At 37.7% G+C, this 72089-nt stretch overlaps 2 protein-coding genes across 2 annotated transcripts; one reads left to right on the top strand and one right to left on the bottom strand.

The window, feature by feature from the left end:
* Positions 1-49355: 49355 nt before the first annotated feature.
* LOC149148753 (uncharacterized) lies at positions 49356-53457 on the bottom strand. The gene is made up of 4 exons (XM_089442268.1): positions 53361-53457; positions 49940-50052; positions 49704-49827; positions 49356-49462 (listed from the first exon to the last, which is right to left on the bottom strand). The coding sequence occupies exons 1-4, from the start codon at positions 53455-53457 to the stop codon at positions 49422-49424; spliced, it is 375 nt and encodes a 124-aa protein (XP_089298394.1). The 3' UTR covers positions 49356-49421.
* A 3225-nt stretch (positions 53458-56682) lies between these two features.
* On the top strand, positions 56683-59894 carry LOC149148752 (filament-like plant protein 7). Its single transcript, XM_089442267.1, has 4 exons — positions 56683-56836; positions 57004-57096; positions 57190-57307; positions 58876-59894. Exons 2-4 carry the CDS (start codon positions 57004-57006, stop codon positions 59760-59762), a joined length of 1098 nt encoding a protein of 365 aa, XP_089298393.1. The 5' UTR covers positions 56683-56836; the 3' UTR covers positions 59763-59894.
* The last annotated feature ends 12195 nt before the right edge of the window (positions 59895-72089 follow it).

Raw genomic sequence — 72089 nt, 5'->3', positions numbered from 1 at the left:
TGTGATGGGCGAGAAGTGACAAATGGCAGTGTCATTCCGCGAGGTGGAGAGGCATGGAAACTTCCAGAAACTTCTCCTGTGACACTTGCCTCTCTGAATTTGACCAAGGATGAGTAAGAGATCATCAATATCCAAGTGGAAGCAAGGACTATCAGAGGGAAGACACTAATCAAATCATAAGCTAACTCATCTCCCTTACAGATATCTATATATGGATCCCTCATCCCAGAGATCCAGAGGATGGAATTTTGCATATTGTAAGGAATTGTTGTTGGTTTCTTGAGACAACATCAGATTGTTGGGTGATCTAAGCTTTGTATGAGGTGAAGAGGGGCTTCCTTGCTGAGAGGATGATGTTGGGTCAGAACAACTGGTTGTAACTCCCCTTGGCTCTTTCTTGTTTATCAATAAAAGCTATTCAAGTTTTCCTCCATACTCTTGTGTCATTCATGTCTGCTGCATTTGTATGGTCAATTTACATCTGATCCTATATTGTTTATGATTATAGATCCATGTTCTTGTATAGTGCTATGCTACTGTGATCTTACAGGTACTTTGTGAAGCTGAGCGTGCAAGGGAACAAGTAGCGAAAGACTATCAAGAGAGAGAGGAATCAAACTAAGAGATTAGCTCAAGACAGAGGTTGGTCTTCTTTGTTCTTCTCTCATCTATACTTCATAAAGGAAAAACGAAAGTAGCTTTACTTTTTTTGTTTCTAAGGTAGCTATCACTCCTTAGTGGGATAAGCAGTTTTGTGTAGACACTTTTCCCTCTAACGAAATGGCGACTCCGCTGGGGACGAATTAGTTTGTTTGTTTATCTTCCTTGTTGTCTATTTTATAAACTTACAGAGGGAGCCTTAAGTCGAGCCAGGTAGCTTTCAAACTGCATTTTCTATGCAAATGCAAAGTAGATAAATGCCGCTTCAGTCAATCTCCGGGATTTGTTTATAAATTAAACAACTGATTTACAAACTCTCTAATTGCCCTTATGATAGCTCGTAGATCCTCTTTAGATCTACCCCTGATTGTTGCATTACTGATTACCATTTGCTAGGCCAAAACCCATGAATTGAACTGCAAACTGTGACCCGGAACCCAAGCCAAGTCTCGTCTCTGGCCCAACGCAGGTACTCTACTGTGAATCTAAAATTCGCGCACTTCCCGAGTGTAGTAGGTGCGCTGCATTTGAAATTCCCTGTGTTACAGGTGTGCTGATCAGACTAGGAATTGTCCAGTTTTGGTTCCTGTGATACATTCTTTCCAGTTATATTCATGAATTTTGCTGCCTTTGATCAATATATCTCTGTTTGAAACCCCTTTTCCTTGTTATTATTCCGCCTCCTTTGTACAAAAGAACTGTAAATGTTTTTGTCTATTTGTTGAGTCATTTTCAGTTCTCCTTTGTGAAAGTAACGTAATCGTACTATCGTCCTCTGATTTGAAAGCGTCGCAAGTGTCGTTTTCAGTCATAGGAAAGAGTTTGGTTGCTGTAGATAGTCGATTATCCTGTTACTATTGTATTTGGTCTGAATTTGTATTTTTTCTAAGTGTCGAAAGCAAGTATTCATTTCCAAATCATAAAGTCTTGTGATTGTCTCCATTTTTTATTTCGAAAAGAAACTTGTTGGTAATTATCGCTTGAAAAATAATTCAGATTTGTGCATTAGCTTTCTTTTTCCATTCACATACTAAGAAAGCTGAAAAAAAATACATGCATGTGCATTTGCATTTAGACCGTTTTATTGGTTTGATTTAGGAAAGTGCATATAGAGTGTTCTCTTTGCTCTTTGTGAAACAATATTGTCTCTCTTTCCTTAGTAGCTAGGATTTTCATTACACAAAGAAGATAAAAGATTGTTTATCATCTTAGATTGGATTTTAGGAATTACACATCTACATCTTGCGGTGAACCTGAAAGGTAAACTTCATAAGCAAGATCAAATATAAAATAAATTCAATGAATCTAACAACGCTTTGGAAGTTAACGCACAACATTTAGAAGTCTAGGCTAGAGGCATATTTCGACGTCGTAAAACCTGGTAACTGTTGTTCTCACTGATGGTTGGGTCATTCCTCCACTTTGAGACGACAAGTACTAGTACGGACTTGTGCTCCCACGTATCGTCGAGTATATTTTGGGAGACCACAATAGGCTTAATCCTTTATCCATAGGAAGCTGTGTCTACCGCCCTATCGATCGCAATGCACTGAACACAGCATTCGGGAAGATTGACTGTCGTACCATAAAAAGTATTCTGCAGTTTTGCGATTGGTTTGGTAATCCCTCTACCTAGATTTCCAGAGCAGTCCCTTTCGTTCCTTTTCAAACTCCTTAATGGAAAAGGTCCATCTAAGCACTTGTCACTTCAGGATCATTAAAAATCGAAGGCCACTAGAGTCATCTTTTGTTTTTTCTCGACTCTTAAAATTTGAAAAAACAAGTTGTGTCAAAGCGTCTAAAATTTATTTTAAATGGAATAATCATCACCTTTCCCTACATTGATCTCAGGTTGAGAAAATGGAACCTACCAACCAAGGAATTCCCCTTGGAGGAAATCCTAGTCCCTTCTCCTCTTGGGGAGATGTTGGTGCACCCCATATGGCCACATTGTCGCTTCCAGGATTGAAAATCGGCTTGCCTGTATGGCTCTTCTCAACCTCTGTCATTCAGAACACCGCAATTCTTGAACAGTCGAGTCAGCAACTAGACGGATCTAGAGTTACCGACCAACCTTCTACTTTGTCCAATTCCTCCTCTCCTCCTTCTTCTTCACTTGATGGGGTTGGTAAAGCCAAAAGTCAAGTACTTGAGAAGAAGAAGGAAAATAAGAAGAAAGAGAAGAAGAAGAAGGAGCTCAAAGCGAAGGGGGGCTACCAAATGTCGTCTAGCGAAAATCCACACACTGCACCGACCGGGCCTAAATCGCCATGTGTCATTTGCAAAGGAGACCACTATCACAGAGATTGTCCTTAAATCCCTCGGATCTTAAAGTACTGGTCTCCTCGTTTGCACAACCCGATGTCATCAACCTCTAATGATCGTGTTGAAAACACACCGTCGAGTAGTGAAAATGAAGCCCTAGGACAAAAAGAAAAATATAGATTTCCTTGTAAATTGTGTAAAGGCGACCATGCCATCCACCGTTGTCCCTTCTTAGAAGAGGCTAAAAGAATTTTGGACGATCGTCCAGTTTCACCGTTACGACTTCCTCCTGGATATAAAAAACTCTTGCCGAGTCTGTCACTAGTTGAAAAGCTGGCTGACCCACACAGGTGGTCGGCCGAAGCATCTATCATTGAAGACAAACCATCTGAACCCATACCAGATGAAAGTCAAAAGGTCGAGGCGGCAGTTGACCCGGTCTTGCCTTCAGAGGTTCTATCTTCAGATGATACAGTCACATAAGAGAATAAGGATGACACCATCCAAATTCTTTTCGTAAGCACAGACTTCGATGAACATGGGGGCAATTTACCCGTTCCTTTACTGCAGGAAGGAAGTTCGTCAGAGTCGTACCCGACCGTCTATTCGGTCCCACCTCCAAGCAACCTAGTTGTTTCCTTCGACTGGAATCAACTAGGTAGACCCCGTTTACCGGCTAGTGTACCATTCCAAATTATTGCTCAAGTATATAGAATGGTTATGGCTGGTACCATCATAGATGAAGGGGCTTTTGTGAGTATCCTTTCCTCGACTGCTTGGAAATCACTTGGTTCGCCATCGCTTTTGCCTGAGATGAGAAATCTAACAGGTTTTGACAAAGGAAGCAGTCGACCATTAGGTATCCTTCCCAATGTGCCCATAACATTGAGAGGAAAAACCATTCACATCAACGTAATGGTAGTTCAAGGACCCCTGGATTATAATCTACTCCTTGGACGAGACTATATTTATTGCATGGGAGCCATTGTCTCCTCACACTTTAGAGTAATGTGTTTTCCGCATGAAGGAAGAGTGGTCAAGCTCGTGGACCAGCTTTCATTTCCCGGATCACACATAACAAATAGTCATATACCATCCCTAAATGGTCTTTTCCCACAAGGAATGTCTCATCAATCCCTAGACCGCCCACCCAATGAACGCGAGTGATTTGGGGGGACATGACTGAAACCCAGGGGGCATGCACCGTGGTCTGCTTCGGCAGGAAAACATCGGGTATAGTGTAGGTTTCCACGAGAGATATATGACTGGTTTGTACTCCCATCCGTGATTTGAAGAGGGAGTTATTCTGGAACAAGATTCTCTTGTCAAAGTTACGTGAGTGGAGTAGCCTCCTCCACTCACCCTTGTCCATTTGGATAGACATCGCCGAAGAAGTGTTTTGTTTGCGCTGTGAATAGAACAATCTTTGGGTAACCTGAAAGAGGTATACCTTTCCTGATAAAACAAATGCTTTGTCAGTTTAAACAAAAGGTGGGCTTGAAACTTTATTTTATACCTGGGGGCATGCAAACCTTTTGGCATGCAAGCGAAGAGCGACTATTTATTTTTTAAATTTGCAGGTCCTATAACCCTTTAAACTTGTAGGATTGGTCGTTTCCTAACTTGCATAAAGAAGGATGTGGGGAAAAACTCTAAAAATTGTCGTTTTAAATGGGACATTCCTATTATATGACTAGATTAATCGAGCAATTCTAGCGCATAGTTCAAGCTCGTTAAAAAATAAACATAAGCCATGAGCAAATGTTTCCCCGCACGTTTAAGCTCATTAAAAAATGAACTATTTCCCGATAAATAACCATCGCGAATGTGGTACTTCAGCCTTTAAAAGCCTTGGTCGTGTTCTCATCATCACCTCCACTCTGTATTGGCCGATCATTCACCTCCATTTGATTGTTTACCCCTTTTGAGGAACAGCTGCGAAGATTGATCTCACTAGCCATCCTTGTAACACTGCCGTGATTGGAACATTCCAAACCTTACCCGGAATCAACTGCTACCCAATTTTATCACTCGTTCCTCAAAAGATGAGTCTCATTTAAGCTCTTTTCAACTGACTCATAAAATATGAAAAGATTTATGAGCCATTGGCCTCTCCAGCTTGTTAAAGGGACCGGAAGTGCTATCCCTCCTTTAGATTTTAATCTTTTTGGACCTGAGGGATTATTACACAAAAAGATCGAGCGCTTGTTTTGTTCGGCTTGTTAAAAGTATCGAAAATTCATCCCTTCTGTATTTTTTATACTTTTTCGGACTTAAGGGATTAGATGACGAAAAAGGAATTTTGGAGTTTCCTTTACGTTCCTTTTCAGACTCTCTAAAATTGAAAATAACAGAGTTATCTTTGTCGTTAAACTCGTTAAAACTTAATGGCGAAAAACTTGTCCATAGTAGATAAGAACGAGTCTCACTATCGCTAGGCTCGTTAAAACATAGCGATGGGTTTTCCCGAAGGGAAAATTATAGAACAAGCATATGTTATCCTCCTCAAGCTTGACAATAATAAAGCGGTACTGGTCAGCAATGACTGGGGAAAATTGGGAAGAAAACTTGAAGAAACTTTGTTGGTAGCAAGTCGGGCTGGGTTGTTTCATTCACTCCGCATCCAAGTCGGGTTGGGTTGTTTCATTCACCGGTCACATCACCATGGTCCCATCACACCATCCACATTTGGGGTAATTGTTATAGACATTTTTGTGCCTAACAACATGAAGCATGAAATGTCAATAATCTAAGGGATCCAATGTCCCTAAACATGTTGTTCCTACCCCTAGAGGAACAAGGTCAGCGAACCACAGCACTGAAAATCAGTTCTCCACCTGAAAACACTCAAAAACAAGCTATTTCTGGATCATGTCAGCTGCTCCACTGAGCATCTGCGCTGAATGTCAACTGCTCCACTCTGTACCTGCGCTGAATGTCAAAAGCAATGAAGGCTACCTGCGCTGGGCGAGATTGGCCAAGTGGCACAGTCATTCTGCAAGGTGTCAAATGCCCAGGAAGCTTCCAAAATGACACTTGGATCAGGGAATTCGCCTTGTGATGAGTAAGAGGATCTAGATCTCCAAGTGGAAGCAAGAAACTACAAGTGGACTCAAGAACTGAAGTACAACTGAAGTGGGAGAGGACACTAGTCAGCTTCATGCCAGCCTCAAGCTAACTCATCCTTTCTCCAAAACTCCTATATATAGAGCTCTCTCATGAGGTCTAGGGAGGCTGGAATTTTGTGCAAGTAAGGAAGTGTTGTTGGTTTGAGTATAGAACTATTGGGTGATTTGTTTGAAGGAGGTGAAGAGGAGATTTCTTTCTGCTGAGAGGTGTTGCTGGATTGGGCCTATTATGGTTGTAACATTCTCAGAACTTTACTTCTTCTATTAATAAAGTATTTGAGGTTCTTCTATATGCATGTGTCTCTGTGGCGTATTGATGCTTGTATATTTGATTTATTCTAATCCTTGAATCAATTATGGATGTATGCTTCTTGTAGTTTCCTTTTCTTGTGCTTTTACAGGATCTTTGTGTAGCTGGGCCTGTGAAAGAGCAAGGAGCTAGGAGCAAGCAGCAAAGAGGGAAGATTGGATCAACCATTAGCGGAAGATAACGGTTAGTGGATCCCCTTTCTCTTCTCTCTCTCATCTCATAAAGAAGTAATCTTGAATAGCTTTGCATTTAGTTGTTGCTGAGGTACTATCACCCTTAGAGTGGGATAGGGTCATTCCGTATTGGATACTTTTCCCAAAAACAAATTGGCGACTCCGCTGGGGACCGTATCTTGTTGGTTGTTTGGGTTTTTGCTATTCATTTCATAAACAAAGGGAGTACCGAATCGAACTGTATTTGGATCTTTCAAATACAAAGTAGAGGGCAGCTACTCTAGCTCAGTTTCTGGGCAAGTTTATGATTTGAAGAGCTGATCCACAAGGACTCTAATAAGCTCTTAGTGATAGCTTTTCATCCTCCTTTTCATCCCTTAGTGTGTCCTTGACTGATAGCTTCTGATTTGAGCAAAAACTGTGAATTTTTGAGCAATCTGTGACCCGGAAACCAAGAGAAACGAAAGTTTCGTTCTTCAGTGCAGGCTGTACAAAGGATGTCTGCATTTCAGCGCAGTTCCCGAAGGGGCTACCTGCGCTGAAGGTCAAACAGACTGTGTACCACCTGCGCTGGACCAGTCTTGCTTTGTGCTATTGGGGTTTCCTGCTGTTTCTTGCCCTGTTTTCACTCTTGTTTTGCTGCCTGTTACCAGTCAATGTGCCTATCTAAAACCAACTTTCCTTGTCACTATTCCGCCTCGGTTGTATAAAGAAACTGTGTTTGTTCTTTGTGTATTTCTTGTGCATTTACAGTTTCCCATAACGAAAGTGAACTAGTCTTGTTGTGGCCTCTTAGATCTAGACCTGTGATTAAGTGTCGTTTTGATCTTAAGAGTTAGTTTGTTTGCTGTTCATTGCTCATTGAGCTTTCGCTTTCATCATATGGTTTGAATTTATATATTTCTAGTGTCGAAACAAGTAAATCTTAAGGTGTCTTTTGATTTTGGACAAGCTTGTTTGCTTTCACTTGAAATTGAATTCAAAGTTATACAACAGCTTTCTTTTTGTATCGCACCAACATTAAGAAAGAGAAAAGAAATACTTGCATTGTGCATGTGCATTATGACATTTTGCATGTTGATTTAGGGAAAAAGTGCATTAGTGTGTGCTCTATGATCTGTGTGAAAAGGTGTTATCTTTCTTTTCCCTCAGTAGTTAAGATTTTCAAAGTTGAAAGATTGAAAAGCTTGCTTATCATCTTAGACTGCATTTAGGAGTGTTATCATACATCTCGTGGTGATCCATAAAGGCAAACTGCTAAACAAGATCAACCTTAAAATAAATTGAATTTACATAACAACGCATTGAAACATAACACAAACACATAGAGGTCTAAGCTAGAGACGTGTTCCGGCGTCGTTAAACGTGATATCTTAGCGTTGAGTGGTTGGGTGATTCCTCCACGGTGAAGGGATAAGTATCAATACGGACTTGTGCTCCCACGTACCGTCGCGTATATATTGGGAGACCCTTATAGGATCAAAGCCTTTATCCATAGGAAACCGTGTCGGCCGCCCTACTAATCGCAATGCAGTGAACACAGCATTCACGAAGATAGACCACTCATACCGTAAAACGTATTCTGTGGTTTTGCGAAAGGTTTGGCACACCCTCTGCCTAGAACTCCAGAGCAGTTTCTTTTGGCCTTTTTCAAACTCTATAACTGAAAAAGTCCATCCGAGCATTTGTCACTTCGGGCTCGTTAAAACATCAAAGGAGACTAGAGTCATCTTTAGCTTTTTCTCGACTCTTAAAAAGTGAAAAAGCAAGTTGTGTCTAAGCGTCGTTATAAAATTTATTTTAAACGAAACATAATCACCTTCTATTCCCGTGTTGATCTGTAGGTTGAGAACATGGAACGCCCCAACCAAGGAATTCCACATGATGGAAATCCTAGTCCTTTCTCCTCTTGGGGAGAAGTTGGTGCGCCCCACATGGCCACATTGTCGCTTCAAGGGTTGACAATTGGCCTGCCTATTTGGCTATTCTCAACCAATGTAGTTCAGAACACCATGGTTCCTGAACAGTCGAGTCAACAGTTAGATGAGTCTAGAGCTGCCCACCAGCCTTCTACTTCCTATAACTCTTCCTCCAATCCTTCATCTTCGAAAGGTAGAGCCGGCAAAAGCCAAGCTCCCGTGGAGAAGAAGGAGAAGAAGAAGAAAGAGAAGAAGAAGAAGGAGCCTAAGGCGACTGGGGGCAAGCAAAAGACATCTGACAAAAATCCACACACAGCATAGACCGGGCCTAAATCGCCATGTGTCATATGTAGAGGAGACCACTTCCATAGAGATTGTCCCTGTATTCCCCGGATACTAAGGGACTGGTCCCCTCGGTTGCACAATTCGGGAGCATCAACCTCTGATAGCCAGGTTGAGTTCTTACCATCAACCAGCGAAATTGAAGGTTCAAGACAAAAAGGGGGAGCAATATCCCCGTGTAGACTGTGTGAAGGCGATCATGCCATCCACCGTTGTCCCTTCTTAGACGAAGCGAAGAGAGTTTTGGAAGATCGTCCGGTTTCACCGTTGAGACTTCCTCCTGGATACAAAAAACTCGTGCCAAGTCCTTCGTTGGCTGAAAACACAGCTGGCCCGCTCAAGTGGTCAGCTGAAGCGTCAGTCATTGAAAATGAACCTACTGAATCCAGACCAGACGAAATTCTAAAGGTCGATACGGCAGTTGACCCGGTTCTTCCTTCAGAGGTTTCATCCTCAAATGACACCGTCACTGAAGATTCATCTTCAAATGACACCCTCACTGAAGAGAAAAAGGATGACACCATCCAGATTCTTTTCATCAACACAGATTCTGATGAGCATCAGGGCAATGCGCCCATTCCTTTATCGCAGGAAGGAACATCGTCAGGGTCGTATCCGGCCGTGTATTCGGTCCCACCACCAAGCAACCTGGTTGTGTCCTTTGATTGGAACCAACTAGGCAGACCCCGGTTGCCAGCCAGTATACCATTCAGAATCATAGTCCAAATTTATAGAATGGTAATGGCGGGAACTATCATTGATGAAGGGGAATCTGTGAGTATCCTTTCCTCTATTGCTTGGAAAGCACTGGGTTCCCCAGAGCTTTCGCCTGAGATAAAAATCTCTCAGGCTTTGATAAAGGAACCAGTCGACCATTAGGGATCCTCCCCAATGTACCTGTTACATTGAAAGGGAAGACCGTTCAGATGAACGTGATGGTTGTTCAAGGACCCTTGGATTATAACCTACTCCTTGGACGAGACTATATATATTGCATGGGAGCTATAGTCTCCTCACTCTTTAGAGTAATGTGTTTTCCACACGAAGGAAGGGTGGTCAAGCTCGTAGACCAACTTTCATTCCCAGGATCACGCATCGCAAATAGTCACATACCTACCCTCAATGGTCTATTCACCCAAGAAATGTCTCCCCCCCCAGTCCTCCTTCCCGATGAGTGCGAGTGATTCGGAAAGATGGGACTGGAACCCAGGGAGCATGCATCCTGGTCTGCTTCGGGCAGAGGAAACCTTGGGTATAAGGTAGAATTTCCGCGAAAGAATATGACTAGTCCGTACCCCGTCCGTATTTGGAAGAGGGGTTGTTCTGGAATAAAATTCTTTGGTAAAAGTTATGTGTTTGACGAGTTTTAGTCATTCACCTTTGTCCTATCTGAAAAGATTAGTAGACATCGCCGAAGAAAGAGATTGATTTGCGGCAGCAAATAGAACCATCTTCGGGTAATAAGAAAGAGGCAAGCCTCACCCTTTAAAACAAATGTTTTATCAGATAAGTAGGGGCAGCCTTGAAATTGTACTTTATACCTGGGGGCATGCAAACCTTTTGGAGTGCAAGCTAGGAGTGGTTATTTATCTATTTTTGGGATTAGCCGTTTCCGAACTTGCATAAAGAAAGGATGAGAGGGAGCAAAGCTTAGTGAAGATGAAGCTCTATAAAAAATAGAGATCTCACAGGAGACATTTCTTATCTTATGACTGGTATTCTGAGCAGTTTTAGCACATAGTTCATGCTCGTTAAAAAATAAACATAAGATCGAGCAGTTTTACCGCGGAATTTATGCTCGTTAAAAAATAGAAAAGCGAGATCCGAGCAGTTTTAGCACATAGTTCATGCTCGTTAAAAAATAAACATAAGATCGAGCAGTTTTACCGTGTAATTTATGCTCGTTAAAAAATAGAAAAGCGTGAGCAATAGTTTCCTCCAGAGTTTAAGCTCATTAAAAAATGAACCTATTCCGGTAAATAACCATTGTGATCGTAAATTTATTAGCCATAAAAAGCCTTGGTCGTGTTTGCACCCGCCACCTCCATTCCATTTGGCCAATCGTTCACCTCCATATGATTGTTTACCTATTTTGAGGAACAACTGCGAAGAGTGATTTCACCTAGCCATCCTTGTGACACTGCCGTGATTGGAAAATTCCAACCTGTACCTGGAATCTGCTGCTATCCCTGTTTATCACTCATTCCTCAAAAGACGAGTCTTCTTTGAGCTCTTTTCATCTGACTCGTAAAATATGAAAAGTTTGCCGAGTTTTGGCCTTCCAGCTCATTAAAATGACCGGAAGAGCTATCCCTCCTCTAGATTTTAATCTTTTTGGACCTGAGGGATTATTGCACAAAAAGGTCGAGCGCTTGTTTTATTCGGCTCATTAAAGTTATCGAAAACTCATCCCTTCCGTATTGTTTTATACCTTTTCGGACTTAAGGGATTAGATGACGAAAAAGGAATTTTGGAGTTAACTTTCTGTACCTTTTCAGACTCTCTAAAAATGAAAAGGACCGAGTTTTCTTTGTCGTTAGACTCGTTAAAATGATTAAATAGAGACAAACTTGTCTTTAGACGAGAACGAGTTTCCCTATCGCTAGGCTCGTTAAAACATAGCGATGGGCTTGCCCGAAGGGCAGGTTATAGAACAAGCATATGTTATCCTCCTCAAGCTTGACAAAAATAAAGAGGTACTGGTCAGAAATGACTGGGGAAAAATTGGGAGAACCTCAAAGCTTTAATGGTAGCAAGTCGCTCTTGAACATGACACTTTGTCCTCCGTATCACATCGGGTTGGGTTGTTTCATTCACCGGTCTCATCACCATGGTCCTCGCCAAACCATCCGTATTTGGGGTAATGCTACCGATCCATCACATCAGTGTCGTTATATGTTCAAGAGATGTGTTCAGAAAGAGTCAACCATGTCCCATCCACTGCCATACATTATCCTTCATCCACCCATGATCGCCACCCTGAATCATATCTCACAGATTGTTTTCACCTCCACTAAAATCATTAGCTCCGTTCCGTGTCACTGATGTGGGATTCATTAAGGCCCTCCTTTGACGGATCGCTTCTTGTCAACTTCAGCTCATTATCCAAGAAGTTGATCCAGGAACAACCCCCCCCAGTACTTTGAAGCTTGCATGCCTCAATGGCAAGTTTCTCACTTCCGGCGACAGGTATACATTAATGACCTTCGACCAGAAGATTTTGCGTGGTGTTCGACGCCAAGTCCTTTATTCACACCACGTGAATTGTACTGCAGTACCTTGAGGGTCATTGTCATTATTGGTGATTCCTCTCGCGCTTGTTAACGATTTACATTATTGACCGGTAATCAAGCGATGTCTTTCCATGTTCGACTTCAGCGCAATTCTCACATGGATCGACTTGTACTTAGAGTGAAGATCGAACGAGTTTGAAGACCCCGGATCTAGTTTCATCCATCCGGGCTGCGATATATATTCAGGAAATATAAAGACATTTGATATGTACATTATTGCAGCAAATGATCATCCTACTCAAAGGATGATAATTTCAGCAGAGAATTATCAGTCTATCGTCAGAAGGTCGTCTGTTATATGTACCAAAATGAATTTATAAAGCTGAGCATGGGAATGCCCGCCTCAGCTAGATCATGAAAGCAGAATGAAAAATAATGTATTGTATTGTATTTTATTACAGGGCACCTCTCAGCGATGGAATGAACTTCGGATCCTCCTGATAAAGCATTTCACCCGATAAATGACCTCATACTTTAGGGGGCAACTGTTATAGACATTTTTGTGCCTAACAACATGAAGCATGAAATGTCAATAATCTAAGGGATCCAAAGTCCCTAAACATGTTGTTCCTACCCCTAGAGGAACAAGGTCAGCGAACCACAACACTGAAAATCAGTTCTCCACCTGAAAACACTCAAAAACAAGCTATTTCTGGATCATGTCAGCTGCTCCACTGAGCATCTGCGCTGAATGTCAACTGCTCCACTTTGTACCTGCGCTGAATGTCAAAAGCAATGAAGGCTACCAGCGCTGGGCGAGATTGGCCAAGTGGCACAGTCATTCTGCAAGGTGTCAAATGCCCAGGAAGCTTCCAAAATGACACTTGGATCAGGGAATTCGCCTTGTGATGAGTAAGAGGATCTAGATCTCCCAGTGGAAGCAAGAAACTCCAAGTGGACTCAAGAACTGAAGTATAACTGAAGTGGGAGAGGACACTATTCAGCTTCATGCCAGCCTCAAGCTGACTCATCCTTTCTCCAAAACTCCTATATATAGAGCTCTCTCATGAGGTCTAGGGAGGCTGGAATTTTGTGCAAGTAAGGAAGTGCTGTTGGTTTGAGTATAGAAATATTGGGTGATTTGTTTGAAGGAGGTGAAGAGGATATTTCTTTCTGCTGAGAGGTGTTGCTGGATTGGGCCTATTATGGTTGTAACATTCTCAGAACTTTACTTCTTCTATTAATAAAGTATTTGAGTTTCTTCTATATGCATGTGTCTCTGTGGCGTATTGATGCTTGTATATTTGATTTATTCTAATCCTTGAATCAATTATGGATGTATGCTTCTTGTAGTTTCCTTTTCTTGTGCTTTTACAGGATCTTTGTGTAGCTGGACCGGTGAAAGAGCAAGGAGCTAGGAGCAAGCAGAAAAGAGGGAAGATTGGATCAACCATTAGCGGAAGATAACGGTTAGTGGATCCCCTTTCTCTTCTCTCTCTCATCTCATAAAGAAGTAATATTGAATAGCTTTGCATTCAGTTGTTGCTGAGGTACTATCACCCTTAGAGTGGGATAGGGTCATTCCGTATTGGATACTTTTCCCAACAACAGTAATGCTACCAATCCATCATGTCAGTTTCACCGATATGTTCAAGAGAAGTCATTCAGGAATTCACCTGTGCCTCGCCCGCTACAATACATTCATACTCCATTCTTTCATGACCGCCACCCTGAACAGTATGTCATCAGATCGTTTTCACCTCCATTAAAGTCATTTGCTCCATTCCATGTCATTGATATGGGATTCATTAACGCCCTCCTATGACAGATCGCTTCTTCTGGACATCAGCTCATTATCTAAGAAGTCGATCTAGGAACACCCCATTCAGTACTTTGAAGCTTGCATGCCTCAATGGCAAGTTTCTCACTTCCGGTGACAGGTTTACATCAATGGCCTTTGACCGAAAGATTTTGCGTGGTGTTCGACGCCAAGTCCTTTATTCACACCACGTGAATTGTACTGCACTACCTTGAGGGTCATTATCATTATCGATGATTCCTCTCGCGCATGTTAATAACTTACATCATTGGCTGGTAATCAGGCAATGTCTTTCCATGTTCGACTCTAGAACATCTCTCACATGGATCGACTTGTACTTCGAGTGAAGATCGAATGAGATTGAAGACCCCGGATCTAGTTTCATCCATCCAGGCTGCGATATATATTCAGGGAGATAAAGACATCAAATGTACATCATTGCTGCACAGATAATCATCCAATCAAAGGGATGATGGCTCTACCAGAATCATCAGTCTACACTCAGACGATTGTCTGTCCTATGTACATGAAAATGAATTTATAAAGCTGAGCATGGGAATTCCCGCCTCAGATAGATCATGAAAATATTATGAAGATAATGTATTGTATTGTATCTTATTACAGGTCTCCTCCCAGCTTGAAAGAACTTCGGATCCTCATAATAAAGCATTTCACCCGCCATCAAAAGATTAACGACCTCATGCTTTAGGGGGCAACTGTTATAGATATTTTTGGGCACTACAATCCCAAGCATGAAATGTCCATAAACCAAGGGCTTCTAAGTCCCTAAAAGTGTTGTTCCAACCCCTAAAGGAACAAGGTCAACTGATTACAGCTTCTCCCAGAAGTTCTCTATGAAAAACTGCTCAGAACGGGTCAAAACAGGATCATTTCAGCTGCTCCATAGGCAAAGTGCGTTGCATCTCACCTAAACACACTGTGTGGGTGCACTTCATTTCAAAAAGCCCTTCTATGGGGTGTGATGGGTGAGAAGTGACAAATGGCAGTGTCATTCCGCGAGGTGGAGAGGCATGGAAACTTCCAGAAACTTCTCCTATGACACTTGCCTCTCTGAATTCGACCAAGGATGAGTAAGAGATCATCAATCTCCAAGTGGAAGCAAGGACTATCAGAGGGAAGACACTAATCAAATCACAAGCTGACTCATCTCCCTTACAGATATCTATTTATGGACCCCTCATCCCAGAGATCCAGAGGTTGGAATTTTGCATATTGTAAGGAATTGTTGTTGGTTTCTTGAGACAACATCAGATTGTTGGGTGATATAAGCTTTGTATGAGGTGAAGAGGGGCTTCCTTGCTGAGAGGATGATGCTGGGTCAGAACAACTGGTTGTAACTCCCCTTGGCTCTTTCTTGTTTATCAATAAAAGCTATTCAAGTTTTCCTCCATACTCTTGTGTCATTCATGTCTGCTGCATTTGTATGGTCAATTTACATCTGATCCTAGATTTTTTATGATCATAGATCCATGTTCTTGTATAGTGCTATGCTACTGTGATCTTATAGGTACTTTGTGAAGCTAGGCATGCAAGGGAACAAGTAGCGAAAGACTATCAAGAGAGAGAGGAATCGAACTAGGAGATTAGCGCAAGATAGAGGTTGGTCTTCTTTGTTCTTCTCTCATCTATACTTCATAAAGGAAAAATGAATGTAGCTTTACTTTGTTTGTTTCTAAGGTAGCTATCACACCTTAGTGGGATAAGCAGTCCTGTGTAGCCACTTTTCCCTGTAACACCCTTGTTGTTGAATTACTTTGGTTTCATCTTAGGATGAAGCTTCCAGCAATGAGCTTCATCGTGACTCTCCTTGGAACAATGCTTGCATGTTAGTTTCTATCCTTCCTTCTTAATGGCTGATTTTTTCTTTCCTTTCCTTTTAAAACTCTTTCCTTTGTCTCCACTTTTGAAAGGCTTCTTTCTGCCCTCTTGTGGAATGTTTTTCCCTCTTGATTCAAGATGTGTGGCCTACACAAAAACCTCATATAAACTAGCATGATTAAGCATAAGGATAGTATGCCTCATATAGATGTGTAAACCCCAAAAATAATTCAATAGATTGTCTTGTGAATGAAAATCTACATGTAATATCAAATACCTTCATCTAAACTCTTGGGTGTAACTTTACACACTTTCACCCTTTAGTTGTTTAAATTTTTTCTAGTCCATTATGGATTTTTTCATATATGGTAGAGGGTAAAATTGTCTTTTAATTGCAGCAATAAAATCAGACCAAGAGATTGGAATCTTACCATGTTTTTTCATCTCATATTTTTTCTTAGCTTCCCACCATATTAGTGATGCACCCTCGAGTCTCAAGAAAGCTAGTTGAATCTTTATGTCATCATCTTGAAGGTTTTGAATCCTGCAGTAGACCTCAATTTGATGAACCCAATTCTAAATATTTTCTACATTCACTTCACCATTATAGATTGGCAATTCGAATTTTACATCTAGTTTCAATAAGGGAGTTTTACCATGTCCCTTTGAGTTATGTGCATGAGTTTCAGTAAGGGTTGTAGTAGTGGAAGAGGACAAAGATGAAGGTGAATATTGTGTTGAGGATGATGGTGGAGAAGATGGTGGTTTATCACCATTTCCATTACATCCTATTCCTAAAGAACATTCTCCTTTTGCAGTCTTGGATCTTTCACCCTGTAGTCTGGTATTCCTCTCTTCATAAAGGACTTTCACCATCTTTTCCATGTTAATAAAAGCATTACTAAAAACATTCTCATCCTCTAACATATTTTCAAGTTCTCCTTCATGTCACATGCTTGCTAAAGCTTCAACTGCAATTTGAGGTAGAAATGGTGGTGGAGATTGTGGCAATATTGCTTTCCTTCTCCTTATCCCAACTTGATGACCTACAACAACAAACTTTCCTTCTCCTCTCTTGATCTTCAAACTTGTAAGAATCACATTCACTTGCAAATAGCTAAATCCTCCTTGCACAAAAAAAACCAAGAGCTTTGATACCAAACTTGATCTAAATGGGAAAGTTAGTATGCTAAATTGCAATTTAGAATATAAACAAGTGCTTGAGGATTATGAGCTAAATTTCAAGTTAACGATGATTTCTTATGTGTTTTTATGTAAATTTCATGAGAAAATTTACATTAGTAAAACACTAAATGGAAACATACATTAGACATAAACATCACCCCTCTGGGCTATGTCACCTTGGACCAGCTTCTAATGGCTTGGCACTCTTCAATTATGCTCAAAAGTGTGAATACATACATTTAAAATGCTCAAATGGATCTGAAAAATGTTCCAATGGATTGAAAAGCCCCAAAAATGCCTGTCTAGCCTCTTTCTACTCCTCAATCAGATCAAAACTAAAGAAGCTATGATCTTCCCTAGCTTTTTTGCTAGTCGCTCTCCAATTTCCCCAAAATCTGACACCCATCCTAAAATTTGACCCCGATTTCCGCTAATAGAGTGATAAATTAGCGAAAAATAGGTGCAAATTGTGGAACGAATCATTTTTTGGCTCATGCCTTAAGTCTAGAAATTTGGTTCATGTGGTCGTGCATGTGCCCAGGGGTGAGGGTTAACCTTCTTCCCCTACTAGTTAGCCGACAAATCTTCCACGCCCATTTTCACAATACCACCACATGTGCTTGGGTTGTGCCCTTAGGGCTACCACTCTTCTTTTCCGCCTCTGATTCTGGCCTTAGGTCGTATGGGTAGTTTGTTGGGGGCTCAGGGCTAAGCCCCAGCCCCTTAACCCCATTACTCCACTGAATATGCTTAACAATGCTTTGGGTAGGTACTTTTTTCAAGGTTAACCTGTGGTGTATTCGTATGTGTGAAAGTTTGCATGAGGTCAATGGATCGAACCTGCACAGTGTAATTCGTACCTCAACCACTCTTTCATTGCCCCCATGCTGCCATGTGGTAGCCTCTGGTTGGGCCACATGGCAACTTGTGGTTGGCCACCCAACAACCAATCAAAATCATCCATGCTAGTTGTCACTGTTCCTACCATGCGTCACCCTATAATTTTCCAGAGGTCCAATCAGCCTACACAGTGACCGTGCCACATAGGAAGCCTAGTTAGCCTACCACGTCAGTAGTACAAACTGTTGATTGTGCAATGTTGGACATTTTTTACAATTTTGCTTGTTTAGGAAAATGAAAAGAACATGTTTCTCGGAGGATATGGTGTTCTATTTATCTTAAGGATTATATACCTTGGGTTTATAATATTAATCCCTCAGGTTTAATATTATTCGCTTAGATTTATAATACCTTGGGGTTTTAGAATTAATCACTTGGGTTTATAATGCCAATACTTTGGGTTTGTGAATCTAACGGTTCATATTATTAGGGTATAATATTATTCATAAGGTTTATAATATTAATCCTAGGGTTTAGTATAAATCCCTTGGGTTTATAATCTTTGTCAACCATGGACAACCATGGTCCAATGTCACATTGTGGAAAGGATTTTCTCAATATGAAAATCAACCATGGTAAACCATCGTCAAATGTGACATTGTCACAAAGATTGTTTCAATATGGAAATCAACCATGGTAAAACATGGGCAACTGTGTTTATTTTAGGTTTATATTATTTATATTAGGGTTTATATACACATGTTGTATCCTTTTGGTTTAATATTGCGCCCTTGGGTTTTTAATATTAATCTCTTAGGTTAGAGGCATTGGAGATATATGTCACAAATGCATTGCCTTTAATTTTGGAATTACAAAAGAATATGAAGCCTGGAGATGGTTACTGATGTACCCAATCTAACTCATTTAGCCCTCAAATTAGTCTTGTAGTCTTGGAGTGAGTCTTGTAGTTTGTGTGCATTACTAGGCATTATTTGCTAGCTTTTTCACCAAATTTCAAAATTTGCATGGGAAACTCATAAAATTTAATAGGAATGCACTATACGTCCATTATTTAGTGGTGTATTTGACATTGATCTGTAGCCCGATTTAATTTACATAAGAATTTTTGAATTGGATTAATAAACACAATATATTGACAAGTATAGTTATATGATTTAGACATAGAAGTTCAAAACATGCAAATGACATAAGTGTTGCCCTTATTCTTAGTGCCAGAATTTAAAATAGTGAATATGCGTCAAGAAAATTTCTTTTGGGAAAAGAAATTCAAGGAGGCGCTATTATGCCAACTTAAAATATGTACTTTTTTCTACCCTAGTAGAAAAGTCATTATCATGCTCAGTGCTGAAGAAACTAAGTTTGAACAACCAATTTAGTGTTAGAAACTTAGATGGTCTAGAAATATATTATGGGTGCTTTAGTCTTCAAATAGGATAGCTCTATTATGGAAACTTATAATGTGCAATATTCACACTTTGTAGCCTAGACAAAAGTCATTATCATGCTCAGCAATGAAGAAAGTTGAAACTAAGTATGAACACCCAATTTTATGTTAGATGAGCTAGGTGTATATTAAGGGTGCTTTAGCCTTGGAACAAGATAGCTTAGTTAGAATTATGGGTTTCCTGACTGAGGAAACCTACCCAACTACCCCTTTGTATCAAATTTTTTGGATAAGCTTGTTAGAAAAGTATGTTAAGAAAAGTATGTTATTATTGACCTATTCTTTTGAGCGAACCATGGACTTTGAATTAGAATTTCGATGTATCTCTTCACTTATTTATAGACATTAAGAAAACAAAATGATGGTATGTAAAGTTTTTTTCTTACAGGTTTTGGTAAGGAGACTAAGTTGGGCCTGGGACAACTTTCCCTTAAATTACAAAAAAACATGCAAGGGGTTTCCTAGACATTATATCCCAATATGGTGCCTTAACTAAGCAGTTACTTAGGTTGGAGTACCATGGAGGGATGACAATCCAACATAAATTTAGTTCATGTTAGTTGGTGTTTATAAAAAATGAATGTTACACATTCAATGGCCACTACCATGAAAGTGGAATCAAGAATCAAATAGTGAGGGTAGCTCTAAGGAAAGGGAATCAAACAACAAGTGGGAGATACAATACCTATGTCCATATTGTCGTACCATAGTATATTTGAATATCCATGCATATATAAACAAACTGTTACACCCTCTTTCTAGGAATCTTCATATTATTGTTTGTTGCTTGGATTTTTGGAGGTTATCTGCACCAATAGATTCATTAGAGCATCATAGTAAGCATGTTTATTAGCTCAATTTTCATGCTATTACAAACCTTGTATTAATAGAAAGGTTCTATAGTTTTTAATTATGCTGGTATACTACTAATCTAGATATTGATGAATGGATCAAAGGGATAACATAATCTGAGAAAGAAGGCATGCTAGGAACATTTTCATATCACATATGTACTTCAAGGACCAATGAACCAATTAGTTTGAGAGGTAAATGATTTTTCTCACTTATTCTTTCAATGTAAAACAATTAGAAGCTTCTTGTCAACCCAAAGAAAATTTGAAAGGAATTCAAAGTCTACCATAAGCTGAGAAATAGGGAACGCTAAGAACTGAAGTAGCCCACACATGTACTTTAAACCAATTGTTTTGGGTGACAAATACTTATGAACTTATTGAGTGTGACATAATAAGCCTCTTCAGGCAACACTTTAAACCTTATTATTGAGCTTGTATTTAGCCCACTACAACAATATCATGCATACAAAAAACATTATTCACAATACGAAATGATTGTTTCATGAAAATATCAAATTAAAAAGGATAAAATAAAACCCTTGCACTAACATCAATCCAAACCATAAGATTTAATTCAGGTGTTCCCCCTTCGATGAAAAGAGAATTTTAACAATTATTATGGCCTAGTCGTGATCAACGTCCATAAGAAATCTAGAATTCAGGAAAAAGTAGCAAAATGGGGGTTAAAGAATTTGAATGTTATGTGCGAGAAGATGACAGGTGAGGAAAACACCTGCTTGAACTTGGTATCCAGGGAAATACCTGCCTGAACTTGGTAGCTTCATAAGCTCGATGAAGGTTGAAGAACTCATTGTGTACGTTGTCCAGAATGAGGAGCTTCGACATACTCTCATAGTTGATCATCTTGGGAGGCTTCTCCACAATATTTTTTCTACTCATTTTTACCATCTGATGAGATCTTATGACCTATTTTTCTGTTTAAAGCTAACTATTAAAGTGAATTGCATTATTTCATTCAAAGTATTTATTTTTATATGAATTATTCCATTAAAATTATTTATAAATATAATATTTATATATGAATTTGGGGACGTTTTCTCTAACTAAATTAGAGTTGTAGTTTAATTATAAGTTTGGTAGGAAGGATGCATTATTTAATTAAAATAGGTGGCTTAGTTTCTCATTGGTTGGTAGAGATATTAAACTTTATATGGGGTTTGTGGTGGTTCAAGTAGATGTCTAATCATGTTAAAGGTATTAACAAATAAAAAAAAACATGTTTAAAGTAGGGGAAGATCCTTTGATCAAGCTTAAGCTATAGCTTCATCATAGGCATAATACAGGTGTGTGAATAAGAAGCAAGGCTTATTTTTCAATTGAGCAGTGTCATACTAAACTATAAATTGGTGTACCCTTTTAAGCCTTGTATGGGCTTCCCCTTTTAAGGAGGAACATTGGTTCAAGTTGATGTGTTGTCATGTTAAAGGTATTGATAAATAAAAACACATGCTTAATGTTCAAGGAGGTTCTTTAACAAAGCCCAAGCTACATGCTCATCGTAACCATAGTAGGGATTTGTGTGATGTAGTACTTGTTATGTAGTCATATTTTTGTTCCTAGACTAAATGAGTCATTCACGTTAGTCATTTTTATTTGTATTAATTATAGGCTAGAAGTATATTTCAACTTGGGACTAAATTAGTTCTTTATGTTAGTCTTTTTTAGTTGGGTCAATTAAGATTACTCATTTTTGGTATTATTTCACTTGGAAAAGTTGTGGTGACTAACATTTTTAGTCACTTAGTCACTAATTTCTCATTTTCTACTAATTTGAATATGCTAGCCTACATATTATTGTACACATTTTATCCTACATGTGAGATTCGCAGTTGCGTGCCTTCATCTCTTCATGAGAAATCAAGTAGAATGGCATATGGCCATGAAGTCATATGACACCAATGGATAGAAGGCAACCTTGTGGATAAGAGCAAAACAAGGCATGGTTACTGAATTGACCGTGAATTTAAGAAGCTTCTGAATACCCTTGATACAAGGAAACAATCATATATCTAAAGAACGAGGATTATCAGATTTTTCCTCAACCTCTTTACATGGTTGAAGAGTCAAGCATTGTCTAGATGCCTTAAACGTAGAGAGGCTAGCAGTGCAAGTTTGGAGGAGTGTGACGCTTTTGGGTTTTCGAATTTTGTGGTTACTATTACATAGATTCTAGAATATGCCCGGATTTTGAAATCAATGTGAGGCTTCAAGATAGGGCTTAGATTTAAGTATCCCTTGATTTGTCTTATAGTCAAAGAATACTAGCCCCATTATCAATTGTCTAATTATGAAGCTCGGAATCATGGCTGCATCAGCTGACAAAAATTGACAAAGATATTGTTGGTTCTTATAACTTGATAGATTTACAGTGGTGATACAACAACAATGCCTGAATATTCTGCGTGATGACATGTAATTGGTTCAGTTGGGGGGAGATGTTGGGTGTAGTTTTTAAGCATATCTTCGACACCTCTTTCCCTATTTTTTATCGTTCTCTCTCTCCAAACTTATGAAATGTATATCCCAATTACCATTTTTCCTCCTTATAAGAGAAATTTTTTCTCAACATATTATTTTTCCATATTTTGTTAAATATCGAATGAAATGATGTAATTTTTAGATGGCTAACTAAGGTAATTATGGAAGAAGTTTTTTGGTTATTTTCTGTTTCTTCTTTCAGGTGTTGCCTACAACTCAGGACTAAGGATGAGAAGTTTCCGATGTTACTCGCTATTATAGCTCAAGGATTTGTTTCTATGGTCTGAAGTTTTGTTGTTACACCTCAAGTTGTTGTTAAATTGCAATTGCCAAAGACTATGGTTGTTTTCCTCAAAGATAGTTGTTAAGAATCATGAATTATCTACAGGCAGTCACACGATCTCAACAGTTATGATTGTGGAGATGGTGTAACTTGGATTGGTGTTTTATTGGGAAATTGTTTGTAACGCTTTCTATTTTTCTCTTAATATTGATGATCATGAGAATCATGAGATTCTCATGATGGATCCATTCCCTAATTTTTGGGGCTTGTAAACTTGATAAAAAGGTTTCGTTCCATGAAAATGAAATTGAAACACATGAACAACATCGAAATTTTGATCTTGTAATTTCTAGTCATATTGAATAAATAACACTTCTCGTGATATTCATACAAATTTCATGTTGAGTTTTTAACTAGTTCGCATTTCATCCCTATGCACTGCTAGGGAGGAAGGTGCCTCCTCTTTTGAAGGGATTACAGTAGTATTAGATTAGTTGTTTGGTTTATATTTCTTTTAAGTGTGGATTCATTAATGTTGGTGTATGAATTTTAGTACTCATGAACTTATGTTTTTAGATTCATTATATGTTGTTACAGAGGATTGGTTAGCACTATAATATTTAATCAGCTAATGCAGTTGTATTAATAATGTGTGGCACTCATGTTGTTTCAAGAAAAAAATGAAGTGTCATCAGTGAATTTCATTCCTGTAGAATGTCTCTTTAAATTTTTCATGAGTTCTTTAAGTTTTTCTACTGTGTTCAACGATATTTTCTTTCATTTCTTTCCCTCATTGTAAAGTATTGACACAAATAGTGCAAAAACTTTTGAAATAAACACACTTACCCTAGTTGACAACTAAATTCTTGTTGTTCAGTCAAATTAAACATTGATTAAACTTACACAACACGGTGTTTTCTCTATCATTATGCATTGCCTTTGTTTTTCTTCCCATTTTTTCTTCTCAACTCCTATTCTTCCTTCGACCCTTTTTCTACTTGTTGAAATCTTAGCTCTACTACCTGCAAGCTCTGCTTTTATCTCTTCCTTCTCTCTATTTTCTATGTCCTTTAATTCCTTTTTCTTTTGCTGTCAAGGTTGTCTACATGAAGATTGAATCTTCTTTCGCTCTACATCTCTGTTCTCCCTTTGTTATGTCATAAAATTCATCTTTCCCTGATCCTGTACTGGATTGTTTCATTCTACCACTGCTGCTAGTCTTGATGTCATGTTAGCATTGGGCTACTGCATATATTGAAAAGTAAATTGGAGCTTGCTCAACTACTTCCCTAGTACTTCTTTCAGTGGTTGCTCTTGAAACAACTCTCTTTAGTGCCATGGTATAATGACTATTGGAGGGAAGCTTCATGGGTGTGGTACCTATGGGATAGAATGGACACTCATGGAAATCAAACATTAACTCTTACAAATCCAACTTTAAAGCTTGATTAAGCAACAGTCAATGCATCTCATGGGAGGGATTGCATAGTTTTGACTCATAAGGGAAGGGTGACTCACTTACTGTGGTAACTCCACACTGTGTAGTCCTAATAGTTAATGTGCAAGCTTGATGACTGAAACTACACAATACAAAATTCAGTCTTGGAAAAGGCCTGGGAGAGATTGTGCATTACGGACTCTTAGTGACCAAGATACAATACTTGCTCCTAATACTACACAGTTCATGGTTGGAGCCAATCGAGGATAGAATCAGTGCAATTCTAGAAGCTAAGGAAGAGGCCTTGAGCTCCCAGATTGTGCATTACATGCATTTGAGTGTGAGGTCCGAGAGAAGGGAGCCGAGATCTACCCATGGGGAGTGTACAAACAAGCAGATATGAAGGTCGGCATGATGTTTGGTGAAGATATGACTATGTGTAGATGTATGCACGTGAAACAAGTATAGTAATTGATTGAACTGAAGGAACAGAAAGCATGTGAAGGGTGTCACCGCAACGATGATCGCTAGTGAAAAAATGAGAAAATTGATGTGACACTTGAGAAAGGAAATTTATAACTTGAAACAAAACTTCTACAAGTTAAAACATGAATGTTCTTTCAATAAAACCACTGAAACAACACTCTCACAATTTAAGAAAACAAAAGCAACAGAAAGAGAAGAAAAAGGCAATAAAATAAAAACTCATCCCCGAAAGTGATGACAATGCTCCAAAGGCTCCTTGATCTCCTAAGGAAGTTAGATCTTGATGATCAAATTTGTAAGTGATCTTTAGAGACATCGATTATATAGATTTTGGAAAAATGGAGTTCATTAAGCATGCGCTTTAGATAAAGGACAACAATGACACTTCAGAGAGAATTCTAAAGATGGAAATGTGTCACCTTCGAGAAACTAATAATAGATACATACCTCTTAGCTTCTTTCTTTTTGGAAAAACTACCATGCACTTCGTGGAAATATTGGGCAGTTCTAGGAAGGACCAGGAAACTCTCTAGGTGATGCACCTTGTAGTTTATGAGCACAGTAGGTTCCATGTCATTTATGTGTTGAGTGGCTCTGGGGTTCCTTTGACACTCAACATAGTTTCCTAGCTAAAGGTAGGTTTTCATCTAGATCTATTAAATTCTAGAGCTAAAGGTTCACTTGATGGCTTGGAATGGTTTAAGAGGTTTTCCAGTTGAACATAAGCTTCCAATTGGTATGTGCAATTCTAGAGTCGAAGCTCACTATTGGGTTGCACTACACATTTCCTAATAGGAAGCTTGGTTTCCCTCAAGGATTGTGTAAATCATCAAGGTAGTGCTAGAATTGGTTTGCAACCAAATCATGGGGTTAGCTTGTAGTCAGAGGAAAAATCAAGTAAGAAAACACAAGTTGTAAATAAAAATATAAAACTAAAAGGAAAGCACAAGAACTTGGGTACTACAAGACAAGCTGTTGATATTTAAGGAGGGAGGCTCTAAAACGAAGTGAAGGAAAAATTTTGGAGGGTGGTTGTAGCCGCTAAAACATTGGTGACACACTAGTAGAAGTCGAGCTCTTTGTATGGACCTTGTCTCACGTAAAGCAAGTATAACTCTTCCAGAAGTATTGTTCGATTATTTGATCATCATGGCTTCTTCACTAGCTTGAGTTAAAGATGTATTCCCTACCATTCTGTTGATCGATAAACACACATACCAAGCCAAGCCAACTGATTTTTTTCAATTGGGGATCAGGGGTAAATTTATGCACAAGTAATATAGATTCTCATAGTTTAAGTTTCATTTATGGTGTTTCTACACTACGAGCACACTTGGACAGTACCCTAACAGAGTCACTTCAGGGACAAAAGCATCACTCTGCTACCAATGAGCCTGGATAGTACCATGATGGAGTTACGTTCTTCACCTCTCTGTGCATAAATCATTTGTCTACTTTCACCTATATTATGTCTTTTATTTTTATTTTATTTTTCATTTTTAGAGAACTGTGCATAGGCACTTATCTATTTCATGAGGCAGAAGAGGGAACCCAACTTATTGAGAGAAGAAGAGGTTGTCCCTTTAGAGAAGTATGTTATATATATCCCTGACATACCTGTTAAGGTTTCCCTCCTCACCTTACTCTACTTAACTGATCTGACAAGGTTTAACCGAATATAGAAAAACCAATTAGAGTAGACAATACTAGTTAAGTGCACAAACATTGTGTTTTTATGGAGAGTCACTCTGAAGATAATGTTATTTCCATCAGGGTATCATTGAGTGGAGAACAAAATCTCTTCATAAAGAGAGGGGATAACATATAACCAAATGTTTATAGTTATACAAGTCATCTTGTACTTCACCCAAATTGTCTCAAGAACCAAACATGGTTTCATGTGAAACTAATCCTATAGTACATAACAAGAAAACAAACAAGCAATCAAAGGACAAAAGAAAAATGAAAGAAAAACAAGTAAGTGAAAGAAGAACAAGAAATAAAAAGAAAAAACAAGAAAGAAAACACTACCCCTACTCCTAAGCTAAACAATGCATGGGCCTTGGTTGTCCCATGTAGGTGAATGCATGGTTAACTAGAAAGATATTCTAGCAAACTAATGCACAAGAGAGATAAAACAATGAATACCAACAAACTCAAAGTTTAAATGTGTCCACATAAAAGAAAAGAGTAAAAGCGCAAGACAAACACTCTATGAATGTACCATGGAGAAGCATTGCACTATGCACAGACAACAAACATGCACACTCTTTTGATCTTGGAAAACAAGAAAAAATGAAGAAACAATAAACCATTCACTTGGCAACATGGCCTGTTAGGTATGACTCCTTCAATTAATGAGTGATGGGATTGTGTGACTCTAGTGGAGGAAGTGAAATATGTGGATCAGATTGATTTTCAATACAAATGGGAGAGAAATGACGAGTCAGTGGTGTTTCAACAAATTTTTGATAGGGAGCGGAACTTACCTCAAGACTATGAGAACCTGACATAACCATGAGCTCACGCTGAAGTGCCTCGAAAACTTGAGGGGTTTCCACTTCAACAACTAGTAAATCATCAAATATTGGTGGCTTGGAAAGATCAACAATAACTGAATCACAATCATGATCGAATGAAGGAGTAAAGAGATCACAATATCCATGATAAGAAAATTTGAGATGTACATCTGCATGGTCATGATCTGACGAATCATATGGAGGGGTTGATGAGAAACATAAATCTTCAACCTCTAAATTTTTGGAAATGAAATGTGATAGATTGAGTGGATTCGTAAAGAAAGGTTTGTCCTTACGGTAATCAAATTACAAACTCACATCCTATACGTCCTGTGAATGATAAAAAATAGAAACATCTGGGAATGAATTTTCCCAAGACGAATTAGAAATGCAAGGATCAGATAAGGTGTCATGATAGAGCAGATGAGGTGCAGACAAAAGGAGGCCATCCTTCACTACAAGTTTTTCTTTAGATTCTGAGAGCTACTCATAAAAAATGAGAACGTACGTTGACTTCTCAACACCAAGTTTGTCAACAACTTGATCCTTGTGAACATCACATGTGGACTCTAGAATGGATGAACATAAGACACAAAAATTTAGAGGATCAATATAATGATGGGGCAGAGGTTCAAAAAACAAGTTCACGTGACAAACAACAGGGTTTCAGTGCACATATGGGCAGTAATCTAGAGCAACTTGGGTGGGAGGAGGCGACAGTTAAAAATATGGGTCACAACTTCTCCCACCTTGCACTGTGGAGCTAGATTTTTTGATAAGGAGTGGATGGTGGGTCACCTATGACAACAACCTTGTCCATCTTCTATTTAGTAGCTCTAGGAATGAGGTATGTTGGGAAGGGTTCGAATGATTCTAACCCATTAGGATTTTCAAGTGTGTGAAGAAGATATTGAAAACATTCCTTGAGGAATTTCCAATCAATTTCATCTTTAGGGATTTGAAAAGAAATATTCAAGAAGCGCACCCAAAATTGTGCAAGAGATTCATGAGGTGCTTTCCATAGTTTCAGATTTTTTTTTTGTTGAGTGCTTTATGGGCATAATGATAGAAATCACGAATTAACTCTCTGATCATGTGATCATACGAGTGCATAAATGTTGTGGGAAATATGCGACACCATTGTTAAACATTCCCATCGAGCATGGAGGAGAACATCCCATAGGAAATTTCATCCAGGGGAATTCATTCCTATGGCAGAAGCCTTTGACGACAACTCCATGCCTTAGAAAGGTTGATCTTCCTTCAACCATCATACTTAATTTGTGACAAGTCATCATTAACGTCCTTTGACACTTCAAAATCATGTGGATGAGAAAAACATGTCATAGTTTAGATTGTAATATAGGTCATGAATGATGTGCGAACATTGAAAATAGAATTTGAGGGCTTAGCTTGTCATCTAGCTCTCCATATAGTACTAGAAATTGTGGTACTGTTGGACCGCCAACATGTTAAGGGATCTCCGCTGTAAGAAGTCCCAGCTAGACCTCAAACCATTTGGAGTAGGAGTCCCAATGGTGGGTAATAAAGGAGTGCCTTCATCGTACTACCACACAGAGGTAAGTATGATAACTTTGTCGGATGCAAGTGTGTGACCTTGTAGTGAGTCAAGTGTGATGCATGGGGGTTCTAACACACAAAGGGGAAAAGGAGGTGTGTAACTTAGAAGCTTGTAATAGTACACAACCTAAAAGGAACACATGAGTGGAATGACATCACAGGATGGAAGCGGAATGGTCCATAATCCAAAGTGATGGGTTAACACAACAACACATCTTCAACAATATTCATACAATTCCATACAAATTAGTTCATACAAAAATGCATAAGTTAGATAGCATAGATTGTTAAAGTAACTAGAATAGCCAAACTACAATAAAAAAATATGAATTAAAATGTGTTGGCTCAATTATATTATTAAGTGAAAGTTCCATCTATACATACACCATTGACAGATATTAGCCCCAATAGTGGAACATTACATTCAGCACCACCTACTCCTCCAAAGATATGTACTCACTCTACACTATGGAGAAGCCAAGGGTCGTCACAATATTCTCCAAGCCTTATCTAAACAATGCCTAGCCAAAATCTTGGCTCACAAAAGCCTCTTATATAATATAAAAAATTTTATATATAACAAAGGGTGTGGTGACCCTTGACATTCCCCTTTGTGACTCTTCGACTATGCTCATGACTCTTCAAATTATTTAGAAATAACTCTTTACATTGTAGTGATCATTCACATTCCACCAATGACATTTGGAATTTCACTTACAACAAAATTACAAATAATACACATTTTCCACATGTACCCATGCGAGAAAAAATAGGCTAGAGAGAACCTAACAAGACAAAACAATATGACTCTGAGGTTTCAGGAAAGACCAACTTGGAAACATCTAGTTGATGCTTCTCATTCATGTACTAATGCCAATCCTCGTACTATGTTGTGATGTCCCCAAACTTCTTGATGTTGTCTTGCTAAAAGAGGACTCTTGCCTCCATGGCATCTGCGCATATGGTCTTGGAACCTGTGTTTGGCTCATCTTGAAGTACACAAAATAGTGTCCTAAGTGTGGTTGAACCATCTATGTACTTCTACATGTCTTTTATGCTCAACTGCAAGTTATCACTAGTGGCCTTGTGAATCAACTTCTCCATGTACTTGTCGCCCTCTTGCCAGACTTGGTTCTCATGCTTAGATTTGGTGAGGGAACCCACATCTATTCACTCTCTTCCTTAGTTGCTAGTTGTTCTACCTTATCAACCTATATTGGCATTGTTTTCTCTTTCATCGTGACTCCCCTTTGTTCTTATTCCCATTTCTGCTTCTCAAATCTTGTTCTTCCATTGACTCTTCTTCTCCTTGCTATGATCTTAGTTCGATTACCTACAAGATATTATTTTCTCTCTTCGTTCACTATATTGTTTGTGTCCTCTACTTCCTTTTGCATCTTTTGTCAAAGTTTCCTACATGAAGATTGAATCCACTTTCACTCTACATATCTTTTCTCACTTTGTTATGTCAACAACTTCCCCGTTCCCTGATCCTGTACTGGATTGCTGCCTTCTACCACTACCTTTAGTGTTGCTACCATGCTAGTGTTGTGCATCTGGATATATTGGAAAGTAAATTGGCACTTTTTCAACTTCTTCCCCAATACTGCTTTCAGTGGTCACTCTTGAAACAACTTTCTTTGTCACCAAGGTATAATGATTGCTGGAGAGAAGTGGTTCATGATTATGGTACATGTGGAAAAAACGAAGACTTATGGAAATAAAACATTAGCTTTTACAAATCCAAATTCACAACATGATCAAGGAACAATCAAGGCATCTCATGAGAGTGATTGTGTAGTTTTAATTGATAGCAGTGACTGAATGATTGTGGTAGCTACGCACTATGTAGTCTCAACATTCAATTTGGAAGCTTGATGACTGGGACTCTACAATGCATAGTTCAGTTTGGATTAAGGCCTAGGAGACACTACACATTGTGTAGTCTCAATGATGAAGTTGGGAGACTCGCAACTGGAACTATGTAGTGTACAGTTGGAGCCAACAGAGGATAAGCTTTGTGCAATTCCAAAAGCCAAGGCAGAGGTGTTGAGCTCCCAGATTGTGAATTGGATGTAATGGACTGTGAGGTTCGGGAATGGGGAGCCCAGATCTACCCCTTGGGAGTGCTTAGACAAGAATACCTAAGGGATGGCATGATTTTGAGTGAATATCTAACTAACTCTATATTTAAGCATGTGAAATAAGTGCAACTATTGATTAGATTGATGGAACATGAAGCATGTGAAGGTAGTTTCCGTAATGAGGATCATATGTGCAAAAACCAAAAAACTCATACCACACTTGAAAAACGAAATATATAACTTGAAACAACACTTCTACAAGTTAAAATACCAGTTTTCATTCAAAAAAATGAGTGAAACAAGACTCTCACAAGCTAGAAAAATAAAAGCGATAGAAATGAAGCAAAAGGAAATAAAAGAAAAACTTAACCTAAAAAGCGATGAGAATGCTCTGAATCCTCCTTGGTATCTTAAGGAGTCTATAACTTGATGATCGAATGTACAAGTGAGCTCTAAAGGTGTCCATTACAAATATTTTGGAAAACGGGAGTTCATGTGGTGTACACTTGATATCAAGGACACAAAGGACACTTTGCAGAGACTTCTAAATATGGCAATGTGTCACCTTCGGGAAACTAATAATAGATCGCTACCTCTTAGGTTTTTGATTTTTCAGAAAACCACCATGCACTCATTAGAAATATTGTGTAGTTTTGGGAGTCATTGGGAAACTCTCTGGTTGATCCACTGAGAAGTTTCTGAGCACAATAGGTTCTGCGTAATTTTTGGGCTAAGTGGCTCTCGGTTGCATCTTAGGCTCTACACAGTTTCCCAACAGAAGGAAAACTAACAACTCAATCTGCAAAATTCTAGAGTTGTAGGCTCACTTGGCTTAGACTGCTCTGTGTAGTTTCCCAAATAAAGACAAGCTTCCAGCTTGGTCTACACAATTTTGGAGTGGAAGCTTACTGCTGGGTTGCATTGCACATTTCCTGAGAGCAAGTTTGGTTTCCCTCAAGGATTGTGAAAATCATCAAGGCAGTACTAGAATTAGTTTCCACCCAAGCCACGAGGTCATATTGTAGTTAGATGACAAAGAAAGTAAGCAAACACAAGGTTTAAAGAAAAATATAAAACTCAAATGAAAACATAAGTACATGGGTAGTGCTAGACAAGTTTCTGAGATTTAAGGAGCGAGGCTCCAAAATGAAGCAAAGGAAAAAATTGTGGACGGTGGATGTAGCCGCTACAATAGGAGAACTACAGATTATTCTGAATGAATATAATAGGTTCAGGTAATCCTTTTCTAAGGTATACCTCAACACAGATCCAAACAAATGTGAATATTCCTTTTTTAAGTCTATTCGTGTCCACCTTTGTGAATTTCCAAAGAATTTTTTATTCCCTCTACCACTTTGATATGTGAGAAATGCAAAGGAATATTATGTAACCTAACCCAAAATAGTGGATCATAAAAAGTCTTGCACAGCCCCAAAACCATGGTCCTTCTTTTAGGATAAATTCCATATCTTTTAATGTATCAAATTTCACAATAAAAAACCCTCTAGAGCATAGGTGATTTTCATAATTTTTAGTCCAATTAGATGTTATCCATTGATGTAATTCCTTCACCTTGGGCCAGAAGCCATTAATTGTGAACATGACTTCTCTTGAATGGAATTTGGAGTAGGTATCATTGACTTCTGAGAGATTTATTGTCAATTCTCGCACCCATTCATTTGTTCCACAATACAGAGGCCACAGAGATTGGGGGGAATATCGAGTTTGTTTTGTGAGAGAGGTCTTCCTTTAACTACATCATTGAAAGAAAGTAGACCTTTGGAACTAGCTCCAAGGAATCCTCAAATTAAGGATAATAGTTTAATCAAGTCCGATTCCATAGTCCTACATATTTTGGTCTTCTTGCAAAGATTTACCTCTGTAAATCATATTTTGAAGATCTCGTAGGATACCCATCTAATTTTGGATCCTTTTCTCGAGATTTTATAACCAATCCGCATTCAAAACTCTCATTTAAATTGATTTCCCACTTATATTTGTAATAATAATCTAGAAATTTTCCTTTCTTTGTTGTCTCATCCACTGATATTCCTCTTCCATTGCTTTTCTTATCAAATTTGTAAATGATCGATCCAAATATGGGTCTTGGGAGGTCCTTTCTACATTGATTTCTTCAAGATGTGGTTCAATATTGTAAATCTAAGATTGGTTCGTACTAATGTGATTCCAAACACCCTTTTCAGGAAGTTTTTTATTCCATTGGAAATTAATCCACCTTTCTAACCAACAAATCTACGATGGGATGGTATGAAGCTATACACACGAAAAATAAAAATAAAAATTAATCAATGGAGGATAATCATTTGAAAATTTTAGTGATGACTTATCTAATCCCAAAGGGACGGTGATTTTGTATCCATCATTTTTTTTGGCAGGGAAAATGGTCGAGGACTTTATCCATCGACACCTCAATGGTAAATTTGATTCATTTAATTTGATGGATGATTTTCCAGATAAAAAATTTGACTGAGAAACCGTGAATGCAACAAAGTTGATTGGGTTTCCAACACTAATTTTCTTAGAAACTCCAAATTCAGCAAAGAATAAGAAACTCCTACTCTAGATGGCACAATGAAAGCCATCAAAATTCATGGAGAATGTAACATTCCTCCTCACACATCTACTAAGTTTCATTGGATTACACAAGGTCAACATGAGATGATGGGCTACTATGATATGACTCAACCTCCTAGATGACCTTAAGGAAATGGATTTGACACAAAAAGACCTTACTAACTTCCCCATGTGCCAAAAGACCTCGAGGAGTAACCCAACCACTCCAAGTGTAACCCCTGAGGTAGCTCACTTTTTCCCTGACCAAGAGTCCTAGTCACTCGATTTCAAAGGATTCCATGCGACTATAGGTTCCCAGTCATTCCCATAGTCCTACATCAGTGTGACTTTGGCATTTTCTGCTAGTGTTGTGCCAACAACTGTGAGAATTAAGATTTTTTTTCCAGGGCTCATGCTTAGCCTCTACCTACAAAACTATGAAAATTCAGAACTCATAAAATACATGAAGACAATGCTTGTCAACCAAAAATTGGAACCATAAGTTGACCTGACCAACCCCAACCACGACTAACATATTATCAAACACTTGGTAGATATGAAACCTACAAGTCATGGATGCAAGTCTGAACATAATAGAATAAAAACTTGTTGAAGGTTTAACAAGAAGGTTTACTACCTTCTCACATTAGTCCTCATAACAATATCTGCATATTACATTCATTATTCTCTCATTTAGAAGTAAAAACATGAAAATAGCCATGAATGATAATTGTCATATAACCATGCTTATAACCAGCATGTAATTGGATAAATAATAATGAGAGAACAACCATTAAAGGCACATAATAACAAGTAAATTTACCAATTAAAAGTAAGAGAAAATTAGATTTGATTAAACATAGGAAAGAGCCAAATAGGTTCAGAACTTCCATGTACCACCTTACCATAGATTGGCTGAACTAGATATTTCTTTCAACCAATAACCCCTATGCCATTTTCCAAGCATGAATGTGGGATCTCATGGGATAAAGAAATCCAAAAACAACATAGGGAATCCATAGATTAAACTACCTCCACCCTCACCATACTGTGATCTCAAATAAACCAATCGTGAAATCACAAAACAAAAATGATCTTGAATGCCTCTCGATTCCTTCACCATCCTTGAGGAATTTTCTCGTATCAAGCCTCAGGCTTTACAATGTATCAAACCATTACTGGTCAAGGGATTACTAGGCATTTGGGAATTTTCCTCAAACCAACACACCCCATATTTTGAAACCATATGGAAATCCAAAGCTCAAACCGACAAAGAATCCCATCACACCATGACTATCCAGAAATGGTAAGACAGGCCTAAAAACGAATGTTAAAACCCAAAAAAATCCATGCCATCGAAAACAAGAAAGAAAATACACATATGCATATGCCATGCACGTCAAAACAAACTAGAAAATCATACATGCAACATATTACTTGCAAGTATTTTTACTGAATCTTCTTGATTTAACATTTCCTTGCTTCATCTTTGCTTTCACTTTCTTTCCTTGTCCTTCCTTTGCTTACTTGATCCCCTTCTCCTCTTGGTGCTCTCCTCCACTATCCAACTAATTTTGAGAATGAACAAACAAAAGCCTACAAAATGATGCTCTAATGCCTTTTTATCATTCATGCCTCTAATTTCTTCATTTTCCTTCATTTTTCTTCAATTTCCTCCTCACATTCAACCTGTGACCTTTCATCTCCCTCTTCTTCTAATTTCCATTATTTTCATAAATAAAATGTTAAAAATGCCTCTTTACCTTTTCAAATCCTTTTCCATTGCCTTTGCAAATTTTCCCTTAGCCATAAATGCATTAAGCGATGTCCAGTAGGATATATGGCCCAACATTCAACTTGGAATAAGAGTCCCATGAACTTTGTCTTATTTTTCCTTCATTAATTTTTTTTACATGAACTTTTAACCCAGTGTTGTTACATACCCCTCTCTTTAGGGGAACACTATCCTCGATGTTAAACCACACCTATAGCAAAAAAAATAACAAAAAGAAAACATACTATAGATTGAGCTTTATAAATTAGCTCATTTCAGTATTTACAATGAATAACCTACTGAAAAGAAAAAATTGTCGTGACAAAAGGACAATATAACAACGATACTACTTATTGGAACTTTAGAACTTACCTCATGGCAATATTTATAATAAAAACTATACATAAATATGTACAAGTACCAAAATTATTTTACCTCAACCGACATAAAATGAAGCATACATAGGTTGCAGATTATCAACTATCTCCCATGTAGTTTCTTCAAGCCCAAAGTGCTTTCAATGCACTTTAAGCTGCTCAATTTTTCTATTCCACAGCATGAGTTGTTTATGCTGAAATATGTAGTGAGGTTCTGGCTCGAATTATCATTATTTCTCAACCCACAATACTAACCAATTAATAACATGATCAATATACTTTACATATCTCTTAAGCAATGAAACATGGAAAACATCATGGAATTTCACTCTTGGAGGTAGTGCAAGTGGATAGGCCACTAATCCAATTCTCTCAAGGACTTAAAAAAGCCTACAATACCATGTTGCCAACTTACATAATCTAATCCTCAAGGGGCTCTTCTTGGGCTTGATACGTAAATACACATGCTCCCCAATCTGGAACTCCTTAAATGTCTCGTGTTGGTTTGTATAACTCTTCTGCCTATCTTATGCTACCTTTAGATTCTTCTTTAGAACTTCCATTTCCTATTCCATTTCTACCAAGATATCTGGTCCAACAAGTACTTTTTTCAATGGATCACTCCAGCTAATGGGATTATTACAACTCTGCCCATACAATGCCTCGAAATGACTCATCCTCACTGACTCCTCATAACTATTGTTGTATGCAAACTCAACCATTGGAAGGTCATCCTCCCATCTCCTCTTCTAGTGCATCACATACATCCTCAACATATCCTCCAAGATCTTGTTGACCCTCTTTGTTTTTCCATCTGTATATAGATGCTAGGTTGTACTGAAGGCAAACTCTATCTCCAAACCTATAAATAGCTCCTTTTAAAACATGGAAGTGAACTTAGCAACCCTATCTTACACAATATTCTTTGGAACACCATGAAATCTCACAATCTCCCTGATGAATACTTGTTCCACCTAAATATCTATATATGTAGTCTTCACTTAAATGAAATGAGCTACCTTTTTGAACATGTCAACCACAACCATGATAGAATCATGCTACCTCGATGTCCTTGGCAGACCTGTAATGAAATCCATTGAAATGACGTCTAATTTCCATTCCAAAATCACAATAGGTTATAGTAATCCAAGTGGATTCTTACACTCTCACTTCACCTACTGAAAATCCAAACATATTTCCATGAACTCTACCACTTCCTTCTTGAGATTCAGCCAATATAAGAACTTCTTCACCGTTATCAATGTCTTTTGATATCCTTGGTGACCCGAGTATGGCTTGACATGAAACTCCCTCAAGATAAGCTTCTTGAGCTCACTTTCATCTGACACATAGATCATGTCCCTAAATCTCACCAAACCATGTGTCATGAGATGATAGTCTACATCGTGAACACCTATACCCTCTTGCAACCTATGCTTGAGCTCCATATACCTATCATCCTACTATCTTGCTTGTAAGGTCCAATCATATAACTTTGTCTCATAAGAGCTCATAGCTACTATATGGTTCACCTACACTCTCCTATTAAGAGCATCTATGATCTAATTCTCCTTTTGTTAATATATATTATCTTGAAGTCAAACTCATTAAGGGTGGCCAACCATCTAGCTTGACTACCATTAAGATTCGGTTGCTCAAACAAACATCTAAATCCACTATGATCGCTCATCAATACAAATTGTCTTCCAAAAAGATAGTTACTCCACATCTTGAAGATACGAATAATAACTTCCATGAGTAACCCACCTGGATGCTTACACTTTGGCTTCACTAACTAACAATCCAAACATCTAGCTATGAACTATGCCACTGCCTTCTTCAGATTTGACCAATAGTGGATCTTCTTCAGCATTTTCAACGTCTTCTGATATCATGGGTGACTCAATATGACTTACATGAAACTCCCTCAAGATAAGCTTCTTGAGCTCATTATCATTTGATACATAGATCCTGTCCCTAAATCTCACCAAACCAGCAGTTGTTAGATGATAGTATATATCTTGAACACCTCTACCTTGTTGCAACCTGTTAGGCCCCTATACTACTAGTGTAACCCCTTATTGTTCTTAGTACAACCCACTTATTATATTGATGTACCCATGTAGTGCCCATATTGTTACTATTGTGCCCCATAGAAGCCCACTATTGTTATTATTGTGCCCTTACATTATTATTGTTATGTCCGCTCTGATTATGTTATGACCCCTTGGACTCCTATATAGAGAAAGGAGGTCTTTTCATTTGTATCATCCAAGAATTGATTATTTATGTAATGTAAAGGAGGTTTCCCCCTCGAAGAGGCTAAATTCTAAGGTGTGGATCTCTCGTTTCTATCTTTTTGTGAGCTGGTTTCATAACATTTGGTATCAGAGCTTTGGATTCTAGGGTTTCGCTGCTCCAAATAGGTCATCGTGGAATTTTCACTATAACTTTTTTCTGTGACGTTTCAGAAGCTAAAAAGAAAACCCATTTGAGAAAACGTCGCGCTAAATCTCGGGCCTAAACATTAGAGCTTTTCGCGCTATATTTGTGGAGATATGATCTGAGGAAGTTGGTCTTTTTGCAGACTCCTGAATTACATTACAAACAAGTGACTTAGGGAAAATAGTCATAACTTTTGCTCTGAGCATCAGATTGAAATTTCATAAGAAGGTATAGAAAGAGGATGGACTGTAGTTTCTTGTAGATATTTTTTAGAGCCAAAGGTCGAAACAGTGACACGTGGAACTTCATACAAGTTTTCTCTTCTGGAAAGGTCTATAATCAGGTCATCATGGGAGATTATGCATAACTCTTTCTTGGAGAATCCAATTTGGATCAGACTAGTGGCATTGGAAGGAGAACAAAGAGGGCTACCACAAATCGAAATTTCAGAACTTAAAGATTCAAAAGTACAGAGTTACAGCCGTTTCAAGATCGAGCTCCTAAAATCAAGAAAAAACAAGATGAGGAAGTTTGATGGCAAGGATCTAGTAAATTGGATACTTCAAATGGAGCAATATTTTTATCTACATGGTGTACCACTATTACAAAAGGTATGTATTACATCTTCATATTTAGAGCCGGATCAATTTTTATGGTATGAAGGGCTTTGTTCTCGTAAACAACTTATTACATGGTCAATTTTCACGGAGGAAATGATAGCACATTATGAGGATACAAAGAGCAACACCTTCTTTAGAGCAACACCACAACAATTGGAAAGAGTAAAAGGGATTTGTGACATACTGGAAAGAAAAATTATGGAAACCAGGAAGCATACCCCTCACAACTATAAAGATGGAAGTGTTGTTTCTCCTAGCCTTCCACAACCTGCAAGGGTTACACCACAACAATTGGAAGAAAAAAGAGAAAAAGGGCTTTGTTACAATTGTGATAGCAAATGCACAAAAGGTCATAAGTGTGCTGAGAAGAAATTATTTTACATAGAATATGAAGAGGAGGAAGAAAAGGATCAAGAAACATCAAAAGAAGAAGATATACACCAGAACCCCAACCCAGAGAAAGAAGAAATGAATCAGACCATATCTTGTAAAGCATTGGCAAGAATTACCACTCCTCAAACTCTCAAGATAGAAGGACATATCAAGAAGAAAAAGGTGAAAGAAGTGAAAGATCACATCGAGAAAGAAGAAATGAATCCAACCATATCTTTTAATTCAATGGTCGAAATTACCACTCCTCAAACTATCACGATAGAAGGACATATCAAGAAGAAAAATGTTCAAGAAGTGAAAGATCACATCGAGCATCAAGAAATGAATCTGACCATATCTTGTAAAGGATTGGAAGAAATTACCACTCCTCAAACTCCAGAGATAGAAGGACATATCAAGAAGAAAAAGGTTCAAGCAGTGAAAGATCACATTGAGCATCAACAACAAGTTCTCCAAATTTTAAAGGATAACGCCACTTCAGTGCAAAATGAAACGAAACAATAGCTAGATCAACATCGTAGTGAAAAATGTTTTGATGTAGGTGATTTGGTATTTTTACTGCTACATCTCAAGCAGGCTATTTATGAGAAGGAAATGTTGGCAATACTACATGCACTTAAAAAATGGCGACCTTACCGAATGGGAAGACTCTTCAAGGATGAGGATGTGGAAGCATTATTTTGTGCTATTTCTATTATCCAACTAGATTGGATAAATGAAGCAATGGATGAATGGAAGAAGGACGAAGAAGTATGGCCACTTATTCAAAAGTTGCAAAATATCCCAATTCAAAAAATATTGCCAAAAATTGAAGAGGAAGGAAAAATCATATTGGAACCTGGGGCAGTCACGGAAACAAGAACCTCACAACTACAAAATCGATCAATTTCAGAGTATCTCATCAAGTGGAAGAACTTACCCACTGAATATTCCACATGGGAGGACAAGAATTTTATACAGAAGCATCAAGAACTACTCAAGCGTTGAGGACAACGCTTTTTGAAGGAGAGGGGCATGTTAGGCCCCTATACTACTAGTGTAACCCCTTATTGTTATTAGTACAACCCACTTATTATATTGATGTACCCATGTAGTGCCCACATTGTTAGTATTGTTCCCCATAGAAGCCCACTATTGTTATTATTGTGCCCTTACATTATTATTGTTATGTTGGCTCTGATTATGTTATGATCCCTTGGACTCTTATATATAGAAAGGTGGTCTTTTCATTTGTATCATCCAAGAATTGCTCATTTATGTAATGTAAAGGAGGTTTCCCCCTCGAAGAGGCTAAATTGTAAGGCGTGGATCTCTCTTTTCTATCTTTTTGTGAGCTGGTTTCATAACATTTGGTATCAGAGCTTTGGATTCAAGGGTTTCGCTGCTCCAAACAGGTCATCGTGGAATTTTCGCTATAACTTTTTTTCTGTGACGTTTCAGAAGCTAAAAAAAACCCATTTGAGAAGAAGTCGCGTTGAATCTTGGGTCTGAATTTTAGATTTTTTCGCGCTATACTTGCAGAGATATGATTTGAGGAACTTGGTCTTTTTGCAGACTCCTGAATTACATTCCAAACAGGTGACCTGGAGAAAATCGTCATAAATTTCTCTCTGAGCATCAGAGAGAGAAAGTTTCGTCAAACTTGTGTTTACTATCCATCTCGATAATTGATTCCTCCTTATCCACCTACCTATTGTCCACCGTTGCATAAATCCGAGGAATTCTATGGCTAACATCCCCAACTATCTACACCTCCTTAACATTATAAATTTGATGTCTCCTTCCCTAGTATAGTGGAAAATCTTTCTTGAAATGATCTTTGCCACATGTCCAACACTGCAATGGTCCCCTACCATCACCATCTTTCTGTTTCTCTCCACGATGCGACCCATGTTGGTTCTAAACTACATTGAATTTCTTGTAAGGAACCAAATTTTCTTTCCCACCTACATCCTATGGTATTTCCTCTTTGATGGCCATTTTCCTTTAACTTTCTCATTTCCCTTCAAGTTACGCTTAGGCTCATCTTTGCGCTTTGACTGCACACAACAATGCTTCAACTTCTGAATGGCCTCCTCCCATGATCTAGGCTTGTCACACTGAATCTGGCCTTTGTATGCTACTGGTAGCCCACTGACGAATCTCTTAACCTTATCCTTCTCATCCTAGAGGTAATTTACATATCTTGATAGCTCCAGGAACCAACTAGTATACTCATCTTCTCTCATTGAACCAATCGACAAGTCATAAAACTCCTTAGCTTTGTCAACATGTATGTCTATGACAAGTACTTCATCTTGAAGTAACTCTCAAACTCATCATAGATCAAGTCATCTTACCAAATACGCTTGACATTATTTATATCCTCCTACCATATATTTTCTTTTCCTTTAAGAATAAAAGTGGCTATCATAGCTTTCATGTTTTGTATATATCTATACAATCTGAATATTTTCTTCATCCCAAGCAACGATGCTTCTACATATTATGACTTCTTTATCATTCCATCTAATATAGGAGGCTTGAATTTGCTGAAATCCTCCATAAAGTACTTACCCCTTTACTAAGGATGATGGCGGTGATGACATAGAATATGTTTCCTCGATGAGGAACTAGACCGATGACCATACATACGAGTCCTCATGTCAGATGTGTCAAGTGATTTTCCACCTGTAACTGCATCCCCTCTATCCCACGTGTATCCATGTTAAGACCTATTACCATCGGTTCCATTACCCTTTTCTCCTTGCTCTTGACTGATCCTCAATTATCTCCATTTCTACAATTCTAACAAGCTTTGAATAATCTCTTCATTGACCTCCATATTCTTTTCTTGAGACATTGCAAGTATTTCTTGAGCCTCGACCAACCTCTCATTGTATACTTTACAACTTCTGATCTTTGCCCTCAAGCTCCTTAATATATTTTCTATACTAGGAGAATGTTCATCTCCTTGCTTCCCAACTGATCTCTAGGGAGAGTCACGAGAAATATACTCTACGATTTTGCTCATCATCCTTGATTCTCTTCTTCCTCCAAGTTTACCATGTCGGATAAACCAAATATATACCAAAATCAAATCCATACCTCATTGATGTTCACGGAAGGCTTATCTCATATGCAACACTAGTCCACATTAGCATGTCCATTTATAATCATAAGCATATCCATATAACATCATATCAACACCATGCATGACCATACCAAATATATACCATGACCCCGTGCATGAGAACCATAACCTTGAAAAATTCAAACTTTTCCCAAAGAGAGTGTAACCTGCTCTGTCACTACCTTTTAACACACCTCCTCTAACATCTACCCACTTTAGCCAGCTTACATAGGGTGAACATGAGATGCTAGGCTACTATGGTATGTCTCAATCTCCTATATCACCTTAAGGAAATGGAGTCGACATGACAAGACGTTGTTGACTTACCTTAGGTACCACAAGATCTCTCAATGTAACCCAACCCCTTCATGTGTCCAACTCGTGAGACAACTAACTTTTCCATCACCTAGAGTCCTAGTTTCTCTCTTGCCATGGCCTGCATGTGACTATGGGTTCTGAGTCTCTCCCATAGGCCTTGGTCAGTGTCAATGTGGCATTTTATGCTAGCGTTGTGCCAACCTCTACCCATAAAGCTATGAAACTTCCTTAACTTGTAAAGTACATGAAGATAATGCTTATAAAACAAACACTAGAACCAACACTCGATGTGACCATCCCCAACCGAGACTGACATTATGTAAAACATTTGATATATGTGCAACCTACAGGTCATGAATGGAAGTCTGAACATAAGGTATTGAAAATGTATTTGAGGTTTAACAAGGAGGGTCATTACCTTATCACATTAGCTGTCATAACACTAATTAGGTCATGCATTCATTATTATTTCACTTACAAGTAAAAACATGAAAATATCCATGAATGAGAACTTTCATATAACCATGCTTATAACGAAGGGTGGCTAACCATCTAGGTTGTCTACTATTCAGATTCGGTTGGTCAAAAAAATATCTGAACCCACTATGATCACTCGTCGATACAAATTGTCTACCAAGAAGATAATTCCTCCACATATTCAAGGCATAAATAATAGCTTCCAACTCAAGATCATGAGTTATGTAGTTCAGCCTATGCTCATCCAATTTCGTGGACTCATAGCATACCACCTATCCCTCTTGCATAGGGACTCCACCAAGTCCACATGTCAGGTGTGTCGAGTGAATTTCCACCTCTAATTATGTCCCCTCTATCCTGCTTGTATCCGGACTAAGACTTGTTACAATAGGCTCCATTACTCTTTTCTCCCTACTCTTGACTCATCCTCAATTGACCATGTTTCTACAAATCTGACAAGCTTTGAATAATCACTTCATTGACCTCTATCTTCTTTTCTTGAGCCATTGCAAGTATTTCCTGATCCTCAACCAATCTCTCATTGTATGCCTTACAACTATTAATCTTTCTCCTCAAGCTCCTCAATGTAACGAGAACTATACTCTACCATTTGGCTCATCATCCTTGATTCTCTTCTTCCACCAAGTGTACAATGTGAGATAAACCAAATATATACCAAAATCAAAGCCATACCTCATTGATGTTCGCAGGAGGCTTATCTCATCTGCAACATGAGTCCACATTAGCATGTACATGTATACTCATAAGCATATCCATATAACAACATATCAACATCATCGATGACAATACCAAATCTATACCATGACCCCATGCATGACAACCATAACCTTGAAAACTTCAAATGTTTCACAAAGAGAGTACAACCCGCTCTGTCACTGCCCTATAACGAACATCCTGTCACATCTACCCAATTTAACTAGCTTACATGGGGTGAACGTGAGATGCTGGGCTACTATGTTATGTCTCAACCTCCTATGACGTTAAGGAAATGCAGTCAACACGAAAATACCTTCCTGACTTACCTTAGGTACCACGGGACCCATAGAAATAACTGAACCCCTTCATGTGCCCAACCCTTGAGACAACTAACTTTCACATAACCTAGAGTCATAGTTTCTCCCTCACCAAGGCCTCCATGTGACTATGGGTTTTGAGTCTCTCAAATAGGCCTTGATGAGTGTGACTATGGCCTTTTATGTTAGTGTTGTGCTAACAACAACGAGAATTAAGAGTATTTTCCATGGATGTGGCTTAGCATCTACTCATAAGACTATGAAACTTCGTGAACTTAAAGTACATCAAGAGAATGCTTGTAAACCAAACACCAAGACCAAGACTCAACATTACCATCCCCAACCGAGAGTGACATTATGTCAAACACTTGATATATATGGAACCTACAGGTCATGAATGGAAGTCTAAACATAAGGGATTGAAAACATATTTGAGGTTGAACAAAAATGGTCATTACCTTATGACATTAGTTGTCATAACATTAATTAGGTCTTAGATTCATTATTATTTAATTTACAAGTAAAATTATGAAAACATCCATGATTGATAATTTTCATATAGCGATGCTTATAACCAACATGTAGCAAGATAAACAACAATAATACAAGAGTCATTAAAGCCACATAATAACAAGTACAATTACTAATCAAAGGCAAGATAAACCTAGCTTTTATTAAACATAGCAACATCCAACGAGGTTTTTGACTTCCAGGTACCATTGGACCATGGATTTGTTGAGCCAAATATTTCCTACATCCAATCACCCTCACGTGATATTCCAAGCATGAATTTGGGATCTCATGGGATAAGCCAATCTGCAACAAAGAGGGGAATTGAGATGTTAAACCACCTCCACCATTACCATACAATTTTCTCATGGGTTCGGACATCACAAAACCAAACATAGCTTGGAAGCCTCCAAATTCCTTCACCATCCTTGAGGAAGCTTCCCTTCTCCACCGTGAGGCTTTAACGTGTATTTTAACATTATTAGTCAAGCAATTCCTATGCCTTTGGGCATTTTCCTAAGTTCGTATCACTATGGAGTATGAAACGTTCAAGTAGTCCAAAGCTCAAAGCGATAAAGAAAACCATCCATCACACCATGGATATCAAGAAATATCAAGGAAAGGCTAAAAACCGGTGTCAAAACCCCATAATATCCATGCCATCAACAACAAGAAACCAAATATACACATGGATATTCCATGCATGCCAAAACCAGCGAGGAAATCATACTTGTGACCTCTTAAGTGCAAGTGTTCCCATTGAAACTACTTGATCGAACATTTCCTTGCTTGATCTATGCTTTCCTTTTCTTTCCTTTTCTTTCCTTTACTTTCCTTGTCCTTCTCTTCTTGGTTCTCTTCTCCACTCTCAAACTAATTCTAATAATGAAGTGACAAAGCTGCAAAATGATACTCATGTCTTTTTATCATTCATGCCTCTATTTTTTTCATTTTTCTTAATTTTCCTTCAATTTTCTCCTAACATGAAACCTCTCACCTTTCATCTCCATTTTCTCCTAATTTCCATTGTTTTCATAAATAAAAGTCAAAATTTCATCTTTACCTTTCCAAAGCCTGTGACATTACCCTTTCCAATTTCCCCTTAGCCATAAACACGTCAAGTGATGCCCACTAGGATACCTTGCCCAACATTGAGCTTGGAATAAGTGTCCCATGACCTTTGTCTTATTTTTCCTTTATTAACATTTATTACATGAACGTTCAATCCCCACCTTGTTACACATAATCAAGCTTATGGATTAAGGAAAGACCAAAATTTTGCTGCACACATGAAAAACAAAGTGAAGCCATTGTCATAGTAGATGCTATTGCCTATATATTTTTTTTTAGATAAATCTAAAAGCAAAAGGATTATCATTACTTTTGAGTATACCAAAATCTCTATCACATTAAAATACACAAGATATAAATAATAGGTATAAATTAAAATCCGTTTTACAATATAAATTAAAATAATAATTTTGTAACAATACTCTAAAAATTTAATACTTATAATATAACAAGATTTTTAATTGTAAATATTCACCCCCACTATACCATATGATAGAAACATCTTAACCTCATATCTATCAAAGATGAAGAGGAATCAAATCACTCATTGTAAACAACTTTTGAATGCAAGAATTACACCTCTCTTTTAATTGCAAAACAAAGGTCCACAGGTCAACAAATTTGATGGCCCTTAATAGATGTGTGGATAATATTGTTAACCATGGTGAGTATTGATAATATATACTTTCATCCCTATTTATCTATAATAAGTATGTTTTCATTATCAAAAGAAAATTATATTATTTGTATTTCAGAAACAAAATACGAGGCAGCTTTGTGAATTTTTTTTGGATATTTATTTTTGGCTTCACAAATTGACCATATTAGCCCTCTTCTCTTGAAGTGGGCCCACATACTCAAGGCATGCATTATAAATATGGATCTCCATATACTTTTGATGCTCTTCCACCCCTCCCAAGAATTTGAACTGATCTACAAGTGATAATATCCTCCAAGTATACTAAAGTATTTAGAGTAGAACAAAGATCAAGTAGCAAATTGAAGGCAATTGAAATCTTTTGGAGATGGTTCAATTTATGTGTGGTTTATCCTTGCTTGGTCAAAGTATATTCGAATAAAGCCTGAAAATAAGAATGGTGTGTTTCTATTTATTTCAAACTTTCTGAACCTGACTTCAAAAGTCCCAGTACAGAGTATTCAGATGAATGAAGATCTTAGCTTGATTTGATACTTCAATAATAGATAACAAATTTTTAAAATATAACATAATTGGTTAACGCTAATTGAAATAGAGCCTCATAACAATCAACAATTTAATTCTTATTTTGAAATGTAAATGACAATATCTTAAACGGAAGAGTTTCTTAATTTTTCATTATACTAGATACAGTAAAATTTTCTCAAGCAATCTCTTGCAACTATCATAGCAATATTTAAGATGAAATTTTTCTACTATCTTATTGCTATTATGGTGCAAGAAACATGCAGACATTGAATAGGATTTGAATGAAAATGATGACACAAATTCTTATATAAGTGTAACAATAACAAATAATTTCTCCAGTCTTATCTGGCTATTACGGTGTAAGACATTGCATACGATTTGGATGAAAAAAATAACAAATCCAATAGAGCGACTTAATAAAACCACGAGTGTTTTGGTTGAGCAGATATGTCATAGGAGTTCGGCGTTACTGAACCTACTGGTAGATTCGGCATAACAGTGTTACCATAACGAGGACCACTGTCCCTCCAAACCTTTGACTTCGAGTCCTATAGCTCTCGATCTCGCAGGGAGTCGGTGAGATAAGTGAGACAGCAGACACCATGAAAGGTCATGTACTGGAGGTCAGCAGTGGCTTGAGTAGTTCAATGACAATCTCGCAGTAATTGTTATGGGTGGGGAGAGGGAACATCGGAAGCGTCAGCATGAAGGAGCCCACTGCTGTTAATACAGCGCCATTTGAAATTCCCTCAGGTTGACGTTTGTGACATTCCCTCTGCCACCCATGACAACTACCCCGACGTCAGAACAGCACATGAAAGATTGCACTATATCCTTGACCTTTCATCGTATCCTCTAGCATTCCACGCGGCGGACCCTTGGCTTGTTCCCGGAACCTAGAGGCCTGCCGCGCGGCCTCCTGGTCGCCCCAGCCCCTCCGTCTACCGGATTCTCCTCATCGGCCTTCTCGGTGTCAGTGCTATCACCCTCAACCACGCTCGTTTCTTCGCCCCACCATTAGCGATATTCTCTTCGGATCAAGTATTACTAGCATTTGCACCAAATGTTGCAAAGGAAACGCCGCAAGGCATAAATTGAGGAGCAATGGCAACATAGGAATAGGAAAATCTAAATAAAATGCAGAAATGTGCATAAATTGAGGAGAAATAGTGACATAGGAATATGCAAATCTAAATAAGATGCAGAAATGTGCATAAATTGAAGAGCAATGGCGACATAGGGATAGGCAAATCTGAAAAAGATGCAGAAATGTAACAATCAACATCTGGGGACATTTGTCCCCACGTCGCACCTCCTTTAATAAAAGCTCTGTCACGATGGTGCACATGCAAGCCTATACAACTTGTACCAAATTTCAGTTCAGGATTGCGTTGACAACAAAGAGCCACCTAGAAAAATTCTTTGTTTCTGTTTGAGTTAAAACTGTTTTCATGGCGTGCACCCAGTTTGGATACCAGCTGTCCAGGAGAGCGCGTTTCATTGTATTTTCCTTCATTTCCGGTATAACCAGAATCACCACTGGAATTCACATGGAAAAACAATTCAGTCTCTATGAACGCCATTAAATGCAATACACATATTAGATATAGGTGCAGAGTCTCTATCATCTCATGTTGGCAGAAGCAGTAAAAATGATTTCAATTATTGAGAAGTAAATCAGTCATCTAATCCAATCTAGCACAAAATTAACACTCATGGCATCCATCAACATCATGGATTGGTTAAATTTGCAGGTATGGATCCTCCCATATTTTGATATTTCAGTCATCTAATCCAATCTAGCACAAAATTAACACTCATGGCATCCATCAACATCACGGATTGGTTAAATTTGCAGGTATGGAACCTCCCATATTTTGCTATTTCTTGCTATTTCGTGACCCTTCACAGTTTAAAAAATTGATATTTTATGGACGTTGTAATAATAGCAGCCAATCAAATTTGAAATGAATTAATACAATCAAACAGAATATGTAGCCCACATTCTGTCCAAATACGATTTGCAGGTTCTGGATTCATAAACCAAAGAAATTTGCAGGTCCAAAGGATGCTCTTTGAAAATGCTTCGATTGACTTTGTAAGAATGTTGATATTCATTTGTTATTGTATTAAAAATGGCTTATTCGAGCATGTGAATCCTCACTTTGGGGGTCATCATGTCTCTTACATATGCAAATGGCAACTGATCCCGAGGATCGAAGATTTCTAATTCATTGAATAACATGCAAGAAAATAGCTTTATTGGAAGGGTGTGCTTTCTCAATATCAGTGCAGTATCAGCCACATCTGTAATGCGAACAACAACACACAAAATCAAAAAATCAGTTACAGAGAGAACCAACCTCAAAACAAATCTCAGATGCTATCACACTAAAACTTCACCATAATTGAGCAAAGTTGAGTTCTCATACCACTGCTGTAGGAAGCTTTTCAGAGCTCCAAGGTAGCAAGCCATTGGCACAGTAATTGTCCATTTGATATCTCACAGCTACTTTGCTCCTCCACTTTCTCCATCTGACTATAAAAATGGCTTCCTCCATGGTATGAGTATCACAGGGAAACGATAAAGAATACCAAATATAAACAATTACCTGGGAAAAGCAATAAAGGCCTTGTGTGTTGGGGGCACTGAAGGAGAATTTTCAATATGTCAGATACAAAATATATCCATCCCATGTTATTAATTTATATTTGCACACAAATTAGAAACTAATTAGAAGCATATGTTAACAATAACATAGACAAACTTTAATGTACATTTTTCTGAATTTAACAATAGTATTGGCTTATTAGATTCTGTTTGGAACAACTTAGCAAATGAAACTGAAAATTTTGGGAGTTTTATATGCCATTTATGCTTTTTATTTACCTTTGTTCTGCTTGTGCATTGCAAGTATTAGATCAAACTCTTTAAAGTCTGTAGGTGATATAGAAGTTATCTCTATTCCACGTTTCTTGGCTGCATTCTTCATCTTGGGATCTGCAGGATCGCCCTTCAAATAATTTCAACATATTAATACGTGATACCTATTTATTGCAGTATACTACAAAAAAATTTAAAATACCAATTCAATTAGCCTTGACCCATGATAAGCTGGAACCTACTTCATTGTAGTCAATAGTTGCAGCAGAGTCAATTTTGAATGCTGATGTCAATCCCCTTTTCTGCATAGCATCACGAAATACAGCCTCTGCAATGAGACTCCGACAAATGTTGCCTTCCAAGAACAAGAATAAAAAGAGATTATTTTCCTGGAGAGATTAGCAAATATTTTTTCAACTACTTAAGATATCTAAACTTGCAATGCTTTTATCATCCCCAATTGCAACAATAGGAGCCGATAACAAATCATTATCCTTGACAAATCAGATAATAATTTTTCCACAGCTAATAATCATTATCCTTCTTGACATTGATATGCATCACGGCCCTGAAAAAGCAATCATGAGCATTGAGATATCAACGGTAACTGGTTACTAGAATTTCTGCTTTGTAAAGGAATGAAGTAATGCATCTAGAATTTCTACTTTTAAAGGACTGAAGTAATGCATAACTCTACATGAAATATTTAGTTACCATGAATTGGTAATTATTCTACAAAGTTTTTATGAAGAAGTTTATAGTGGATACTATCTCATGTGATTGTTCTTTTTGTTCCATTTTCTACTGGTAAGTTGAACTCATGATTAAATATTAAAAAATGTGTATCATTATAAACTCAACAACTTATGTAAACATGAAGCAAGCTCACGTGTTTAAATAAAACTGAAATGCATCACTCAGCACTAAAAACAAAAAGATGGAAACCAAATCCTTGGCCCTGGATTCCACTAAAATGTTTCAGCTAGATTTAATGACTAGAGACACAAACATTGAGTGCAGAGAGCATAATGAGCCACACTCCTTGGTGACCAGCTCTGTTTTGACATGAAAATGACAACCAGAAACACACAAAAATAATCTAGAAAATACATACTATGGAGAGACCTTATGGAAGCAGTAAATTGACCATTGAACTTAGAAAGTTTAGGCAATTGGAAGTAGCAAACAAAGTGATCATGTCAAGAGTCAGACCCTTGTTTCAATGGCCCTCCGCACACGACAGCCTTTGATTTGATTTCTTCCTTAGAAGCAGAAGGCTTATTTGATAAAGGATAAGCCCTAGTCCATTAAGATTGATCATCAAAGCATCTACTTTCAGGGGTTGTATGATGGGGAAAATAGTTGAGACAAAGCCAAGGCCTTTCTGAGGTGAGATTTCCCTTCCCCTCTCTTCCACATCCAAGGCTGGGCCTTGATGTAATGCTCCAAGTTACTAGAAATAACTAGAAAAATACTAAATACATCAAATATAGAAAGGCAGTGTGGCTCAAAAGTATAATAATGATGAGACACATCTACATCTCTTTAGAAATAGGAAAATATCTCTTAATAACCAAAATATTGAAAAATCATACACAATTGTGTGAGAATGGCTATAATAATCTCTTGTATATAGTAATTAGGCCCTCCTTATTCATGAGGACCTAGTTCCCCGTTAATGTACCATTTCTTTATCTTGTGTCATCATGGCAAAGTTGTACCCTAACTAACAACCTCAGCTGCCCCGCAGCTTCCACCCAATAAAGAGTTGGCATTTAGCCCCTAGACTCCATGCTAATTTCTCTAGCAATTTTACTCAGATCAGATCTGGTTTTATCGTAAAAAATGCCAGGATTTTGTCAACAGTTGGTCCTTAAACAGCAATGAAAATATTTAATAGTATTTTTGTGCTCGATATAAATATTTAAGGCTGTTAAAAATATATTATCATAGAGTTATTGTCGGTATGACTATTACTTACCTTGATGGGACTTTGAGAATCTGAAAACGTGTAGAGAACCGCAAACTGAAAGCTCTTGGATAAACCAAAAATATGTCATAGATGGAATGGCAATGGGCATGATAAGCAGCATGCCTATTGTGGCAATCAAAGCTATTCTACCTATGAGTTCCAAAATAAATCTAAGCATTGTTGTTTGATAAAGCTAACACCACTAATAGTCCCTGGGCAGCTCAATCGGCGGTGGATTTCCTATAAAGTCTTATGTAAAGTTTGCGGTCCAAAATACTTAATTAACTTTGTGGACAGTGTGTGGGAGCGTGCATATATTCACCTAAAAGTTATAGTGGTAGTAGTCACAATTGACTCCATGTCATGCGAATTCAAACCTGTACTCGGCTTAGTTGTTGATTCCTTTATATATATATAAGCAGCTGCTAAAACACTCTGATGATGTATCAAGGATCTAACAATGATAGGACAAGGGATAGCCATGCGGGTCTCTGCGTTGCAGAAGAACTTCAATAGAATTTAGACAACGAGGCACATAAGAATAATGCACAACCTTTAGTGTCTATGTCTTTTTGTATTTTTGACAGTTGGTTGTCGGTAACTAGCTTAACGGGTTGTAAAGTTGTTCAGTGATATCCACTAATTCTGTAAGCTTCACAATAGCAAGGTAAGGATGAAAAAATCCCCTTACGAGCACCTTAAGCTAGTTTGAAACTCGTCAGAGAGATGGTTGTCCAATTATGGACAAACGATGATAAATATGTAGCCTATCGTAGTAATATCATTTTGTACAAAAGTAGCCAAATGAGCTATCTTAATTGTATTGCGGTTCCACAACGTTGGTTGTTACCCTGCATTAGAGCAGTTTAGCCTAATTGGTGGATTACATATATTTCTGTAGTAACTGTGTACTAAATCTCATCGGATGTTCAGGAAAACTGAACATCCTAAGTTTTAATAATCCTTAAATTAGAGGTATATATTGCAGTCATTTTTTTCATGTTTGAGCTGCACGGCTTTCAGCTCAAACTTAAATCTTTGATTATCAGGCACCCACCCTGCCTTGAGAGGTCACACCCATAGCATTAATAGCCTAAGGGGATATTGATTCACTAGTGAGGTTGGCGAAGTGTTAAGCTGTCCCCCAAGCTTTCTCACTGTTGGCTACCCGATCCATATGGCACCAAGGAATGAGGCTAGGTGCAGATCTCAAAGGATTTTAACAGAATAGTTATCCCTTAGACCCGACACCTCAGTCGGAGGATGCAGCCCCTCACATCATGTTTCTTCTTGAAACGCTCAAAAGGGTAGAAGAAAATTTCTATGTCCTAACCGGACGTTCGCTGGTATTCAGGCATTACTAAAATTTGCTCTCTGCAATCATTGGGTGCATTTTATGACTGTAAAAATCTCGAGTGCCAGTTTAATATGATTTGTTCTAATAGAAACATAGATGAGAAATTGGGTCTGGGTTTTTAATAATATAGAAGCTACAAAGAACCTAGCTCCTTTAGTTGAATTGAATAGAACTACAAAAATTTAGTTAGCTCAAGTCAGGCATGATACAGAGAATTATGCTTGGCTTCAGGCTTTGGATCTTTAGTGTACAATATACTATAAGCTTCTACAATTGGATGGCTGACAATAATGGTAGACGTTATGGAATCATTATTTCGAACAATGACCGATACCGAACTCACTCGTTGAATCATTGGATGGATGGTACTCACCAAGGCAAACAAAGAGAACTCCAAAAGGCTTGAAGGTTGCAGATGAATCAGACGCCATGGACCTCAATGCTTCTCTTCGTCCTCCTCATGCTCCTCTTCATCCTCCTGGTCTCCTGCAAGTTCGGATTAAACCTCCAAACTTTTGGCCTGAAATGAGATGATAAGTTGTGCTAAAAATGGGTGAATGTCATACATTTGTTTTATAACTATAAATTCTGCTTCATCATTACAGAACCCACCCTTCAAATATTGGCATTTGCTTGTTGGAATATAGAGACATTCATGGAGTCGCAAGAGCAGAGCCAAAAACCTCATGTCGCAATCTTCCGTGGGTTTGGGTCGGGCCATCACATCCCACTGCTCGAGCTTGCAAAGCGGCTGACTGTGTACCATGGCTTTTCTGTCACCTTCTTCACCGCCATATGGATGGACGACTCTCCTCACCACACCCTACCATCTTCGTCAAGGGACATGATCCGCTTCATAGAGCTCCCTGATGTTCAGATCGAAGGGGATCATGCCGAGATGAACATTTTTGTACGCATACCCTTACTATTGGAGAAAGCTAAAATATTAGTGCAAGATGCTCTCACATCCTTTTCGTTTACTGTCTGCGCTTTCATAATCGATTTTTATGGTACACCCATGTTGGATTTCGCCTCAAATGAACATGGAGAAAACTCAGGTGAACAACATGCCGAATTGAGTGGTAACTGCCTAATTAACGCAAGGTGGAAGCGACTTGGCTGTAGATAATCTCTCTGTTGCAATTCGGAATGGCTATAATTGGCTACAAACTGCCATTGCATTACCTCCACGCTTTTTCTCTGCTTTTGTCAAACACTAATAATTGTAACCCTTGCACTATCAGAGTTTTATAGAGTTTAACAGTTGCAATTGCAAAAGAGGTGAAAAAGGACAACAACTCTGAAATAAGACATACAGAGAGAAAAATGTCTGTTTCTGGAGATACAGGTAAAGAATTCCCGGAGGAAAAATTAACTGTTTCTGGAGATACAGGTAAAGAATTCCCGGAGGATTTGTTGAGTGAAATTTTTTCACGCTTACCTTTTCTGAGCATAAACAGGTTAAGGATTGTTTGTAAACGCTGGAATTATCTGCTCTCCAACCAAAACCAGGTATTCCGTGCCCCTGTTTTTTTAATAAAACGTGAATGCTACAATGGTGGGAGGGCTGCAGAGCTGTGGTGTGCGGAAAGAAATTCAGTTTTGTTCAAACGTACAAACGCTGGAATTATCTGCTCTCCAACCAAAACCAGGTATTCCGTGCCCCTGTTTTTTTAATAAAATGTGAATGCTACAATGGTGGGAGGGCTGCAGAGATGTGGTGTGCGGAAAGAAATTCAGTTTTGTTCAAACTTCCGATGGAGTTTCAACCATTTCGTTTCAAGAACTTTAATCTTTTGCCTGAGATTCCTTCCAGTGATAATATCTTGGGTATGGCTGTTAAATCTGGGGTTTGCTGTGTTTGTGTCAGTGAAATCTTATGCTGTTACCATAATTGCACGGAGCATAATCTCTATATATGTAATCCTGCTATTGGGAATATGAAAAAACTTCCAAGGCCTTCACCTTGGATCTCTCACCTCAGATTGCTGTCCTCTCTCATCCATCCACAGACGGTTTCTTTTTTCATTGCGGTTGGAATTCAACGATCGAAAGAATCTTACATGGAGTGCCAATGATCGCTTGGCCTCTCTTTGCTGAACAGAGAATGAATGGCTGAACAGAGAATGAATGGCTTCCTTCTAGTGAAGGAGATGAAGGTGGGCATTGAAGCGTAGAAGGGCGCAGATGCATTGGTGAAGAGAGAGGAAGCGGAAAGAGCGGCGAGGGAATTAATGGAAGAAGGGATGGCAGAATTGATGGGAAGGCTCATCATTGAGTGACAATTGTCATTGACGACATTCCAATAAACTGAACCGTTTACAACATTTTTCACCGATGATTTCATGGCTGGAGTTTATTCCATCGTCTAACAATCGATCTAAGGGCTCATAACGAGACACCGCGGCATGGAGGAGAGTTCCTTTCAGAGGGAACGCCTTATGGCGTAATTAAATAAACATATAAATTAACTTAAAAAATAATTCACCATTTTATAATATTACACATAGAAATAAGATAGATGCTTAAAGTTTTATGCTTTCTCTATTAATTGGAATTGCGCTCATTGAAATGTTAAATATAGGTGAGTCAAAGATACTCTATATGCTTTACCAATAAATATTACAACTCAAACCTTATTTAAACATGCAAATCTGATTAACTGAGTTGACAGTGCACATTTGAACATGAAACTGAAGTGAAAGTGTCACAGGAATGCAAATCTGAATATGAAAACTGACTTCGGAGTGTCACATTGTCTAAGAAAGAAAACCGGAGTATGAAAATGAAGAGAAGTGTAAAAATATATACCCTATAAAGCTATAAAGAATATGAAACTGAAGAGAAGTGCAAAAATATATACCTTATAACGCTATAAATAATATGAAACTGAAGAGAAGTGTAAAAATATATACCTTATAACGCTATAAAGAATATGAAACTCGAGTGAAGTTGAAAATTTGAATATAAAAATGTCAGTTTGGTGTAGTTTAATTGGCAATGTCTGTAAAAATGAAACCAAACCGAAACCGAATTAGAAATCTTGAATTCAAATCTTAATCTATGAAAATAAGACAAAACTTAAGATATATATAATGGGAAAAGCTCTAATGGATGCTATGTATGAAGAATTATTGTGACAGTCTGTAAATGTCACAGGAGAAACTGTGAGCATGGTGAGCCACTTCCGTTGACATAAATTTCATGTCAAATAAAAAAATTTATAACATGTGGGGGCTTTGTTGTGAGAAAAACTCACATCACCATTTGCTTTCGGCAAAGGAAGAATACAGAACATACTTTTTTTTCTTTTTCTTTTTGTGCTTATTAATTAATTGTAAGCTAGTGTGCTTCTTACTGCATTCTAAGATTTTGGTTTGATTAAACCAACTTCCAAACTTTCCATTAAAATAGTAACAAAGATTTGCCTTTTGGTTAAGTATCCATGTGTATTGTCTTCCAGGTCCCTTGAGATGAAGTAAAGTCATAAAAAGGTGGCAGATGCGTGATGAACTCTTTCTGTTTGGTTCCCCTGCCATTTTTTCCCTGTGGGTAGCGTATCTTTGGATTTTTTTTTTCAACTTTAGTGTTGGACCTCCATGCTTTTTTGTTTTATGATATTCTTCCAACCTTAGCCAGAGGAAGCGATCCTTTGAAAGTTCGTCAGCCCGGGAATAAAGAACTTTTGCCTACACATTTCTTGAAGAAGATGAATCCAATCCAACTATAATGACATATCTCCAACAAAAATAACAATACTGTCCTGTCATTTGACATTCTGCAACAGTACTTGATCAGGGTGCAGTGCAGGTAACTATGGATGATGCACTTTATTACATTTAGATAGACAAAGCTGCAACGAAGCACAAGGAATTTGGCTTTCCTTAATTTTATTATGTTAAGTTTCATTGTGACAAAGCTTGAAGAAATTGGGTAGATGAACCAGTTTTTTTTGTATTTCATGTTTGTATAACCAGATGGGTCGAAAAAATTGGCCATGGAAAAAGAAGCAGGAGGAAAGGGAAGAAGAGAAGCCTAATGTTACCTGCTCGTCTGGTCAGACTCATGAGGTGGGGCATTAATTTCTTATATATCAGAACTCATTTTATATAGATTTAATGATTTGAAATGATTTTTGATGTTCTATATTATTGGTGTAGCAGGAAGTGCACTTGGAGGAAGAATTGGCAACAGAAAGCAAAGAAGATATGGTGAAGCAGCGTGAAAAACTTTTGGAAGAGGCAGTTTCAGGTAACAATCTTCTACCCATTTACAGGCAGGGTTAGGATACACCTCAGGATTGTTTATATCTTCAATTTCACTATGCGATCAGTGAGCTGAAGAAGCAAGCACGTTCCAGAGATTGTGTCAAAATGGTTTAGTCAATATCAAATTGGTTGACCTGGTTGTGTAACTTCTTCGATTGAGATTCATTCTAGGTGATGATTTGTGGTTGTTTACTTGTGAGCTGAATATATATGTTTTCTGAGTTTTCTTCTCCACAATGTGTAACGTGTTTCTGTCAGTGAGTATGTGAAAGTGTTTTTGAATATGATGGCAAAGTTTGATGCCTCGAAAAATAGATTATAGACCTTGTATATCTTCTCCTTGACCCAGTAGTTTGTCACCTGGCTGTCAGAATTGCTTCTTAGAAAGAGTCTCACTTACCAACACAAATGCTTTGCCTAGTTGTGAAATTTCTTTGATTCTCCATGTTAAATTTAAGAGAGTGCTTAAGATGAGAATAGAGAGTATCAAATAAAAATAGATAGTGCTTAAGATGAGAATAGAGAGTATTAAGGAATAAAATTTTATTTCTCAGCAATCCACTTTCTCATTTTTCTAAAAACGCTTTTTTATCTTTGATAATAGGTAAAGTGTTCATCTTAAACATGGTAGGTTTTATTCTACTTTACACAATTTAACTTAGTTAAAACCATAAACCATATAAATCTAAAAGTTTAATTAACTTTTTCTTTTCTGTGAATAAATATATGAATAATATTGAATATTACAATTAGATAAATCATATATAATATCTTTAAATAAATTCACCTGTTATAGATAAATCATATAGGTTGGTTTTGAATAATTTCATATGCTTTTTTTTTCCAATTGAATCGATTCTACTTTCTTTTATATATATGAGGGCAGGCAAAAGAAATAATAGAGAAAACATAAGATATTGCTAACCAAATATGTTGGACAAATGCCTTTGACAAATGCCTTACTCTGGTATGGGTTGTATGTAGGTAAGTTGGGTCGACCATATTATTATTTTGTTATTTAAATATTTAAAGTTTTTAGTTAGAATTTGGTTAAAAAAAAAAAATTGTTAAATTTTGATATTTATTTTTTAATATGAGTTTTTGATAGTATATATAAATCCAGTATTTTGAAAAATTTTAAGTACTTAGATTATAAAAATTTCACAATTTAAAATATAATTTCAATAAATCTCTATTAAATTTTAAACAAATTAGACTATAGAGAAAACCTTATATAACAGATGAAGTATATTTATCACTACCAACATTACGAGCATTATCTAATGCATATAAAAATATACAGGTAAACCGAACCTATTTCTCTAAAACCCCTTTGCATCACATGAATAAATAATAATTAAGAATTTGTGGGTTTCAATTGCTTATTTCCACATAACCTTCAATTACTTCACATGGCACTAAGTTCCAATTATCCTGTGGTGTATTTTATGAGCCCCAGATTGTTTGGATCATACTCAATTTCATGCATCCAGTGGCGTTCTATTGTAGATTACCCCACCCAGTGAAAAAACAATCCTTGAAATTTGATAATACATTCTTTTCTTTTTGTTTTCGAGGTAGGATGGGAAACTGCTCAAGCTGAAGCGGCAACTTCAAAGCGTGAGCTGGAGGTCGCAATTGCAGAGAAGGTTGAACTGAAAAGATCCTTGAATGAATGCCAGATAGAACTTCAATTGGGCAGGGAAGAGATCGATAAGGTGAAATCCAAAAAGAATCTTCTCTTCACATCATACCAAGACGTCCTCCACTCCAAAAGGAGATCCCAAGATGAATTACGCACCATGGAGATTGCAGAAAAGGAAAAGTCTCGTTTGAAGTATGAACTTCACTTGCTTAACAAGGAAATTGAAATCCGGAGCGAAGAGAGGGAGCACTCCATGAAAGCTGCAGAGGTTTCCCACATGCAATACCTGGAGAATGTCAGAAAGATTGCTCAGCTCCAATCAGAATGCCAGAGGCTGAGAGGATTAGTGGGCAAGAAGGGCAAGAATATATCCCAGCCAAGCAGATCATCATTAACCAAGCCGTGTCCAGCCTCACCTGATTCAAGCAAAAACTTGTTGGACCATGACCTCCTCCAGCTCTCTGCATCAAAATTACCCACCTTGAAATCTCCCCGCCGTTCCCATTCTCGCCATTCAGTAGATAATGCCAGCAGCGTGGCATCTACTGTACATATGGATGAGAATAACGAAGATGAAATGAGCTGTGCTGAATCGTGGGCATCTGCCCTCTTGGCAGAGCTCGATGACTTCAAGAAGGCCGGAAAAAATGAGCAGAGCTCTGCCAATTTTGCCACCCTTGGCGAGATAGTTCAAATCATCCATCCTGGAGCTTCCAGTTTGAACCTTGAAATGGGAAAACTTGTTCAGGCCAAAGAGGAAATCACCCAGCATCGATTTCAGGACAATGCCACTGCTAACATATCTGAATATATTATAAATTGAAAAACAAATTCATATCTTCACCTCCATTCACAATGGGCTACACAGAATTTATCTCTAACGACTCTTCTGCCCTCCATACAGCCACAAAATACAAAATAAAATCGCAAGGGCAAAACAAGCATGCCTTCAGAATATGTAACTGCAACACATTGATACGGATAAAAATCGAGTCAAAACCAAACAAGCAAGAACCGCCCCAAAAAAAAAAACATTATCTCTACGGTTAAAGCCATTACAATCTTGCACAGTGACACGGTGAATAAAAATGGTTGAATGATGAGGGCTCTATCCACAGCCAACCATCTTCTATGCATCTAGCGTCTCCCAAAAGAAAATCCGAGGTAGTAGAACAATTTACCCAGACCATTGGCAACCCCTGGTACAGGAGTTGAATGGATGTCTTCCTATAATTTTCCTTGCATATTCCGATACAGAGTGAGCCAGAGAGACGAAACATCGTGGAATGTTGAACGACCCAGTAACAAGCGTCACGGCTGGCATGGTTCAATTCAGATCAACGGTTAACGATTACCTAATCGTCTAACAACAAAATCGAATGGCACACATTTTTACACGTAAGCAGTTTGGGTAGTTCATTTCATAAGGGAACGCCTTACGGCGTAAATATTCCGATACAGAGTGAGCCAGAGAGACGAAACATCGTGGAATGTTGAACGACCCAGTAACAAGCGTCACGGCTGGTATGGTTCAATTCAGATCAACGGTTAACGATTACCTAATCGTCTAACAACAAAATCGAATAGCACACATTTTTACACGTAAGCAGTTTGGGTAGTTAATTTCATAAGGGAACGCCTTACGGCGTAAAAATACTTGTCTTCTTCTTTAGACAAACCCTTCCGCCATCCTCTCACAACCCTTCAATTCAAATTCTCACTATTCTCAGTCGGACATCGAATTGACAGAGTCCCCACTTTTTGTCTATCCATAAAAGGATACGTCTGCTTTCTATGATCCAAATTCATTCCATATATATACAATTCTTAAGAGATAGGCTTAGGATTTTAGTTATGGTTTCACCATTTCCTGCCAGGTCAGATTCTCGTTATTGGTGTCGCTGACTAATTGGGTAATTTGCATTTGTCGGTCTTTCTAGGAGCCAAACTCTTTGGTGATAATTAACTAAATTGGTCAAATTTTATAAAGATGTGGAATAGAGCATGGTGAATTTGATTTTGTTAATGGTACTAGTGAAATAAAGATTATTCGGTCAAATTTGATCACTTCATGAGAATATGAAACTAATTAATTAATAAAATATAGATTTGGTCAAATTTGACAGAATCTATAGATTAATCTAATGAAATATAGATTTTGTCCAATTAATTTAATTTAGTATCTAGTAAAATATAGATTTTGTCAATTTGATCCTTCTATAAGATATAATATTCCTACATTCATGATTGTGTCCACGAGATTTCAAATTTGGTCATATAATACCTTGGGTGGTATCTTAACCTATGATCTATATGGGTGAAGACCATTTTTTAATGTAAAATGTGAAAATTGGGATCAAACTTTTTTATTTTATTTTATTGTATATGCATGCTCTTAAATAATGTTTGAACTATTTGAGTAGGTATACTCATGCTATTCACTAACTGTATAAAAATATTTTAGTTAATTCTAAATAATACTTATTAAATATAATATTTTGTTAAATTTAATAAATATATAAAGAAAAGCTTGAGACTTATTGAATTTTTATCTTTTGTTTGTGCATAATTCTTTTCCATATATAAATTAAAGAAATAGTTAAAGAAGCTTGCTCAAATAGGGATGTTGTGAATGTTGTTCAACACATTGTCTTTTATAAGAGTGTGCTTCATGGACCTATACTAGAGAGTTGTTTTAGACTTGGGGATGTTGTTGATGGTTCAATATGGCTATTTTTCTTTTTAAGTATTCTACTTCATGGAGTTGTGGTAGAGGCTATTGGACATTCTTTTGAAGAATGGTTTGGAGATGATAGAGCTTGAGGGAATTTTGTTACAAAGTGGCACGCTACCTCCCTTGGTTTCAACTACTCCAAGGAATTTCCCCAAGTATTCTCCAATAGCTCTAAGGGATTTTATGTCACAAAATAATAATAATAAATTGGGAAGGTGGATCCATACTTAGGTTGAAGAGAATTTTTTTATTGAGTTGTAATATAGTGTCTATTGATTTAGATATAAGATCTATGGGCCCATGAAGAATGACAAAAAAAAATGTTGGGCCGCATTCTTCATTAGAATGGGATAAAATATTAAGGAACCCTCTCCAAAAAGTAAAAAAGAGAGTTGTCCTTGTCTTTTTGATGTCCATGTTTATGAGAAACTCAATTTATATACTCATCATATAGCACAAGGACACAACTAAGTAAACATACCAATTAATATTTTCTTAAAAGGAAATTAGTAATTTCATCTTGTTTTTCATCTCCATGGTTAATGTAGATGTGTTGTCCTTCTCCTTCACCAAGTGGCTCTAATGGGTTCTCTCATCTTTATTTCGATGGAGCCAAAAGGGATTTAAGGGATAGGGATAAATACAAGGGCTAGTTTGATGGACCTACTATTAGGGAGGGATTCATGACAATGATGATGAACTGGTTTGATGGATTAATTTTCATTTATGTTGAGTATTTCCGTCTAGTCAACTCATATTTACACTTGTGGTAAAGGAGTTTCTTATATCGTAATATGAATCTCCTACAGAGATGTGGATTTTTTTCTCTAGACCATCAATCCTAAACTCGTATCGACTTCTCTTCTACACAACCATGTTGGACAAGTGTTGTATTATTTATATGTAGACATTGTCTCATGATAATGAAAGGGAGGTCCAAAGGTGGCACATCTCCTTCCAGCATCCACTCTAGAAGCACCACACCCTTCAAGGTACAAGTTAATATTGACATCCCCATATTTCAAGGTCAGATACATGGAGACACCATAGATAAATGGTTAAATATACAAGAAGGATGTTTTTGTGTTCATGATTTTTTGAGCTAGGAAAATATTACTTTTTCACTTCTCAAATTCACCCCCCCACGTTAAGTACTAGTGGGAAACCTACTTCCAGAACAAGGACGAAAGTACAACCTCATTATTTTCAACCCCACTCACTTGTAATTTGTTCCAGGACACAATTAAGGAGAAGTACTACCGTATGAGGAGCTGTGAGGATAAATACATAAGCTCGCCATGCTGCGGTACGGAGGGGACAAATACATGACTCAGTTTACCAATTTTTTTCATACTCTTCACACGATTTTGGGTATCAAGGATTATGAGTGACATTTGATACTCAAGTAACATGGCTCTATATATAGGTACATCCAGGACGAGACGGAGTTCCTAGATATCTCCATGCTTGGCATGGCATACCCATACGCTGTCAAGGTTGAGCAGAGGTTTAAATAGAATAAGCAAGACTTTGGATTTGTGAATCAAAACCAAGGGAAGGGTGGCCCCAAATCATAGATAAAAGGACAAAGCCAAGGCGGGTTGACCCAAGACAACCCATCGAAGCCGCAAGTAAAGAACAACAGTAAAAATACAAAGAAGGACATGGGAAAGAAGTAGGAGTTCCATAAGAGCTCCACTCACAACTCAAGTGAGTTTGAGGACATGTAGTCACTTGTGGCTGAGCTGAAGGCATCCAAATGAGATGCATGTTCTCACTATGAGTTAAAACCCGATAAGGGGATTTACAAAGGGAAGCATATCATTAGTGCAGATCCTTGTCCCACCATGGCCACCACCAAGACCGAGAAGAATGAGACTGAAGATCGAGAGGAGGGGGAACTCCTCTTTCACTCACAAATGTCGGTGAAGTGTTCTCTGTTGTAGTTCATTATCGACGGTGGGAGTGAAAGGAAAGTCATTTTAGCATATTTCGTGAAGGGGTTAGGCCTACCAACTACAACGTATTTGAAGCCGTACACCATTAGGTGGCTTCGCCAAGGATGATATATCCGTGTAAGTCAACAGTGAAGCATTTCCTACATCATCAACCCCTTCATGAATGATGTACTATGTCATGTTTCTCCTCTTGAAGTTTGTGATTTATTATTATGACAACTATACTTGTGGAAGCGACATGTTGTATATGAGTCTATACCTCACTCTATGATTATTACTTTGGTAAATAAGTTGTACAAGATACTAGAGGTATCATTGCCTATGACCGTCTATTTGATCACTACATAGAAATGCAATAAGATCATTTCACAGATCACAAAATTTGTTTTCCTTATGATTCTCCCTGACCGAAAGAAGAAGATTGTGGCCACAACTTCTAAAAAGGGATCCCCTGCATAGTAGTAGCAGATGGGCAAGGTCGTGGAGGGGTACAGTGACATTTTTACCTCACCTACGTGGGTGCCTCTGCATTGTCACCTAAAGCACTCCATCAATTTTACCATGGGAGTGCCACTACCCAATGGACCAATCTATCAACACTCTACTCTAGAGAACGATGAGATCAAGAGGAAGATTAAGGAGTTGTTGCAGAAAGGGAGCATCATGCCAAGCTCATCACCCTATGGGAGGCTCATTGCATTGGTATAGAAGAGGGATGGGACCTCGAGACTTTGTATTGACTATTAAGCACTAAACAAGATCATTGTCTAGGACACGTACCGAACCCCATGGATTGATGACCTTCTAGACCAGCTCAATGGGGCCAAATATTTCATCGAAATTTACTTGATGTCCGAGTACCACTAGGTGTCTATTGAACCCTCCGATGTGTGGAAGACTGCCTTCAAATCTAAGGGACCTCCAAACCCTGCGACAACACAAGCTATGTGCCAATTTGAAGAAATGCACTTTTAGCATGACCTAGGTTTAATATCCGGGGTACATAATTGATGAGCAAGGTGTGCATTTGGACCCAACCAAGATACAAGTCATTTGGGATTGGAAATCGCCAACCACTCTAACGGAGCTCCACAACTTTCTGTATCTCGCCAATTTCTACTATAGGTTCATGTTGGGGTTCTCTCATATCACTTTGCCTTTAAGTCAAGTCATGAAGGGTGAAAAAAAAAAGTTGTTTTGGTCTGAAACTCAACATCATGCATTTGTCAAGTTGAAGCATCACCTCTACTCTATACTAGTGCTCACATTACCACACATGCAACAAGCATTTGAGATTGAGACAAATGCATCCGACTATGTTACAGCTGCAGTTCTTACTTAGTAGGGGAATCAGGTTCCTTACCACAACGAGACACTTTTAGACACAGTCTGAAAGTATCACACCTATGAAAAATAAATGTATTCTATTTTGCAGTCCTACCGTCAATGGAAGCATTACATTATGGGGAAGGAAGTTTTCATCCACACACACCACTGACCTGTGCAGTTCATACAAACACAACGGAAGTTGCAGAACGATTCCTATAAGAAATGGTTCACATACCTGCAATAGTTAAATTTCAACATTAAGTACAAGAAGGGAAAAACCAATGTTGTTGTAGCCTTCTTGAGTCGACCACCATTCATGGCATTGATCACTGTGCTCAAGTTCTATATGCATGAGACTTTGGGGTGGCCACATCTTTACAAGAGTGATCGAGAATTCAGAAACACATACCAAACACTATTGGAAGGTAAGAAAGTTCTGAATTTTCACCTCAAGGATGCACTATTATGTCACCTAGGACACATATGTGTACCTTAAAGTGAGCATGCCAATATGATTTGGGAGGCACACTACAGTCAGCTCGCAGGACATTTTGAAATAGAGAAAATAGTGGCAGTAGTACATAAGTATTTTATTGGCCGAACCTTCGTTAGGATGTTGGGAATTACATTAGATCGTGCAATGCTTGTACCATTTCCGAACCAACCGTCAAGAAGAAAGGCATATATACTCCTTTTCCTACTCTTAGTCGACCTTGGGAATCAATATCAATTGATTACATGTTGGGCCATCCTTTTACTAAGCATGGAAATCACTACATTTTCGTAGTCGTTAGTAGATTCTCTAAGATGGCCAATATGGCGCCCTGCAAGAAGAGTATCACAACAGAGGCTGCTACTAAGATATTATTTCAGTGAGTGTGGGTATACTTTTTGATCCCACAGTCCATTGTATTAGATTGGGACATCAAATTTCTAAGTGCATTTTGGTCAAGTCTCTCGTCGATGTAGTATACCGAACTTACTAAGTCCATGGATTTCCACCCGCAAACTGATGGAAAAAACGAGATCGTCAACATGATGATCGTACATATTCTCTGCATGTACACCTCTAAGCATCCATGCACATGGCATGAAAGCATCCCATATGTCCAACACAACTACAACATAGCTCTACATAGCTCAACAGGCCACAACCCGTTTCATGTAGGGTTAGTATTTAAGTAATTATGTCCCATTGATGTGGCCATACCATATGTAACTACTCAGGCATATTCCTCTCACGTCCAGTCCAAAGTCGATAGAGCTAATAGCTTCATTGATTGCATTGAACACATCTATTAGTAGGTCCATGATATACTGGACAAAGTTAATGCTAAGTATAAGCAATTCCATGATCAACATCAGATGTCACACAAGTTCGAGATGGGTAACAAAGGTTAGCTGCATTTACAAAAGAAGTGCCTCAGTGGTCCACACTGCAAGTTTTTCATGCTCTGATATAGGTCATCCACCATCACCATGGCTGTAGGGGATAATGCCTTCAAGCTCAACATTCCACTATTCCTTGGTGTGCACCCAGTGTTTAATGTATACCGCCTTATTCTCCACCATTGTTGGATAGGTATGACATTGCAGAACAACTCACATGAGCATATCTAAACCCAGACTACATGGAACAAGCCACAAATAATCATACAATAAACACATAGATCAAGAACACTCGCCAACAGAGGATCTAGCTATATGGTGTTGTCAAAGCAATTAAGTCCTTCACCAGGAAAATTGGTTCACGAGGGATTAGGTTCAACAAACATGTCCTCACCTCATGGAGGATCTGAATGCAATGGGGACCATTGCTTCATGATGAAGAACTAACCCACATGCATATTTGTGGCTACTTTGCTATTCCATCTAGACCTCTAATCAGTTTCATCCATTTCCTTATTTATTGCAACATTTACTATTTTTAGGAGTTTTTCAATTCGTGAACTTCTAGAGCCATTTTAACCCCCTAAACAACATTTTTTTGAGGTATGAAGAAGGCTCATAACCAATGTAAAGGGCCTATTGCAAATCCTATAGTACTCAAATATATATTTCCAGCAAGGTATCATACAGACCAAATGGATATAATATAACCATGTTATGACCCCGGGAAGTTGGCTACTCGACTAACCCCCAATGGGGCTAACAAACTCTTGGAATTCCATCTCTTGGGCTGAGAATTTTCGCTTTTTAGGCTTTTCCCTTGTTTTTTAATAATAAATAGGCCCTTGAGCTTAATTGTAACATAGTTTAGAGGCATGTAGCCTCCAATCTGTTCTCAGAGATAAGCAAGCATCTATCGAGCTAATTTATTTCCATTTTGTTTGTAAGTTTGTTTTAGTATTTGATATTAATGAAATGAAGTGTTATTTTTTCTACATCTCCATATTTATGGCTATACCTATAATTTGTTATGTTCCTATTTAAGTCTAGATCAATCCAAATATCATGATCTTCCTTTACATTATTTTGATCAAAGGTGTCCCAACACTTGCACCTATAAATAACATATTGGAACAAAGAAAAGTATTCTTGAATGATCTCTTATATATTTCCAACATAATCTAATCTCTCTTGCATTAGGTTTTGATCATTTTGGCTATCGCAAATCGATTGGTTGAATCGAATGCCACTCCATAATCTTGTGTCATGCTTACATCATCGACATCCTCCGTGCAAAAATGATTTTCATTTGCCCACATAGATGGGAATAAATGCACCTATAAAGAAGTGAAAAAATCATAGTTTCATGTGTCTACTAACCCAAACATAATTAAAATTATAGAATATATATAGATGTTACATTTCAAAGATGTTATGCCTACAGAGGTTTGGTCTCGTGGCTAGCAGATGATCTGTTAAGTCGTTCGTGCCGCTGTGCAGGTCACGAGTTCAAGTCTTCTCTTACCCTAGGGCTGTTCTTGCGGGCTAGGTAGTTCCTCCTAGAGGTAATAGTGGCATCTAGTGGGATTCGACCCCGTGTAACGTGAATACAAAACCACCGTCATTGCCAATTCCGCTAGTAAACAAAAAAAAGGTGTTGTATGAAGTTGAAAATGTACAGAAAGATATTATTACCGAGTTGTTGCACCAAATCCCTGTGTTTAACATATCCTCTTCAGCATGCAAGTAATAGCCATATGCATTGTATTTCTCTCTCACTTTATCAACAATCCAAATGTTAGGGCATGCCATTGGGATATTTTCTTTTAAATGAAAAGGATAAGGCACACTTCTACCATTCAAGTCTCTGAATTATTTCCTGTCACTATCCCATTTCCTCCTCTTCCACTCATATAATGTGTAACCCATGATTGTGTCACTTCCATATTGTGAAGAATGAATTCTTTGATGGCTTCAATTTCTGAATTCGCTGATGAAACAAAACCATCATTTATAGTACGTGTGATATAAAAATATGCATTAATATGAAGTTAATGTGAATAGTTATTGTGTATAAATTTGACAAATTATAATCCACTTACTCTTTATCATGTACATCTTCCTATTCATTTCAATAATATCCCCTTCTCTTTTGTCTTCTTCCCTTTCATCGTCCCAAATTGTTGCACCTAGTGTGTTGTCGATCTGCTTGGTGTAGTAACCAACATAATAGAAATAGTCACATAATATATACCCCTCTGCCATAAACCCCTCAAGTTTTTCCTTTTGTTTAAAAACCCTTTCAATTTCTTTTTGTACCTACCTAAGAAGAAAATCTAATGACAAGAAACCACCACAACTAATTCAACCTCATCTAGTAGGTGAATGAGAAGATGAACATTCAAGTCCATCAAACTTGTTGATTATTCCTTCACAAACATAAAAACAACTTGTTTCCTTTGAATTCATGGAACTAGTATGACTAGCCTCGAAGATCGCTAATTGAGTGAACATTGTTTCCTACGGTGGAGGTGGAGTACTTACTGAGGGCTTTGGGAGTAGGGTTTTAGATTGCTGGCTTGAAATGTACATGAGATGCTCAGGGTTAAAAAAAGGAGGTACTATATCATGATTAAGATCACTCTCATTATTTGTTAGTGATATATCCAAAGTGTACTAGTGCGTAAGAAGGGGAATACACTAAAATTGCATAAAACTAGTTGATACAAAAGATAGTAAGTGAAGCATGTACAATGGAAATGTGTAAGGTGGTTGGTAATTATTGTTGACTTGTGAGTAGTATGGACATATATGTATGGATGAATTGTATGACAAGAAAAAATTGAAAAGTGGAGGCACCAAGTGGAAGGCACCGTTATTAATCTAACACTTTGTCCCTTACAAGGGTCTGAAATAGATGTCATCTTTCCTAGTGAATGAATTGAAATTTTCGTTGGTAATGGCACAAAGAGATGTTGGCTCCCTAGTGTTACACTATGTTGTGGTGTAATGCACATCGTGTGAGACTCTAAGTGTGATTTTACTTGCTACTATATTTATGGAAGTATTAAATATAAAATTTGTTAATGGTCATCTTGTCATTATGGATGTATCCCTTATGTTCAAGGACGATTTACTATGTTATGTTGGCTTACATTCCTTAACTAAATGATAGTCAAATAAATATGATTTTATAATAGGAAGATAATTTTTATATCTAGTTTTTTCTATAAATATGTCAGGTCAATGATTGTGTAATTCAAAATTGAATTAACTAATATAACAAAATCATATTTCACATTCAAGGCACATGTATTTTATTTTCCACTTTAAATGTCATAGGAAAAGGAAAATACATGAAGATTTTTATCATAAACATTGAATCCAATATTCATGCAGATATAATCCTCTCAGTCATCATATGTGAATAAGTAAAAATAACATAATCAAAATACAAAGTAACCCATAAAATTATTAATTACTCACATTGAACCTTCATTAAGTGTTTTTCAAAAAAACATGATGCATGGATGAAAATTCCTTTAAATTATGTTTAAATTCTATTTCAATTCACTATTAATCATAAAATATTTGGGAATCATGGTTGGCGGAAAATAATCATACATTAATTTCTTTTGTTGGGTTTCATTTCCATTGATTTTCAGTAGGATCATTTGTAACCCTTGGGTTTAACATATAAGGTTTGAAAAATGTAAAATATGGATGAAATGTGAAGAATTAGACCTGATCCAATTTAAATGAGAAATTAAGAATTTTGTTAAATCAAATAGAACATGGTGGATGACTCAACAATCAAGAATTAAGCCAATAGAAACAAATAATTTTGAAATTTACCATTTTATTACAAAACCCTTGTAAGAAATATCAAGAAAGTTAAGATACTCTTCAAAATAACTTGATAGATCTTGAAAAACTAAAAAAAACCATCATACTAGTGGAAAAATTCATTTCATCTAATAATCTTCTCATAATTCTACACAATTAGCATAACAAATCAGGCTCATAAGACAAAATGCTGTGAAAACGACATAAACTTGTATTTCATTAGTAGTAAACTTCAAAACATAAGGTGGCATGCAACATTTTCCCGAAGTTTCTTTAATATTGTTGGCACTGTGACAAATGTGTTGTCCTTTATGGCAACCTACTTGATGTGTTGTCATTTGATGGCATCCTATGGAAAACTACTTGATTGGGATGTCAACAAGATGTGTCTACATGTGACACAGAGTTTGTTCAAAGGAATTGCAGTTCAAAGATAGAGGAATAATAAAAATGAAATTTCAAGAATTATATGTAGGTTCTATAAAGAAAAACCACGTACACATGTGGGTATGAAGAAGGAAATCTGTGTACAATTTTCGCACCATGGTATTATAATCAACAAGGGTCTTTACCATGGTATCGACCTGTTGTATTGAGACCAACAATGGGTATTTGATTGCCTCTAAGAATACCATCAGAATTAGTATGATTTGGACCTATGGTATTGGGTAAGGGCTAAGATATATAAGGAGATGAATATCAAAGTGGTAGACGTGTGCAAGTGATGAATATTTTATGAAGAGTTAGATCTGAAATAAATATGCATGTAATGGGCTATTAATGATTTGCTTGATGTAAAAATAAGTATACACTCGGGAACTTGATGATCGATCTGATCCAATAGATCTGAGATGACAATTTTGATTATGGTTTGATGAGTGATGATAGTTTCCTAACGTGTGATTTTTTTGTGTATGTCGAGATCTTGGTATGTCTAAAGTTCTATGATGTAGTGAAGGTTTGTGATATTAATTGTAGATCTGTATGCGGGTTTGATAACTTGAAAGTTTCGTACGCATACGTTTAACATAGGTAGGTCGCATATATATTCATATCTATACGTGAGTTTTATTCTGGTGAAGTGCATAAACACGTGAAAATGTTTTGAGAAAAGCGTGTATATAAGCTAGGGTTTTGCTGAAAAAGATGTCTTATGAGTCTAATTAGTCTTACTTTGTTTTTTTTGTCTATCAACGAAGTGTTACTTAATGGTCTATGCTTAATAATGATGTTTGAAGATGAATTGGTTGAGGATTGATATCCTGAAGAATGATAATGTTGTTCTTCGTTTGTAATTGAATATGAGTGATGGTTTTGTGACTATCAATCCATCATGACCTACAACTGTGATTTTTTATAGCAGGTGGATCAAGTGTGAAAAATTATGAAACGTGGTCCATGAAGGTGCTGAGGGTTGGATCCTTCAATGAGGAATTCAAACCTTCCTTCCAATGGTAGTTGGTAAATCATATAAGGGGATTTGAGTTCCCTTTTCGTGGGTGCCAGTAAATGAGATCAGGGGGTTGGAGCTCCCTTCTAGTTGGTGCTGGAGAATGAGAGAAGGTTGTAGCCTTCTGAAGGTGGGATCCTGCATGCTGGTATGAGTATGTTCTAGTACAAGATTGTAAGAATTTTTTCATTACAATAAAAAGAAGATAGAGATGACGACATGAGTGTTTTTTTTTCCCACATTGCGTTTCAACCTAAAAATATTGGTGTTCATGTATGGTTATCATTTAATTAATGTTTAATGAGGTATTGATACATTTCGTCAAGTTATACAAATGATGAATTAACTGAAAAGTAAGTTTACTCGATATACACTAGTTGGTTGCATAATAGTAGTGTTGAAAAGTGTAACTAGGTTTGGTCTTCATACTGAAATGTAATTATA

This window comes from Pinus tabuliformis, chromosome 9, assembly GCF_031772625.1.
Source record: "Pinus tabuliformis cultivar Carrire ecotype Pingquan chromosome 9, CPIR1, whole genome shotgun sequence".
NCBI classification, from domain to species: Eukaryota; Viridiplantae; Streptophyta; class Pinopsida; order Pinales; family Pinaceae; genus Pinus; species Pinus tabuliformis.
This window is presented reverse-complemented; position numbering and strand designations above follow the sequence as displayed.

What these genes read in the sequence shown, in the direction of transcription:
- LOC149148753 (XM_089442268.1), bottom strand. Translation starts at nt 53,457, where the DNA reads ATGGCGTCTGATTCATCTGCAACCTTCAAGCCTTTTGGAGTTCTCTTT. An exon ending in TGATTCAACGAGTGAGTTCG is followed by an intron (nt 50,053 to 53,360) that starts GTATCGGTCATT and finishes TGTTCTTGGAAG; the next exon opens with GCAACATTTGTCGGAGTCTC. An exon ending in CAACTATTGACTACAATGAA is followed by an intron (nt 49,828 to 49,939) that starts GTAGGTTCCAGC and finishes AATTATTTGAAG; the next exon opens with GGCGATCCTGCAGATCCCAA.
- LOC149148752 (XM_089442267.1), top strand. Translation starts at nt 57,004, where the DNA reads ATGGGTCGAAAAAATTGGCCATGGAAAAAGAAGCAGGAGGAAAGGGAA. An exon ending in CGTCTGGTCAGACTCATGAG is followed by an intron (nt 57,097 to 57,189) that starts GTGGGGCATTAA and finishes TTGGTGTAGCAG; the next exon opens with GAAGTGCACTTGGAGGAAGA. An exon ending in TCTACCCATTTACAGGCAGG is followed by an intron (nt 57,308 to 58,875) that starts GTTAGGATACAC and finishes TTTTCGAGGTAG; the next exon opens with GATGGGAAACTGCTCAAGCT.